At 43.0% G+C, this 72,089-nt stretch overlaps 2 long non-coding RNA genes across 2 annotated transcripts in view; one reads left to right on the top strand and one right to left on the bottom strand.

Annotated features, from left to right (window-relative positions):
* The window catches only part of LOC141057988 (uncharacterized), a 131,279-nt gene extending 118,991 nt beyond the window's left edge, over positions 1-12,288 (bottom strand). Inside the window, exon 1 of the long non-coding RNA XR_012222064.1 lies at positions 12,183-12,288. This is a non-coding gene — a long non-coding RNA (uncharacterized lncRNA). The remainder of the gene's footprint in view (positions 1-12,182) is intronic.
* Positions 12,289-15,217: 2,929 nt separating this feature from the next.
* Positions 15,218-54,008, top strand: LOC141057987 (uncharacterized). Its single transcript, XR_012222063.1, has 3 exons — positions 15,218-15,497; positions 52,950-53,165; positions 53,809-54,008. It is a non-coding gene; the product is annotated as an uncharacterized lncRNA (long non-coding RNA).
* Positions 54,009-72,089: the final 18,081 nt, after the last annotated feature.

Below are 72,089 nucleotides of genomic sequence, written 5' to 3'. Positions count from 1 at the left end.
AAAAATCAATTTCTAGAATACCATTAATACTGGATCAACAAGGTTACCGAATATAATAAAAATTATTATAATTAAGTGGTCTTACCAGTATTCAGATATAGACAATTCCCAGAGATCCTTGGACTATACGAAATCCATCACTCTCCCTGAGTTTAGGATAACTGATAAAGCCTCTGTTGCCTCCAGATATCATCCCCATACAAAACCTTTGGAGGGATTTGAGTCTGTGTTGCCCAGTGACAGGCCCAAAACATCACTGCTCTGGTGGAGATCTTCAAGGAGGAATGGGCCAACATACCCCCAACAGTGTGTGCCAATCTTGTGAAGACTTACAGAAAACGTTTGACCTTTGTCCTTGCCAACAAAGGATATATAAGAAAATATTGAGATGAACTTTTGTTAATGACAAAATACTTATTTTCCACCATAATTTGCAGAACAAATCTTGCCAAATCAGACAAGGTGATTTTCTGGATTTGTTTTCTCATTTTGACTCTCATAGTTGTGGTCTACCTGTGATGTCAATTACAAGCCTCTCTCATCTTTTTAACTGGGAGAACTTGCACAACTGGTGGATGACTAAATACTATTTTCCCCCACTGTATATAAGAGAAAGGACATTATTTCAATTATTATAACAGTATTTCTACATTCAGCCAAAATTGTTGGTCAAATTTTGGTGTCTTTTTACCCATTTCCCAGTGTCAAAATGTACTATGTGGAGCTAAGACACAATCTTGGTGGTAAAAATGTAAATTCTTTTTTTTCACTGCCCAATCATTTAAAATTTTGTGACACACATGTGGTGTAAATATGATCACTGCACCCTTAGATGAATTCATTGAGAGGTGTAGTTTGTAAAATGGGGTCACTTATGGGGGGGGGGGTCTACTGTTCTGCCACCTCAGAGTCTCTGCCAATGTGATATGGTACCCTCAAGCCAGTGCAGCAAAATCTGCATTTTAACCCCTTCAGCCCCAAGGGTGGTTTGCACGTTCATGACCAGGACAATTTTTATAATTCTGACCACTGTACCTTTATGAGTTCATAACTCTGGAACGCTTCCATGGATCCCGGTGATTCTGACATTGTTTTCTCGTGACATATTGTACTTCATGTTAGTGGTAAAATTTTATTCAAATAACTTGCGTTTATTTGTGAGAAAAACGGAAATTTGGCGAAAATTTTGCAATTTTCCAACTTTGAATTTTTATGCCCTTAAATCACAGAGATACGGCACACAAAAAACTTGATATCTAACATTTCCCACATGTTTACTTTACATCAGCACAATTTTGGAACCAAAATTTTTTTTTGTTAGGAAGGTTTAAGGGTTAAAAGTTGACCAGCGATTTCTCATTTTTACAACACCATTTTATTTTTAGGACCACATCACATTTGAAGCCACTTTGAGGGGTCTATATGATAGAAAATACCCAAAAGTGACACCATTCTAAAAACTGCACCCCTTAAGGTGCTCAAAACCACATTCAAGAAGTTTATTAACCCTTTAGGTGCGTCACAGGAATTTTTTTGAATATTTAAAAAAAAATGAACATCTAACTTTTTTTCATAAAAAAAATACTTCAGGTTCAATTTTTTTTATTTTACCAAGGGTAACATGAGAAATTGGACTGCAAAAGTTATTGTGCAATTTGTCCTGAGTACGCAGATACCTGATATGTGGGGGGAAACCACTGTTTCGGTGCATGGCAGAGCTCAGAATGGAAAGAGCGCCGTTTGACTTTTTCAATGCAAAATTGGCTGGAATTCAGATTGGACGCCATGTCACGTTTGGAGAGTCCCTGATGTACCTAAACAGTGGAAACCCCCTACAAGTGACCCCATTTTGGAAACTAGACCCCCCAAGGAACTTATCTAGATATGTGGTGAGAACTTTGAACCCACAAGGGCTTTACAGAAGTTCATAACGTACAGCGGTACAATTAAAAAATCATATTTTTTCCACAAAAATGATCTTTTCACCCTCAATTCTTATTTTTCCAAGGGTAACAGGACCATAAAAGTTATTGTGCAATTTGTTCTGAGTACGCTGATACCCCACATGTGGGGGTAAACCACTATTTGGGCGCATGGCAGAGCTCGGAAGGGAAGCAGCGCCATTTGACGTTTTTGGCTGGAATTGAGATCGGACACCATGTCGCGTTTGGAAAACCCCTGATGTACCAAAACAGTGGAAACCCCCCACAAATGACACCATTTTGGAAACTAGACCCCCTAAGGAACTTATCTAGATGTGTGGTGAGCACTTTGACCCCCCCAGTGCTTCACAGAAGTTTATAATGCCCGGGCGTGAAAATAAATAATTCGTATTTTTTCCACAAACATGATCTTTTAGTCACCATTTTTTATTTTCCCAAGGGTACCAGGAGAAATTGGACCCCAAAAGTTGTTGTCCAATTTGTCCTGAGTATGCTGATACCCCATATGTGGGAGAAAACTACTGTATGGGCACACGTCGGGGCTCGGAAGGGAAGTAGTGACGTTTTGGAATGCAGACTTTGATGGAATGGTCTGCGGGTGTCATGTTGCCTTTGGAGAGCCCCTAATGTACCTAAACAGTGGAAACCCCCCACAAATGACCCCATTTTGAAAACTAGACCCACTAAGTAACTTATCTAGATGTGAGGTGAGCACTTTGAACCCCCAAGGGCTTCACTGAAGTTTATAATGCCAGGGCATGAAAATAAAAAAAATCGTATTTTTTCCAGAAACATGATCAATTAGTCCCCAATTTTTTCATTTTCCCAAGGGTAACAGGAGAAATTGGACCCCCAAAAGTTGTTGTCCAATTTGGCCTGAGTACGCTGACACCCCATATGTGGGAGAAAACTACTGTATGGACACACGTCGGGGCTCAGAAGGGAAGCAGTGACGTTTTGGAATGCAGACTTTGATGGAATGGTCTGCGGGTGTCATGTGCGTTTGGAGAGCCCCTGATGTACCTAAACTATTGAAACTCCCCACAAGTGACCCCATTTTGGACACTAGACCCCCCACGGAACTTATCTAGATGTGAGGTGAGCACTTTGAACCCCCAAGTGCTTCACAGAAGTTTATAACACTCGGACGTGAAAATTAAAAAAATCATTTTTTTCCACAAAAATGATATTTTTGCCCCCAATTTTTTATTTTCCTAAGGGTAACAGGAGAAATTGGACCCCAAAAATTGTTTTGCAATTTGTCCTGAGTAGGCTGATACCCTACATGTGGGGGTAAAACACTGTTTGGGCGCATGGCAGAGCTTGGAAGGGAAGGAGCACCATTTGACTTTTTCAACTCAGAATTGGCTGGAATTGAGATCAGACGCCATGTTGCATTTGGAGAGCCCCTGATGTGCCCAAACAGTGGAAACCCCCCAATTATAACTCCAACCATAACCCCCAACACACCCCTAACCCTAATCTGAGCCCTAGCCCTAGCCCTAACCCTAGCCCTAGGACTGTGTGCACACGCTGCGGATTTTGCTGCGGTTCCGCAGCGGTTTTGGCTGCTGCGGACCCGCAGCAGTTTCTGCTGCAGTGTACAGTACCATGTTTCCCTATGGGAATCAAAAACTGCAGTGCAGACGGTGCGGAATTTTCCGCGCGGATTATCTGCGGTTTTCAATCCGCAGAAAGAATTGACATGTCAATTCTTTCTGCGGATTCTCCTGCGGTTTGCCATCTCCTCTATTGAGGAGATGAAAAACCGCAGGACAAAACCGCAGAGCAATCCGCAGGTAAAACCGCAGGTCTTTTGACCTGCGGTTTCACCTGCGGATTTTACAAAATCCGCGCGGATGAATCCGCACCTAATCCGCAGCGTGTGCACACAGCCTTACCCTAACGGGAAAATGGAGATAAATACTTTTTTTTTAATTTTATTATTTTTCCCTAACTAAGGGGGTGATATCGGGGGGTTTGATTTACTATTTATGGCGGTTTTTATGTTTGGCGGCTGTCGCACGCTAAAAGACGCTTTTTATTGTAAAATAGTTTTTGCATCACCACATTTTGAGAGCTATAATTTTTCCGTATTTTGACCCACCGAGTCATGTGAGGTCTTATTTTTTGCGGGACGAGTTGACGTTTTTATTGGTACCATTTTCGGGCACGTGACATTTTTTGATCGCTTTTTATTCCTATTTTTGGGACACAGAATGAACAAAAACCAGCGTTTCATGAATTTCTTTTGGGGGGGTGCGTTTACACCGTTCCGCGTGCGGTAAAATTGATAAAGCGGTTTTATTCTTCGGGTCAGTACGGTTACAGCGATACCTCATTTAGGTCTTTTTTTTATGTTTTTGTCGGTTTTATGCAATGAAAACTATTTTATATAAAAAATAATTATTTTTGCATCGCTTTATTCTGCGAGCTATAACTTTTTTATTTTTTCGCTGATGATGCTGTGTGGCAGCTCGTTTTTTGCAGGACAAGATGACGTTTTCAGCGGTACCATGGATATTTATATGCGTCTTTTTGATCGCGCATTATTACACTTTTTGTTTGGCGGTATGATAATAAATCATTATTTTTTGCTTCGTTTTTTATTTTTTAAGGAGTTCGCTAAAAGGGTTAACTAATGGGACAGTTTTATAGGGCGGGTCGTTACGGACGTGGCGATACCTAATATGTGTACTTTTATTTTTTTTTATTATTATTTCCAAAAAATGGATTTATTGGGGGAATATTTTTTTTTTTTTTTTCTAATTTATTTGGCGATTTTTTTTTTTTTTTTTTTTTAATTATTTTTACACTTTTTTTTTATTTTTTTTTTACTTTATTAAATAGTCCCAGGTGGGACATCACTGTCCTGTGACAGATCGCTGATCTGTCACATCACAGATCACTGTGACAGATCAGCGATCTGACACAGGCACTACAGAAGGCTTCCTCATGCCTGCGCTTTGCAGGCACTGAGGAAGCCAGCTTCCTCAGGCCCCCGAAGGCCCCCGTCGCCATCTTGGATTCGGGGGCCTGGAGGAAAGGAGTCCCCCGCAGCAGCGCTGCACATTGCGCTGCCGTGGGGGGCTCAGGGAAGCACGGAGGGAGCCCCCTCCCTGCCGATGCTTCCCTTTAACTCCCGGTACACCGCGATCATGTTTGATCGCGGTGTGCAAGGGGTTAACGTGTCGGGGGCGGTCCGTGACCGCCCCTGACACATTGTGCCGGGTGTCAGCTGTGATAATCAGCTGACACCCGGCCGCGATCAGCGGCGCTCACCACGTGGGCGCCGCTGATCGCGCCCGACGTACTATCCCGTCCATGGGCATAGGGGCCCAGGTCCCATGGACGGGATATACCGTCGGATGTCGGGAAGGGGTTAATATGGCGATCCTTCCCGTCTGAGCTTTGCACTGTGCCTCAAAAGTAGTTTTTGCCCACATATAGGGTATCGGCATAGTTAGGAGAAATTGCACAACAATTTTTGGGGTCCATTTTCTCCTGTTAACCTTATGAAAATGCAAAATTTGGGGCTAAATCACATTTTTTGTGGCAGAAATGTGTTTTTTTTTTTTAATTTTCACAGCTCAATAGTATAAACTTCAGTGAAGCACTTGAGATTGCAAGGTGCTCATGACACATTTAGATAAGTTCCCTGAGCGGTCTATTTTCCAAAATGTTGTCACTTGTGGGGGGGGGTTTCCACTGTTTAGGCACATCAGGGGCTCTCCAAACATGACATGGTGTCCGCTGAATATGTCAGCAAATTTTACATTTAAAAAGTCAAATGGCGGTCTTTCGCTTCCGAGCCCTGCCGGGTGCCCAAACAGTGGTTTTCCCCCACATATGGGATATCATCATTCTCAAGAGAATTTGGAAAACAAATTATATGGTCCATTTTCTCCTGTTACCCTTGTGAATGTAGAAAAAAATGGCTCTAAAGCAATTTTTTGTGAAACAATGTTAAATGTTTATTTTTTCTTCTAAATTCCATTAATTCCTGTGAAGCACCTAAAGGGTTAATAAACTTTTTGAATGTGGCTTTGAGCACATTGAGGGGTGCAGTTTTTAGAATGGTGTCACTTTTGGGTGTTTTCTGTCATATCACCCCTCACTTCAAATGTGATGTGTTCCTTAAAAAAATAGCTTTATAAATTTTATTGGAAAAATGTGAAATTACTGGTCAACTTCTAACCCTTATAACTTTCTAACAAAAAAATTATGTTTTAAACATTGTGGTGATGTAAAGTAGCCATGTAGGAAATGTTATTTATTAACTATTTTGTGTGACATGACTCTGATTTAAGTGCATAAAAATTAAAAGTCTGAAAATTTTCGCCAAATTTCTGATATGACTTACGTTTATTTGAAAAAAATATCAAATAAATTTTACCTCTATGAAGTACTATATGTAACAAAGTAATAGTCTCATAACCAGTGGGATCCAGAGAAGTGTTCCAGAGTTATGACCTCTTAAAATGACAGTGGTTAGAATTGAAAAAACTGGCCTGGTCAAGAAGGTGAAAACAGGTTTTTGAGTGAAAGGGTTAAGAAATAGTGAAGACATAGGACAAGTGGAGAAGGTAAAGTGCCTGTAGCTGTAAAGCAAACTGTAATGTCACATGTGACTGGATATACTGCCTCCAGCAGGGAGAATACACCGCCTCCAGCAGGGCGAATTTAAACAGCATTAAGGGAAACATCGGGGAAACCGTTACAATGGAGGGCCCTGCAATAGGGAACGGGGATGTGGAGACCTCCTGCACTCCCCTGAGTCAGTGTCCCTACACTTCTGACGATCCCTAGGCAGGTTCTGCACCTGGCGACGAGCTGGATACTTCAAATCCCTAGCTCGCCCTGCACCTATCCCTTTCTAGTGAATTGGACGGTGCAGAAACTAATCCCACAACTGCACTAATACACACACAAGGAAAGTAACAAACAGGGAAAAACACCACTTAGCTTAGCTCTGTTACTATTGCTCCCAGCAACAGAGTACGACACCAAAGTTCAGCTTCACTCCTGAAGCTAGACACCTGAATTCAGCTTCCGCCTGAAGCTATTACACCAGCGCTCCTCTGAGCTACAAGGAACTCCTCTCTGTCGTTCCTTCCTTCACCAGACTTGGTTGGAAATGAGCAATATCACCAACAGTGAGTGAGACCACCTGCTACTCCTTTATAGGTAGCAGCCAGGGAATCACACCTGCTTCATTATCACGTGCAATAACACCAGCGGCCACCAGGGGCAACTGAACCAAAGTAACCAGAGTGTAATGACGCTAACGGCCACTGGGGCAAAACTAGAACTAAAACAACCACAGTGTAATGACCCTAATGGCCACCGGGGGGCAAAACTAACTTTAAGCCAACAGCTTAAAGGAAAAAAAAAAGGTTACTTGTGCAAAATCTGTCATAATCCAACCTGGATCATGACACAAACATTCACAAGACTATGTATCCGCTATCTATAATTCCTGTCAAGTTCCCGTTCAGTAAAAAGTATATTCTTAAATGGTGGTCTCCCTCATTGAATTGTCCAACACCTGATCCTGGCAAAGAAGCAACATCGGTTACATGTAGCCTGCACGAGTGTAGCGCCCTTACAGCACAAGCTAATACACCCAGCCAGAACCTGCACTTTCACGTAACATTGGCATGGGCGTAAGAGATGACTACCATGCATATGGCTACCACACCGCGCCACGTTACATTGATACCAATAAAGGCAAAAACCCCTAGAGACCAATGATAGCCCCATATTAGGGGCAAATTCATCTAATGGATCAATGTTCCGTCACAGAATCTAGTGCCCACAACCTGTAAAATTATATTTTTCAAGAGCCACATTTAGGCCTTCCTTGAAAGACCATAAAAATAGCATAAAATAAAAAGTTTCATGACTTTGGAACTGAATGGCAGATCTGATAAAAACAAAAAACAATATTCAGGGGAGCAGCGGGAAAAAAATAAGAGTAAAAGCTGACTACTTTACACAGTCACAAGTCCTGTTTAAGATGGGAATAAATAATATGGAGAGAAGACTCTTTATTTAATAAGTAAGTAACACTATTGGAAGGTCACTTATTAATGCTGAGTTATCTTATAGTAAAGTGTTAGCTTCATATGGATAGCAAGCTATGTCATTCTCCTGTCTTCAGTCTCTTCATAAATGTAAATATCTGGAGAGACAAAAAACACAATATATGGTCTTATCGGTAATCAAATGGTATAAAAACTGGGTCAAACTGGTAGGGTTATGACAGTCACAACTCATAGAATGCAAGTAAAGGCTGCTGCACGACCTCCAAATAGATAAGATGCAACTGATGAGGAATGTGGATAAGAATCCATGGTCCCAAATGTCCAAAATACGTTCAGAGACCAAGATGAAATATGGATGTGGCTTATTTTGGCAACGAGTTTCAAGGTTTCCAAACCTATTCATTAGGATAAAACCTACGATATCATTGTAATTTTGTCCTGAAGAAAAGGTTTAGAAACCTTGAACACACTGAAGAAATAAACCGCATTCATATTTCATTTTGGTCTCCGATCGCATTTTGGACATTCGACAGCACAGATTCTAAGGCTATGTGCACACATAGATTTAGGTCCTGTGGATTTTTCCACGCCGATGTGGAAAAATCTGCAGGTAAATTCTTAGGTCAAAAGACCTGCGGTTTACCTGAGGATTAGCCTGCGGTTTAACCCTGCGGTTTCACACCTCTACAATGGAGAAGGTGTGAAACCGCAGTGGAATCTGCACAAAGAATTGACATGCTGCGGATTTGAACCCACAGCAAATCCTCGCGGAAAAATCCGCAGCATGTGCACAGCGTTTTTCAGTTTACCATTGAAAACAATGGTACTGTACAACGCACCTAAATCTGCTGTGGACCCGCAGAGCCTGAAATGCTGCGGATCCGCAGCAGAATCTGCACCGTGTGCACATGGCCTTAACCACCCCATTCCTTATCAACTGCTTCTTCATAAATGTACTGTTCACATTTGTAAAATTTAATGGTAAGCACTAGAGATGAGGAAATCCTTTAAATGCAAGTTGAATATGCATTAAATTTTCCAGAAATTGCGGCCTCCATTTTACACATTGCAGAACATTGTGTCAGGCAGAAAAATATCACATGACCTTGAGCAGGATTTCCCATAATGCCTTCAAGTTATCACATGGTATAGAACAGCCAATCAGGAGGGTCTATCTCAGCCTGTATAAAAGCAGAAACGGGAAATGCCATTGTGTGGTGGAACTGGAAAGTGAGAAAACATCACAACTCACAGCTTGGCAAAAGAGAAAAAAAGAGAAAGCCATAAAACATTGAAGAAGCTGCAGATATTGTTTGTGAGAGCATACCATTGAGGATTAGTGTGTGATGAAAAAGAATGGTGTCATACACCATTTTTTCAGAGCAATTGGAGGCTATGGAGTACTTTTAATTCACAATGAATCAAATTTAATCTAAAAATTGGCGAATCTGGTTAATTTGAATTTCCAAAGAATCACTTATCGCTAGTAAGGCCAGCTTTTAAATAGGTGTTGCATTAAAATGTTTGCATAACAAAAATTTCTTGCTAAAGTCAATGTAGATATTATAATCAATCCTATACACTGTTGTATCCAGTTTTCACTATGATGTGTCCTGAATCATTTTTAATATGTTCATTTGTAGTGTATCTTAACCTAGGATTCTGTCATTTGCAACCAATTGAACAGTCTAAATCTGCAATTTTAAATAATTAATGGTAATATAACATTTGATATTTGAGTTAAATGTGAGATTCCATACACTGTCTAAAAAGCTCTAATGAATAAAAATAAGAGGGCTAAAATAAACCTAGCACCAAAACCTCAACAAGTAAGTGTTTCAAGCAAATAAAGAAAAGGGAAGAAATGACAATGATTAATGAGGTCGTAATGCTAATAATATAAACATATTGTATGTTATTACTTATCTATGTTCTATGCAAACTTAGTTAGAGCTACCAGTTAGGACACCCTAGGCCCTGTACATAACTCCCAACCCTTCAAGATTCAGCAGGACTGTCCCAATGTTAGGGCTCAGTCCTACATCCCATCACATCAGGGCACTTCAGGACTTTTGTCCTGGCTTCTGATACTTACTTCTCTCTGGCATCTTCATCACTCTGTAGTCCCTCCTCCTCATCATAGTAAGTTTTGAAATAAATACACAGCAAGAATTTGAAATAAATACTGAACTCTCAGCAGTGAAGTGTCTCCTGGATTACAGACTGAACGGTTGCATCATGCCACTGTTTAGCTTGAAATTCAGTACACCTAGCTAAGTGCCAGATTTGGTAGCCTGGGAGGGGGTGGCAATTTCCCTAGCCCCTTCCCAGGCTGTTAATATCAACCCACAGCTTTCTGTTTCACCTTTGCTGGTTAGAATTTATTGGGGGACCTTACGTCTTTTTCTGGGGTACCCTGTAAACTAACCAGCATGGGAATCCCAGATTAGTAACATCATCCCCCAGATGTGGGCTTTCCCTCTGCTGGTTATCAAAATTAGGGGCGAATTTTGTGTACTTGATTTGTATTGCAGGCTCTGACACCATAGGCAGATTATACTGAGACACAGAGATACATTGTGCACAGCAGTGGATTTCTATGTATATTTTGTCTAGAGGTAGAATAAGAGATTTTGTCATCCCATAAAATTACTAAAAGTAATAAAGAAAATCATTTGATAATGAAAAAAATATTGTCATTATGAATGCATAAAAAAAAAAAAAAATCACAAATCAGCAAATAACACAAATATATTTGGTGCCTCTGTAATCATAACGATCCACACAACATAGCGATCAGATTTACAGGAATCGGTAAGTGACATAAAAAAATGGTGTGATTGATATTTCTCTATTAAACCCATAAAAAATGTAATAAAACTGTAATGCTGAGGCCGTGTTCACACGTAGCGTAAATGCTGCGTTCTTTCTGCTGCTTTTTTCCTGCAAGTGTCCGCATCATACAACACAATAAAAATCTTCTCTGATTACTATGTGTTTGCTGTGTTTCTTTTATGCGTTTTTCCCCTCTTACTTGATGCGATTTTGGTGCTGATATGAAGTGGAGCTTTTAATGCTTTCTTAACAGTACAGAAAAACTTTGATTCTGCGATTCCAGTGGCGGTTTTTATTTTCAGAAGAGGCTTATAGAGAAAAAATGCACAAACCTGTAGAATTTAGCATATATCCTACTGATTTTTTGCACAGAAATTCTGCTGTTTAAGGCTGCTTTCACACATCCGGCTTTTTGAATCCGGCACGATGCGGCGAAAAGTGTGAAAACCGGATCCGGAATTGGATCCGGTTTTGGCACATAGAATTTAATGATCGCCGCATCATGTCGGAAGGACATGCGGCGCCTCCGTTTTAAGCCGGAAACGGCAAACTTGCGCCGTCCGGCGTCAGCAAAAAACGTTGCCTGCAACGTTTTTTTGCAGCGCCGGAACTGCTTTTTCTACAGCGCATGCGCGGACACTGTGAGGTTTAACCCACAAGTGCCCGGCGCGCGCGCGCATATCTCTCTCTCTCTCCCCCCCGCATACCGCCGCCTCTTTGGTCTCCGGTGTGGCCCCTTTAAATGCTTTCCAAGCCGGATCAGGCGCCGCATCTGCATCCGATGTCACCGCTGCAGGCCTGATCCGGCGGTCCGGCTTTCCACCGCACGCCGCCGGAACAAAACCACCAGATGTGTGAAAGCAGCCTAACTGTCTAAGCAAAGTGGATGTGATTCCATGATAACTGCGCCCACTGTGCGTCAAAAGACATGGCTGAGCTGTGTGGTTTTGGTGCTTTTTTTTTTCTATCCCGTCTTCTATGTGTAGCCTAAAAAAAACACATGTAAAAAAAACTGCAGTTACTTTTTTAAGTGCAGAATCAAAACTTTTCAGTACTATAAAAGACACATTAAAAACACGACTTCACATCTGCCCCAAAAGCTCATCAAATAAGGAGAGAAGATTGCTTTTGAGTAGTTTGGTGCAGATCCTGCAGAAAACAAAAAGGCTACAAAAAGATGAGAAAGCTCTTGTGGCTTTGACTGTGAGTGAATGAACAAAAAAAATCCACAGGTCCCAACTAGAGATAAGCAGGATGCACAGATAATGTCACACTGCCCCGACTAATCAAAGCTGTGGCGGGGACATAGGATGGTTAGAGATTCGCAGCCTCCATCCAGCCACCAGACATCACTGACCTGGATGCTGGACCGGATTCACCTGGATACAGCTGACAGTCTCAGATTTGGGTCTATTCCCTGCAGTCTTGAAAATCTGCTGAATGTCCCTCACTGCCATCACCCCTCTAACATTTCCACCTGCCAGGTGAGAGAGAAATTGTAAATAGGTGTGGATTTGGGTGTGTCCAGGGCGTGACCCAAATTTGCCACAGCAGCATAATTTCTCCCTCTTCCTGTTCTTCAAAAGTTGAGAGGTATGCCTATGTTGTTCTACTGAAATCAAGCTTACATCAATTTAGTGTTTTATGGCAATTTAAGTTTAATTGAGCAAAACCACAAGAGTTCTGGATCTTACATTTGTAACACTGATTGATGAATACAGATGAAAAATACACATCAGTGGGAGTCTTTGCCGCACGTAAAATGCATTTAAGGACACGTTCACACTTCAGGCTTTCGGTATCCGGCATGGTGCGGCGAAAAACCGGACTGCTGGATCCGGCGCCTCTTACGACCAGATCCGGCTTTTTCCCAGTGCTGTATCATTGCTGCCGCATTGCGCCGGATGGCGCGTCTGTTTTTTTCCGGATCCGGAGAAAATAGCCGGTCCGGCGTCTGGAAAAAACCTTGCATGCAACGTTTTTTTCCCAACGCCGGACCGGTTTTTCGCACTGCGCATGCCCGGAAACCTCTGTTAGGGATATATCCGGCAGAAAGAAGGATCCGGTGTCTGCGTTTGTGGCCGGATCCGGTAGTCCGGTTTTTCGCAGCACCATGCCGGATACCGAAAGCCTGAAGTGTGAAACCGGCCTAACCCAGTAAGAAAATCAGTGTTTCTATATAACAAAAACACAGTCAAATCGAGTACAGTCTAATCAACCCACATACATGTGAAATGTTATAGTCCTATGTGCCTGTTCATCAGGCACAGGCACCATAATATATACAAGTATTACTAAGGTAATAAAGTCAATTCTTCCTCATATAGCCTTTAGGAATTTAATTTTAATGTTTTTAGGAAATACAGTATAGGATAAGTACCGTAATGAAACCCTTCAATGCTGATGGCAGAATTTACAACCACTCTATGCGCTCTGGGCTATGTTTTGGTATAAATATGTTTGTTGTACATTGTAGTCATTTGGTTGGAGATGTATCATATGATTTGTGGAATGTGTAACCTATGCAAGTGGTAATTATTTAATATTGAGTATCAGGCTATGTACGCTTGAAGTTTTCTGAGGTGTTCAAACCCCACAAGTTTTTGAAGTGGAAACTGTTTTTGAAAATTCTCCTTTTCTCAGCAGTTTTTGGAGGCATATTTCTTTTTCAGATGTGGTTTTAAAAAGTTTTGCAAGAGTTTTTACCGAAAGCATCTTTTGCAGCCTCTGGATTTGACAGTGCCTACTTTGGAGAAGGCTCCAAACAATCACTGCAAAATAAGTGTCATATATTTTTTCCCACAGGCTAAGTGCACACTGAGGTTTTTGATTAGTTTTTGCAGTTGAAACTTTCCAAATCTTCCTCCAAATCTCAAAACACCTCAGCTCTTCTTTTAGTTTTAGTTCAGAAAACTCAGCAAAATAGTCTTAGTGTTCACTTACCCACAAGTTTTTTTTAAAAACCTCTTCTGTAAAAAACCCCTCCACAAATATCCTCATATGAAAAGTAAAAGTATGTTCAAATTGTTTGGGGAGTTTTTTGAGCAGACACTGCTTTAGGAAATCTCCTATTTTGGTGAGTTTATGAAACAGTTTTCCATTTCCTGAAATGGTTTACAAGAGATAGACTATGTACACAAGGAGTTTTCCAATAAGTTTTTGGAGAGGAAACTGTGCAGAAACTCTCCAGATCTCAAAATTGTAAAAACTTTGAGTTTTGGCTCAGTTGTCGCTCCAAAAATTCAGCAAAAAGTCTCAATCTGCATATACCTTTTTAGTGTTTCAGCATTTTGATTGGAGAGGTTTCGAGAGGTTTTCTTCTGGAGCCTTTTTGAAAAAGGGACTTGCACTTTCCTTTTTCCACCAGGCATTTTTTATATGAACAGCAAAATGGATTTCCCATGGAAATTAATAAGACAAGAGTTTTCTAAAAAATTTTTATAGGGTTTTAAAGGATGATTTTGGAGAAGATCTTCTCTTAAAAACTGCTTTTGAGCATAGTCTTAAGGCATTTACACACAGAATTTGTTGCTGGGTATTTCAAGTGGAAACTGAGGAGAAATTCTACGTTTTCAAGATTTTTAGTTTTGGAGAACATTTGGATAGTTTCCCATTAGTGACTACATGCACACAATGTCTTTTAAACTCAGGTAAACACCAAGAACTTTTCAAGTAGAACACACTTCAAGAAACTTTTTTTGCCTGAACTATCTTTTGTGGTGTTTTTTTGGTTCCTTCTTTTTCGGACTTTTATTTTCAGACTGTGTTTTTTGGAGGATTTTCACATTGTGTTTGTGAAGTCTTTATTACTATCATTCAGTCACTGTTTCACTCCATTGAATAATGAAGAAACCTGAGGGTTTTTTTAAACAAAAATGATGGCAAAATGTTCCAAAAAATATCTGGTTGTCTTCCAGGCATCTTTTGAGCTTTCCCATTGGTTTGTATTGCAAAATATAGTGTGTCTTCTGAGCGGAAAATACCAAGAGACTGGACATGTCATTTTTTTAACCGCTTAACATTTTTAGAAACCAGAACTGGTTATAAAGCAAAAGTCTCAACATACACACATCAAGTTGCTTTTACATAGAATTGCTCATGTACATTTGAATATTTTTGGTAAATTTTTTCAAGCAGTTTCCACAGAGGAATCCATCTGAAAAAAATGTTGTGTGTTCCGGAAAGTTTTAAATATCACATCTTCATGCTACTCACAGCATAATTACGTTTAGTAAATTAAGTAATGGATCAACAAATATTTTGTAACATGTGGAAAACAACAAGCAATAACAAAATAAATATACAAAGAGTGTGACATCAGAATAACTTCTATGGGGTTAGGGAAAATGTAAATTTGCAAACGTTAAAGTATATAACTACCTTTAATCCCATGTATTTTAATTACTTGTCCAACTTACAAAATTATAGTTCAGAAGTCAGGGAATGTTATGAAATAATAAATAAAGGTATGCTAACACTGGTTTTATAGCCCATTGCTCCAATGCCAGTTCCAGTGGCCTCCATTGGGGCAGGAAGTGATGACTTTCTTTGGTTACTTGATTGTTGACCACTGGAAGTTTCTGCAGTAATCAGGTGATTGGAACATGACTTTATCGGTTGTGTCTCATTAAAGACTACCAAAGTGGCTCTAGAGGGCAAGGAGTTAGAGCAGGTAAGTATACTTTTTTTTAAATTACTTTCGAACATTCCTTGCCTTTTCTAAAAAGAAATGCTGCGGACACAGCGGTGTTAAGGTGCCGGAGCTAGGACTTGGATTCACCTCTCTCTAGTAGACTCTCCTGATGAATCGTTAAGGGTATGTGCACACATTGCAGATTAGTCTGCGGAATTTTCTGCACAAAATCCGCATGTCTTGGCAGAAAACGCTTGCGGAATTGATGCGGATTTCCTGTGGATTGTAATGCGTTTTTTGTGAGAGAGAGAGACAAGAAAACGCTGCTGCGGATCCACAAAAAGAATTGACATGCTGCGGAAGAAAAGCCGCTGCAAATCAGCGCAGATTTTTCCGCAGCATGTGCACAACAATCCTTCATTTACCATAGACTAACATTGCCTGTGTACTACACTGCGGATTTGATGCAAATCCGCACGGCAAAAAGCGCTGTGGATCTGCATCAAAATCTGCAAAGTGTGCACATAGCCTAATGGAGGAAACGCGTCGAGAGCAGAGAGAGCACCGACACCTTATTCTGGATCACATGGTGAGAGCCATCTAATTTATCATTGAATTGTTTAATGTGACTCCCACCACAGGGCAGGGGAAGACATACTTTGATTTACACACCAGGGGGAATAGGGAATTGCAGGTATTATTATGTGTCAGGTTAAGCAATTCCAATGACCCGGTTTAATGTGCTGCTGCACTGTTTTTAGCACTTTAGCCCATACACGGTTTCATTTATGCTGGTCTCTATCTTATTTTTATAAATTTAAGATTAAAAGTTAAGTTTTATGTCACTCATTTTCTAAGTGCGCAATCATATGCGTTACTTGTGTCATATACCCTTGCTATAGCATAACCCAAACACTAGTGACAGATTGTCATATACCCTTGCTACTGCTAGCATATACAGTGTTTAACTGCAACACACAATCTTGAGCTTATACATTGTTTCCGAAGTGGGTTTTTTTTTTCTCTGGTGTGGTATGCAATTTTTTATCCGTGTTACCGAAATTCCGAACATGTACAGAAGGCATTGTTCCTTGGTGCACAACTCTCATGAAAGCTAAGCAACAGCAATGTTTTTTTTCCCAATAGGTAGGAAATTTCACACTGTCGATTGTGAGGATTATACAAATGGAAAAATCCATTAGATCCTTAGACAAAATTTCACACCACTAAACCTTTAAACCCAATTACCCATCATAAATGCTGCATTCCCTACATTTAGGGATAGTAGCTATTCTAAAAATGTAAGTGGTCAGTTTGCTGTAGTTTGCGACATTGGAATCAGTTGTCGAGCATTTCAATGATCTTCTAGAATCTAAGCAGAATTACTTCCATGTATAGAACTTCAATCTCCAGAAGGAACGGCTCACATTGTAAAGATGATAAAGCTGTTTAGTAAATAGAGTTATTGCTGTAGCCAGTTGCAACAGCCAGAGTCGTGTGATCAACTAGTTTTAAGTGTTCATCAACGTCATCATTCTAGTTTTTTGGTAAATATTTGCGCCGATTTCCTTTGCTGCCTGATAAATTTAGGATAGAAGTTATTCAAGTGGATTATAAACAGTAAACAGAAACCAGTTTCGGAGATAGCAACAATTTCATGTTGAATGATAAATATGGTTTGAAAACATGTTCTGAAGTTTTGCAGGCAAGGTTAAACTTACAATAATATGTAACCTATAATATATAACGTAGAAATACACAGGGTGGACGTTGCAATGGCTGGCAGAGTTCATTTATTCAGTTCTAAATTAAAGAGTTTTTCTGGGATAAGTATTTGATTGAGCGCCATGTCCCTTTTATTTGTTACCCAGGCGCAGGGCAATACTTATGGCTGCAGATGTGCCTGGTACTGCTGCTCAGGCTCTTTTAATGAATTGCAACTGAGCTGCAGTACCAGGTTATTGCCTAAGGCCTTGCTCACACAAGCTTATAACACGGCCAAGTGCTAGCCAATGTTTTACTGAATAGAACTCCGCCCAGTGATACACTATAGGGGCAGTGCATATGACGTACCCGAGGGGCCATAGGATACTCGGTACTGGGCCTGTTAACTTCAAATGGGAAATGTCACAGTGGTGATGACCCGGTCCGTGACCCGAGGCGGTCATGTAAAAGGGGTAGAATTGAATGGGAATAAAGTTTATGTAGTGATTCATGACGCCAGTTGTAGTGTTCGACTGTAGTATTGCCGGCACTGCAGATGATCCTTGGGGGAGTAGATGGTGATGACAGTGCAGATGTTAAACCCTCTCCAACCAGGGAAGACCCCCAGAGATTGTGATGGAAGTAGAAGGCACGGAGTAATAAGGCAGGAGACAAGGAAAGTCACTTTATCATTTACTGTAGTTCAGGTGCAGTTCAGAGGAGATATTACAATTCTCACCAGGTCACAGTCTGCTCTGGAGAATGGGAGTTATCTTTCCTTGCTGTGACTCAGTGTAACCTCCTGCTATTCTAATCCCTTCTGGGACCAAGGCTTTCTGGAGTTTAGAACTTCCGGTATAGCTTCTACTCACTGTGTATTTCTCCTTTGGCAACTTGCAGCATGGATCCTGTGTGTGAGCAGCGCAAGTTCCCACTTGCTCTATCCTTCACTGATCCTAGGTTGTTGCAGTATTTCCAAGGGAAAACACAATGCTGTTGGTTGTATAAATCCACACAGTCTCTCAGCTTACCACCCTGCTCTGAAAGCATGGATGGTCTAGGGGCTAGTCCCTGATGTTTCTTAGCTCTCACTCCTGGATCGAGTACATGTCTTTACATGGCCTCCAAGACGTTCTTCCTCCTTCTTCTTCACACTGAAAACAACAACTCGGCCCCTCCCAGTTAGGGCATGTCTGCAAAGCTCTAAGCTTCTGACAAGTGAGTGAGTGAGGCACATTGTGTGTATGTGTTGTGGTCCCTAGCAGAGAAAGCATAACTCCCATTGCTTACAAAACAGTACATATTTAACCCTTTTGTGGTGGTAAAGACGCCGGGCGCCACACATAGCAACTATTATTTTCTCATGCATGATTCAGCATGAGAGGACTATCACAGCATGCTGCAATTGGCAGCAAGACTCAACTCACACGTGCCCATACAAGTCTATGGGTGCATTTGAAATATCGGACTGCACTCGGATGTCATCCCAGTGCAGTCTGATGTATGCCGAGACAGGCAATGGAGGAAATGGTGAAATTACCTTCCTTGTCTCCTCCGCACCTGTGCTGTGATTCTTGCATGCAAGAGGATCGGAACACAGAACACTGACACTCGGATCACGCTTGAAGCATCGGATGCTATATGCTCTTGTGATTCCGAGCTAAACCTTGCTTTTCACTTTTGCTTTGGGTGTTTAGCTCAGTAAGGACAAGATCAGACGTGGCTAAAATATTTATGCTACAAGTAGATTTTATTTTATTACAATTTCGCATACTTAAAAATGAAGAATGCATTATATTTACACATGCAAGCAATGAAGTCAATGAGAGCTGAGCTGCAGTACCCAATAAAGACCACTACACAATGTATGGAGCTGTTCTGTTACTGCTCTGTGTACTGAGGATATTCTGGGGCTCTTTAGTGGGGGTGCTGGGTAATGGACCCAACCGATCTGTTAAGACTGACATACCCATAAGCTAGAGTCACACCAGCATATATTCTCTTATCCGAGAGTTTAACTAGAGTGTGATCATAGTGTGATCTGATTTTCTCAGATGAGGAGAAGATGGAAGAAAAAATTCTCCTTCTTCATTCTGTGCAGCACATGGAAATCAGACTGCACTCTCATGTGATCCGAGTGCAGTCTGATCTTTTTCACAGACTTATTGACTTGCATGGCTAATCGGATCCAACTTGGGAATGCATCCAAATCGGACATTTGCACGGCCTGTTATAACACTAGGAATAGGCCCTATGCTATTGCATCAGGAGTGCGGTGAAACATCCGCCGGCGGGCGGCTCAGCCAATGAGAGGAGCCACGCGGCTTTGGTGGGGATTTGAATCCCCTGCCCCGCCGACTGAGCCAATGAGCGATGCCGGCGGGATTTGAATCCACCGCCAAAGCTGCGCGGCACCGCTCATTGACTGAGCGGCCATAATATTGGAATACCCATAACTTGGGTGTTCCAATATGGCGGATGGCGTAGATTCGGCCGGGGTGGATTGTGGGATAGTGACACAATCGCAGGAAGCTGTGACAAAGCCAATTGGCAATTACATATTAGATTGATCAGAGTGTGATCTGATGTTTTTTTGGATTGCACTTAGACCAATAATATCTGCATCTGCACAAGCCCTAAGGATGGTTTAACAATATCCTAAAGCCCCCGTTACACATAGCGATATCGCTAGCAATATCGCTGTAAAGTCACCGATTTTGTGACGTTGCAGCGATATTGCTAGCGATATCGCTGCATGTGATACTTGCCTCCGACCGGCTCCCCCGCTGGTTATCGCTGATCGCGCGAGAAGCTCCTGGACCATTTCTCGTCGTCAGCTTCCTGCTGGGCTTCCTGCTGTGACGACGAGCGACGCGTGGAGCCGGACGGGAGGACGCAGGATCGCCGCGTCTGACAGGTAAGTAGCGATCCCTGTCCCCAGCGATGTCGCTAGTGAGATCTGCCTGAGTGGCAGCTCACTAGCGACCTCCCAGCGATGCACCAGCGATCCTGACCGGGTCATATCGCTAGTCGGGATCGCTGGTGCATCGCTAGGTGTAACGGTACCCTAAGTCCTATACAAGTTATTTAATGTGAATACCTATGTTGGGCTTAACTTTCAGAAAAAAATATTAATGATCTTTATATTGTTAGGATCAAAAAATGATTATTAGAATGTTTTTTTAGGGAGTTGATGCTACGCTATGGATATTTCTGATTATCCATCAATCATGCTGTCAGCAAAATGTACAAACTATGGCAACCATTATAATGTCAATGATCTAGTGATACTCATGAGTGTATCTACAGTTTCCTGGAGGCAATGTATTGCCATAAACAGGCCCTCGACTACTGAATGTGGAAGTTAGCGGAGGGGAATTTTAAATATCCAGAACCCTGCAGGGTTATTGGGCTAAATGCACTTGTATGGAAAAGCAGTCCTGATAGATACAATGCATGAAGAATTTACTAGATGCAATGTATTCATTAAATGACCTCTTACTAAAACTTTACTTGAAACCTTAGCCCTAACTGTACTGAGCCGTACCAGTTATATTTTTTATATAATAATATTAATAATATGTGGATATAACTAATAAATTCTGTATATTGGTAGAATTTCCAGTGACATATATATATATATGTAAAACATACTTCTACACCCCAACCATGGATTAGTCATGCTGTGTAAAGGAATAATACAAGAGGTTCATAAAATTTGTAGTCTTGGCAGTTTGTATGAATCAGAAATTACACATTTAGAAAATACTGTACAATTACTGTAATGTAATCACAATGATGGTATTATATACAAGTGCTAAGTTATGTTACAAGTGTGTCTAGACAACAGCTGCTGCAAAAGAACCAAACACGTTAGTCCCATATTCATATACATATATAAGAAAGTTATTGTAGTAAACTAATCCAAGTAATAACAGTCCATTGATACAGTATTATCAACTGAGGATTTGATAACAAAAATAAATCCAATATTTGATATAAAATATACAGTTGTGCTCAAAAGTTTACAGACCCCGGGAGAATTTTTGCTTTCTTGGCCTTTTTTCAGAGAATATGAATGATAACACCAAAACTTTTTCTCCACTCATGGTTAGTGGTTGGGTGAAGAAATTTATTGTCAAACTACTGTGCTTTGTCTTTAAAAATCAGAATGACAACCCAAAACATCCAAATGACCCTGATAAAAAGTTTACATACCCGTATTTCTTAATACTGTGTATTGCCCCCCTCAAACATCAATGACAGCTTGAAGTCTTTTGTGGTAGTCGTGGATGAGGTATTTTATTTTCTAAAATTCCTGGGCTGTCTAGCATTAACTGCACGCGTGTGATTTTCCCAGAGTGGCTCAATGATATTGAGGTCAGGAGACTGAGATGGCCACTCTAGAACTTTCACTTTGTTCTGCTGCAGAAAATGACAGGTCATCTTGGCCTTGTGTTTTGGATCGTTGTCATGTAGGAAAAAGAAAAAGTACGTCCCATGCGCAGCTTCCGGGCTGATGATTGCAAATTTGCCTCCAGTATTTGCGGATAACGTGCTACATTCACCTTTCCTTCAACTTTGACCAAGTTTCCTGTGCCTTTGTAGCTCACACATACCCAAAATATCAGCGATCCACCTGATGGTGTTCCTTTCATCATAGGCCTTGTTGACCTCTCTCCAAATGTAACGTTTGTGGTTGTGGCCAAAAAGTTAAATTTTGGTGTCATTACTTCAAATTACCTTGTTGCAGAAGTTTTGAGGCTTGTCTCTGTGCTGTTTTGCGTATTGTAGGCGAGATACTTTGTGGCATTTGTGCAGTAATGGCTTTCTTCTGGCGACTCGATCATGCAGGCCATTTTTCTTCAAGTGCCTCCTTATTGTGCATCTTGAAACAGCCACACTGCTAGGTTTCAGAGAGTCCAGTATTTCAGCTGATGTTATTTGTGCGTTTTTCTTTGCATCCCGAACAATTTTTGTGGCAGCTATGGACAAAATATTTGTTGATCTACCTGACCGTGGTTTTGTTTTTACAGAGCCCCTGATTTTCCATTTGTTGAGCACAGTTTAAATGCTGCTGACTGGCATTATCAATTCCTTGGATATCTTTTTGTATCCCTTTCCTGTTTTATACAGTTCAACTACTTTTTCCCATAGATCCGTTGACAATTCTTTTGCTTTCCCCATGACTCACAATCCAGAAATGTCAGTGGGTGCATGAATGATGCAAGAGTCTGTCTGGATCCCAGAAACTCACTCAGCTTTTATGCACACACACAAACAGGTCACAGGTGAGGATGTTACCTTTGGTAGCCTTTCAAACCCATTTGTGTCACCTTCTGTGCATGTTATCAGGCCGAAATCACCAGGGTATGTGAGCTTTTGATCAGGGTCATTTGGCTGTTTTGGGTTGTCAGTATAATTTAAAAAGAGAAAACACAGTAGTTTGACAATAAATGGCTTCACCAAACCAATAACCATGAGTGGAGAAAAAGGGTTGATGTTGTCATTGACATTCTCTGGAAAAAGGCCAAGAAAGCAAAAATTCTTCCGGAGTTTGTAAACTTTTGAGCACAACTGTACTTATAAGTATATGTAATGTAAACTTTTAACTTTTTATTTTTGGGTAAAAAGAAGCATTCCTGATCAAGAGTTTGTTCTAGAGAGAAATTCATATTGTGAGATATATATTTACATTTCCTTACACTATTCAAGGACAATAGTGAAGTAAATTATTACTTATGAAATTGTTTTTTATAACTATCTGGGAAAAGTCCAAGCATATAAGTGACCAATCCCACTTTCCTTTGAGGACCATCATCACGGGGTACTTTCAGACAATAAGATTGCTCTTGGTAGAGTGAGATGTTCACCTAAATTCTTCCCTTGATGTTCATCTTGATTCTTTCCCCGACACACATCACACACATATCCTAATATTGTCAAAGGGATTTTGCACTGAAGTCTTCTTATTCTTACTCATGTAGCATAGGGACTGTTTCAATCACTACATAATTACATAGTTGATTAGATCAGGGTTCCCAAACTCCAGTCCTCAAGGCCCACCAACAGATCATGTTTTCAGGATTTCCTTTGTATTGCACAGGTGAAGCAATTATCACCTGAGCAATACTAAGGAAATCCTGAAAACATGATCTGTTGGTGGGCCTTGAGGACTGGAGTTGGGGAACCCTGGATTAGACTGAAAAAAAGACAAAGGTCTGCCAAGTACAATTTACAGTATAATCTAATCCTACAGTGTTGATCTACAGAAAGGCGAAACCCCATGAGATAGATGTAAAATGCCCTATATTAGGGAAGAGTTGTTTGGCCATATACAGTGAAGCTTACAAGGGTAACAATGTTTTGAATTTTTGACTTTCAAGCTCCACATATCACCATCCAATACGGCTTTGATCGTGAGACTACATCATTTTATAGACAATCATCTTGGCTATCTCATAAAATAAATTTGACTTGCAACTATTTAGCATATGATCTTTTATGCAGATGCTTGTCATGTCACTGCATTGTGAGGCCTCTTTCACACGTCCTGATATTTCCGATACCGGAAAACAAGTACCGGAGATATGTGTCCCAAGTGAGTCGAGTAGTATGCATGAACTTTGGGAACTTGTAAAATAGACCTGAGATCAAATTTCGGTCGACCCATGTTTGAATCTGATTGAGAGCATGCCCAGAAGGATTCAGGCAGTGTTGAAAGCCAAAGGTGGATTTACAAAATTTTAACAAAATAATTAAAATTAAAATTTAGATCTTTAGGAGCAAAACAGTAACAATGCAGTGACATGACAAGAATCTGCAGAACTAATCATATGCTAAATAGTTGCAAGTCTAATTTAAGTATGAGATATCCAAGATGATTTTCTATAAAATGATGGCAGTCACATGTTCAAAGCAAAAGTGAATAATGAGATATGGAGCCTGAAAGTCAGAAGATCAAAACATCGTTATCCTTTTGCTGTTCACTGTAACTCGGACTGGGATCGCAACACTTGGACTGGCTAGTAATTTTCTCCACCTGAGCATAGAAATTCAATGCTGTCAAGCTCTTGTAGGGAGAGCCACCGTGTAGTCCGAGCATTGCGTTGTGATCCCCGTCCGAGTTATAAGGCCATCTGACTCTTCCCTAAGGCTAGTTTCACACTTGCTTTTTTTTGCAGCGCGTTTTTCCCGCAAAAAAACGCATTAAAAAAACGCATACAAATGCATACAAACGCTGCGTTTTTTTCCAGCATTTTAATGCGCATGCAGGAAAAAAACGTAGCGTTTTTGCGCGTTTGTATGCGTTTTTTGTGCGTTTGCGTTTTTTTACAGATTTTGGAAAAACCCCACAAAAAAGAAAATACAACCATTCAACAACACACAAGACCAATGGGACTTCATTGTGGGTGTGGTATGTTAATATATATAGACCTTGTCTACAGTATTCTTCACATTTGCTTGATTCTTCTCGTGACCATGGATCTGCGCTGGAAGAGTTTTCACTTCAACTTGGATTTGGACATCGCGATGGCTCAGGCGTATGCAGTTGCTTGCCATGAACAAAGGAAGAGAGAGAGGCAGCGAAGACGGCGGCGTATGTGGATACATCCGATTGTTGAACTCCGGGAGAGCCGTGGGGCATACCACACCCTCTACAGCGAGCTACGTGCAAACCCGGAGAAATTTAATGATTATATCCGGATGTCCCACGAAAGTTTCATGGATTTGCTTGCTCGTGTCCAACAATCCATCCGGAGACAGGACACACAGCTCCGTCGTGCGATTCCTCCTGAGGAACGGCTACTGGTGACATTACGGTATGTTTTAAAAACAAAGGGGTGTGGTCTGATGTTTTTTTTTGGAAATTTAGTATTCAAAACCTTGGGTAATTAGTTTTCGTGAATGTACTAATATCTTATTTTATAGTTTTTAAAAATAATATACATAAATATTAATTTTACTTCTTTGTCTGTTCACAGATTCCTGGCGACTGGAGAAACCCTATCCTCACTACACTTCCAGTACCGTATTGGAATCTCTACCTTGTCTGGAATTGTTGCTGACACCTGCCGGGCTCTCTGGAATGTTCTTTGCCCAGAATTTATGCCCCTGCCCACCGCTGAAAAGTGGATGGAAATTGCTGACAAATTCTGGACAGTATGCAATTTTCCCAACTGTTTGGGAGCTGTTGATGGGAAACACATACGGATCATCAAACCCCAAAGAACGGGATCTGAGTACTATAATTACAAAAAGTACTTTTCAATAGTACTCATTGCAATTGCGGATGCCGGATGTATGTTTGTAGCAGTGGACATTGGAGCATTTGGCCGTGGTAATGACTCGCAGGCTTTTAAAAACTCAGACATGGGCCGGAGGTTGTATGGCAACCAATTTAATTTCCCTATGCCACGGCCTCTTCCTCACACCGAAGCTCCGCCACTGCCCTTTGTAATGGTTGGCGATGAGGCTTTTCAAATGTGCGGAAACTTACTGAAACCCTACTCCAGCCGGGACTTGGACCACACCAAAAAAATATTTAATTACAGGCTGACCAGGGCCAGAAGAACTGTCGAGTGTGCTTTTGGGAGTCTTGTTTCCAGATGGCGAATTCTGGGCACGGCCATTAATCTTAAACTTGAAACAGTCGATGAGGTGGTGAAGGCCTGTGTGGTTCTACATAACTTTGTGATGGCTAAAGAGCACCCGACCTTTGAACTGGACGATGATGCTCCTAACCCATTGCCTGAATTCACTCAGCACACTCTCAGGTCATCCGTTGAAGTTGGCCAAATGAGGGACAAATTTGCGGCCTACTTTATTTCTGATGTAGGACGGGTGCACTGGCAAGATGAAATGGTGTAATGTTGTTGTTTATGGTAATAAAAATCCTTATTTGATACCATTACTGAGTGCACTATATTTTTTAAACTCCAATTAATTAAAAAACTTCCCATGTATAACTGAATTTTTTTATGTTCACACACCTGGGCAGGTAAATACACATATGAGTTAAAATTCAGCATTGCTAGTCTGCGTGAAATATATTGGAATGAGCAAAGCTGCAGGCCATGAATCATGAAACCATTTTTTTTTCAATAGAAAATTGTGCAACTAGTTTAAAACAAAGTATGTGATTTTCTCAAAACACAACCCTCAAAACCCAACCCCAATGAAAGTCCATGGGGAATACAAGTAAGTTACACTAGGCCTTGGAATGACTATACTAGGCCATGGTATTTCAAATATGAGTATATTAGGCCTTGTGCCTACTAGTATATTCATATGTGAAATACCACGGCCTAGTATAGTCATAACAAGGCCACAAGGCCTACTCGATTTTGGCAAACTAGTATCTTGTTTCACAAAACTTGACAAGTTTCAACAGTTTGAAAATAGATTCTAGTTGGTAAAACTAGAGTTATTACACTAGGCCTTGTAATGACTATATTAGGCCGTGGTATTTCAAATATGAGTATAGTAGGCCTTGGGGCTAGTAGTATAGTAATATGTGAAATACCACGGCCTAGTATAGTCATACCAAGGCCTACTGTAATAACTCGATTTTTAACAACTAGCATCTTGTTTCACAAAAAACAAACTGGTGAAACTAGAAAGAAACTTATTTTTTAGACAAGTTTCAACAGTTTGTTTTTCATGAAACCAGATTCTATTTGGTAAAAGTAGAGTTATTACACTAGGCCTTGGAATGACTATACTAGGCCGTGGTATTTCAAATATGAGTATAGTAGGCCTTGCTGCTAGTAGTATAGTAATATGTGAAATACCACGGCCTAGTATAGTCATACCAAGGCCTACTGTAATAACTCGATTTTAAACAACTAGCATCTTGTTTCACAAAAAACAAACTGGTGAAACTAGAAATAAACTTATTTTTTAGACAAGTTTCAACAGTTTGTTTTTCATGAAACCAGATTATATTTGGTAAAACTAGAGTTATTACACTAGGCCTTGTAATGACTATACTAGGCCGTGGTATTTCAAATATGAGTATAGTAGGCCTTGGGGCTAGTAGTATAGTAATATGTGAAATACCACGGCCTAGTATAGTCATACCAAGGCCTACTGTAATAACTCGATTTTTAACAACTAGCATCTTGTTTCACAAAAAACAAACTGGTGAAACTAGAAAGAAACTTATTTTTTAGACAAGTTTCCACAGTTTGTTTTTCATGAAACCAGATTCTATTTGGTAAAAATAGAGTTATTACACTAGGCCTTGGAATGACTATACTAGTCCATGTTATTTCACATATGACTATACTAGCCCTTGGGTTTGTTTTTAACATGTATTTACCCATCAGTGTGTGTGAGCGGCGCAAACAACATTAATGAAACTTATTAATGGTGAACCACAAATGTAAATTTATTTTTTATCACAAAAATAAAACTAAAAATTATTTTTTACGGCGTTTGGGGGCAGATGGTTTCAATTTGGGGGTGTGCAGGGAATATGCAACACTTGCAGTTGAAGACGGTGTTTGAGGGGAAGGGGCAACAAAACTTGTGGGGGAAGGTAGTCCAGTTAAGGGAATTAAAGTAGGAACACTTGTAGGAGAGGAAATCTGTTCAGGTACATTAGTTGTAATGGCATGTCGCCGTAGGCTTGTGTGCCTGGACCGACTTTGGCCCAATGCCCGCCTTGATTGATTTCGCCTTGAACTAGGGGCAAATATGGAGTGCAGGTCCCCCGTCTGCTGGTATGGCTGCTGCTGCTGAGGTGGCGGCTGCTGCTGAGGTGGCGGCTGCTGCTGAGGTGGCGGCTGCTGCTGAGGTGGCTGCTGCTGCTGAGGTGGCGGCTGCTGCTGAGGTGGCTGCTGCTGCTGAGGTGGTTGCTGCTGCTGCTGAGGTGGCGGCTGCTGCTGAGGTGGCTGCTGCTGAGGTGGCTGCTGCTGCTGAGGTGGCTGCTGCTGCTCTTCGTTGTCAGTGCTCGTCCTTGCAGGAGGACTGGTGGCGGCAGTGATGGTCCAGGTTTGCAGAGTGGTGGTGGCAGGGCTACTACATGTTGTTGTAGCGGCAGGGCTGTTCCATGTTTGCCTAGTGGTGGCTGAGCTTCACGCATGCATGGGATTGGCGGTGGTGCTCCAGACAGGAGCAGCGCTTGCCATGGTGGTGTCGGTGAAGTGACCAGCTGCACTCAGACTTGTGGTGGTGTAACGGTGGGTGTCCTGGCTTTGAAGAGAGGTGTCCGTGCAGTGGTATGCAGCACAAGTCGGTAGTGAGGTGAAGCGAGTCAATGGTGGCACAGGTGGAAAGGACACCACTGACTGCTGACCGTACCGATTATGCTGCATAGCCTGCAAGAAAGCATTGTTGCAGGCCTGCAGCACATTCAGCTGTTGATCAGGACTAAGGTGTTCCGCCATGCCCTTTTCAATCTTACTAAAAAAATGGTGTGCTGGTCTGTTGAGGTCAGCCTCCAGACGGTCAAGGCGCTGTTCTACAGAATTGAAGCGGTGTTCAAAGTGGTTAAAACCACGTTCCATCAGTGCAAAACCGCTTTCAACTCTGTCGGACAGTGACTTGAGGCTGGAATTAAATGTCTCGCTCAAATGCATAAACTCGGGCAAGACATTCCTGTCCAAGGCCCTCTGCCGCTGGCGGGTAGTGCCCGCATAACCAGTGGCAGAGACCTGGGACAGGGGAACACCTGATGGCCCAGCTTCCTGGTCACCAGCTGTGTGTGTGTGGGACCTGCAAGGTGCTTCCTGGCTGTCGGATGGCTGGGACGGGTCAGAGGACGTCCGAGGAAGGACCGCTCCAGGGCCAGGTTGCAGGGTGCTGCTCCAGGTGCTGTGGAAGAAAGGAAAATCATTACTACCATGCCTTTACAAGAAGCATCAGCTGTGGATTAGAAAAACACAGATTAATAAAAATAAAAACCCAAAATGTATAATACTTACGATCTTGTGGCAAGGACCGGTCTTAGGAACTGCAACGCGTGATAGTGACGGTATCTAGTTCTGGTCCTTGACGCAGATCCACTGCGAACCTGGCCCTCAGCACGAACATCACTGTTGAAGCGGTCCTTGATCGAACGCCAACGTGTTCGGACTTTGTCCACTGTTGATAAAAAAAAACAGTGCCGTCAAGGACAACAGTCACTGCGTCACAATGTAGCAATACAATACTCAAAGCAGTCACTGTAGACCCCGATGACACTGTTGGGTTTCCTGCTAGAATACGCCTAGCACGAAACCCAACAGTGCCGTCAAGGACAACAGTCACTGCGGCACAATGTAGCAATACAATACTCAAAGCAGTCACTGTAGACCCCGATGACACTGTTGGGTTTCCTGCTAGAATACACCTAGCACGAAACCCAACAGTGCCGTCAAGGACAACAGTCACTGCGTCACAATGTAGCAATACAATACTCAAAGCAGTCACTGTAGACCACGATGACACTGTTGGGTTTCCTGCTAGAATACGCCTAGCACGAAACCCAACAGTGTCGTCAAGGACAACAGTCACTGCGGCACAATGTAGCAATACAATACTCAAAGCAGTCACTGTAGACCCCGATGACACTGTTGGGTTTCCTGCTAGAATACGCCTAGCACGAAACCCAACAGTGCCGTCAAGGACAACAGTCACTGCGGCACAATACAGAGCAGGGAAATACTCACTAAATGCCTTTTTGGCGGATGCTGTGGCGCTGTCCCAGCCATCCATCAACGCTGCGGCCACCTCATTCCATAGCCGCCGGGTCACCACATTGTCCTTGTACAGCCGGTCACGGCTGTCCCACAACGGCGAACGCTCCTGGACCAGGCTGATGAGCTGCTCATTATCCAGGTAGACGTCTTCATCCCGTTGTGGAACCTAGACAAAACACATTCATTAGAATAATCAAATTTAAATTGACTAAAAAGTTACAAAAAAAGAAACAAAAAAAAGAGTAAAAATAGAAGATAAAAAAAAAATAAAGAACATTACAAATCATTTGATACTTACATTCCGTATCACCACCGGGACTTGGCTTCGCTGCTCCTGCTCTTCGCCCTCACTATTCCCGTCCGCAGATGATGATGACGATGTCTGAAAGTTGAAAAAAACGTAAGAGATTTGGAGAAGCAGCAGATATACTTACCAGATGCACGAAAATAATCACCTCACGGTCTGCTTGCGCCAATTCCTGCCGCGATGGGGAATACTCAGATTCTGAAGACATACTGCATGTAAAAATAATAAAAATCATTAGTACATACATAATTTAAAAGGACAGGCATATAATGTAATATACTCACATTCTTCGCTGATATAATGGGTTCTTGGTTGAATGTCTGCTCTTCAATCTGTCTAGTGTAGTAGTGGCAGAGTTTTGGCAGGCACCTCCTTTATATAGACTTTTTTTTTTTGACTTTAGAAGATTCTAACTAGGATAAAAAGTGGACACCACCCAAAAAACGCAGTGCTAAAAAATCGCATACCTGCGCATGCCAGTGCGCACGTATGCGCATCCATAGGCTATAATGGCCATTTTTAGCGCAAAACGTGCGCATACGTGCGCATGCGATTTTTTTCAAGGGCCAAAAAATGCAACATGCAGCGTCTGGAAAATACCAACGCACACCCCAAAAAAACGCAGCGCATGAAAATCGCATACATGCGCTTACAAGCGCGCAGGTATGCGCACCCATGTTAAATATAGGGGAAAAATCGCATGCGCACGTATGCGTTTTTTTCCAGCGCTAAAAAACGCAAATGTGAAACCAGCCTTAGGGGAATTAATTGCTGGATCAATGTCCCATCTCCAGTCTCAGATCCATAACTTGGAATATTATATATTTCAAAAAAGGAATTGATTTTCAAAGGCATTCATTGCAATTAAGAGTAGGTTTATGCTCATTGCCTAATAAGTCATGCCTTCTCATCTGATCAGAGGTACAATCACATGTGCAGCATGTCAAATAAGCCTACAAGCTTGCAGCATGTATATCTTAAGACATTTTATCCAGCCTTGATCCACTGTGCCAGCTACAATATTTTATGTTAGAACAGGCATTAAAGTGTGAAAATAAATATAAAGCCAGTCTGAGTCACCATTTAACTACTGATGGAATTGGAATTTTTTAGGTTGCAAATGTACAAAGCATGCAAGTGATTAATGATGAGTAAAACACCCATGTTCAGTAACTGTTTGCCTTGGCTATTACAAGTCTCATAAAATGAAACAAGCCTTTTCCATTAACAAATTTCAATAACAATAATTGTTTTTGCATCGCTTTATTCTGAGAGCTGTAACTTTTTTATTTTTTCGCTGATGATGCAGTATGGTGGCTAGTTTTTTGTAGGACAAGATGACGTTTTCATTGGTACCATGTTTATTTATATCTGTGTTTTTGATTGCGTGTTATTCCACTTTTTGTTCGGTGGTATGATGAAAAAGCATTGTTTTTTGCCTCTTTTTTTAAAATTTTTTTACGGTGTTCACTGAAGGGGTTAACTAGTGGGACAGTTTTATAGGTCGGGTCATTACAGACGCGGTGATACTAAATATGTGCACTTTTATTGTTTTTTTTATTTACATAAAGAAATGTGTTTATTGGAAAAATATTTATTTTTTTTATTTAGGAATTTAAAAAAAAAATATTTACACATTGTAATATTTTTTTTTACATTGTCCCAGGGTGGGACATCACTATACAATGTCAGATCGCTGATCTGACACTTTGCATAGCACTGTGTCAGATCTGCGATATGACAGGCAGTGCAGGAGGCTTGCCAGTGCCTGCTCTCAGGGTCTCAGGGAAGCACGTAGGGAGCCCCTTCCCTGCAAGATGCTTCCTTATGCCACTTGAACACTGTGATCTCTTTTGATCGCACTGTGCCGGGGGTTAAAGTGCGGGGTGTCAGCTGTGATAATCAGCTGACACCTGGCTGCAATAGGCCGCTCTCGCTTGTGAACGCAGCTGATGTACTATGATGTACTATTCCGTCCATGGGAATTAAGTCCCAGGGCACATGGACGGAATAGTATGTCCAATGGCAGAAAGGGGTTAATGCTCCTAACATCAATAAAAACATAGTAACCCTTAAAGTGTTGCACCATCTGACAAGTTATTAACATAGCCATCTGTCACATAATCTTAGAATTTATGGATGGTTATGTGTGTACATTATCAGAGCCAATAACAGCACAAGAATCCAACATAAGAACCACCAGTAGTACAGAAAAACATCATTAGAACCCATCAGTACAGAAACACAGCATAACAACCCTCATCAGTACAGAAATACATGACAAGAACCACTATCGGTACATTAATATATCACCAGGACCACCATCAGCACATGAATACATCACTAGGACCTCTACCAGTACATGAATTCAGCACCAGAACCATTATCAGTACATGGTACATCAATTGTAATATCAGGTCAGACCCATATACATTTGTATTACATGAATCTACAACTTCCACTATGTCCTTAACAATCCTAACTGAGTGTTATTGCTATCGGTGATCATCAGAATGTGGACCATACAGGAGCCACAGTACTTATGAGAATTAGTCAGTGTCACAAAAAATTTACATCCAGGTACCTTATAGATGATGTCTCTTATTGGAATAATTCTCTTTCTTTTCTTCCTCTTGTCCAGATGCCATGCTGATTTCTCACATCCACAGCTCATCTATACATTCTTCCACCTTCTCTTGTATTGTGCAGCACATCCCGACATGTTGCCCGTAAAAAATAGCAGTGTCATTTACAATGCTCCTGAATAAAAAATATCTGCCCTAAGCTGAGCCCATGAATAAATAATTGCCGTTCACTATATTCCATGAACAAAAGATGACCCACACACGGTCTCTCTTATAGTACATGCCCTCCACACTGCCCTCTCCTTACCATACGGGGTCCCCTTTTTACACTGTCCTTTCACATTGTGTCCCCCACTTACAAGGCCCACTCTCTATACTATGTCCCCTTATCAGACTCCCCCCTCCTTGGCATACTGTTCCCTCCTGGCTGTACCCTTACACTGTTCCCCCATACTATCCCCCCCACTAGTAAGTCTCTATTCTGTGCCCACTAACATTTCTCTCCCCTTATACTGTCTCCTCACCTCACATTATTCCCCTTAATATGTAAAAACAGGAAAAAGGATCGATATTTTAATAAAACTTTTGTTTATTTCATCTGTTAAAAACAGGGATATCTATGATTAAAAAAATACAGAGTGATTCTTATACATTTCTGGCATAACAGCCCTAAGTCACACATTGTATGATAATATAAGACGGGAGAGGGAAATGTGTGAGGAGACTATGGCATAGAATAGAGTAAAGTCCATAGGAAAAATGTGCAAGAACACAAAGAGCCTCACCGTGCCTTGTCGCTGCATCAGTAGTAAGTACCTCTATCCATGCTGCCGACCTGCAGTGTGCAATGAGCAAAAACAGGAAAAAGGATTGGTAGCGGAATAAAACTTCTATTTATTTCATCCGTTAAAAACAGGGATATCCATGATTATCACTGTTTTTAACAAATTAAAAAAACGGAGGTTTTCTTCAAATACCAATCCGTTTTCTTGTGTTTGCTCATTGCACACTGCAGGTCGGCAGCATGGATAGAGGTACTTATTCCCTCAGTAGTCTGCTCCCCCTAGATACGTCTCTGCGCTGTAGTACTGATGTCACTACTGCAGCTAATACACAGAGACTGGATCAGGGTTGACCATTGTCCAGAAATTACAGGATAGTACATAAAAATGAGGCACTTTTTTTTGCTGCATGTAAAAAATAATGTAGGTCGCTCATAATTCTTTTTAAGCTGGAGAAACGTATAAAGATTATTCTGACTGTAATTGTCATCATTTTAGAGTTTACACTGAAGGCAGCTCATTTCTTTATATCAGAGGTATTGATTTATCGGCTGGAGCACTTCTAATCATAATCATTTATTATAGTTTTCCAATGTGTCCGTGAAGAAGGGTGGTGAGCTGAAGAAGGTGACGAGTCAAGAAGAGGGTAGCGTGTTGTCATATATTATTAGTTTGTGTGTGGGGAGGTTGAGCTGGGTACAGTTCTGTCTGTGATAGGAGACAGTTTGACAGCAGGTGTCATGTGGCAGTTTGCCCATCAGAGGTCACTGGAGAGCACCGATGGCAGTGATTATGTAACTGTCATTTGAGTGTTACATAACTGCCAGAGGTCAAGGTGACTCTGATTGGGCAGAGGTGACTGTCAGGTGACAGAGGGTGGGACTACCTGGTCTGTCTGAATAAATACTGAGGTAAGCTTCCAGTAGCTTCAGTCAGCCAGGGGAACTCACAGGTTAGGAGAGTCTGTCACACAAAGGAGACCCCTCAGAGGCTTTGGACAGTGGAAACGATCACGCGGGGTGACCCTATAGGACATTGGTCACAGGCAGAGACGGCCTGTGAGGACCTGGATTATTGGTGGACTTTGTAAGGTGAAACGCCGTGGTGGATTGGCCTAGGGCAGCCACGGCGGATAGAGCCACGAAGTATGCCTGACGGAAAAAAAGTGTACAAGTGAAGGTACCCAGGCCTGTCTGCAGGAGGATAACAGTGTGAAACATCTGTCGTGTTTTGTTCTGGTCGTCGTGAGGGCGGCCAATAAAAGCAAACCTGTTGAATACAATTCCTGCCTCTGTCTCGTGCCTGTCGACGTCAAGAAGCGGGTCACCCCCCATTCCTGTGAGTACAGCACACCTCCGCCACCTATCTGCACTAACACCAGCAGCACCACCATCCAATTGCCATTCCTCCCTCGCCACCGACTCTACATGTGTGATAAAAGTGTGTTGTGTTTTATCCCTATGACTGGTGTTGTTCTTCGGTTCTTCTGCAGACTTCGCCTGTAAGGCCATCTCTGAGAATGCGGGAGGTCTGTCCAATAGGGGAACCATACAGCAGATAGGAGATACAGTTGCATTAAGTCACATAGGATACTAGATAGTTAACATTGAGATCAGCTCATCAGTGGGAGGGGTAAAAGCAGCTATAGGGCTCATACCCATCTGCGAGAAAAAAAAAAGGTCCGATTTCCAGACCGAAAAAACGGATGTGTGCTATGCGAGTGCAATGCGATTTCTGTGCGATTTTTAAACGCAACATCTGTATGACATGCATATGCAATACGATTTTAACATGAGCTTTTACAATAGTTTTCTGTCCTTTACACATCGATTTAAGACAAAATATTCTTCAAAACACGCATATATTTATATATATATATATATATATATATATATATATATCATCCAAGCGATAGTGAAGTTCTTGCCTCACACGGGTAAGGACGTCTGGTGTAACAGAATCAATTACATCTATGATTCTCTGTTTTAAGCGATTAATGTCGTTGATACATTCAATGTACATATGTTGCTTCACATAACCCCAAAAGTAAAAGTCTAAGGGCGTCCGATATACATATAATATACAGTATATAGATTTATATACAGTACATATATATATTTCAACAAGAAAAGATCAATTAAGCACAGCTGCAGCCACCTTACCTGGCATCATGCCATAAGGTACAATTCACACACCTGTAATTATATATATATATACACACAAAATATATATATATATATATATATATATATATATATATATCTAGCTGAAGAGCCCGGCGCAAATTATAATGATATATTATATATATATATATATATATATATATATATATAAAGCTGAGTGTAGAGCCCCGCCCATTCTGCATAGCCACATTCACTATAATATCCCACATCATCCCGTCAGCCAGAGCTACCGGACTACTACCCATAATATCCCACATCGTCCCATCAGCCAGAGCCACCAGACTACTACCACTAATATCCCACATCATCCCATCAGCCAGAGCCACTGGACAACTACCACTAATATCCCACATCATCCCGTCAGCCAGAGCCACTGGACAACTACCACTAATATCCCACATCATCCCATCAGCCAGAGACACCGGACTAGTACCCCTAATATCCCACATCATCCCATCAGCCTGGGGTCAGAACCAGAGCGCTAAGTGGAACGGTCCTAACTTCCATACCCGGGATCCTTTTAAGAGAGGCCTAGCGTCAGAACCAGAGCGCTGAGTGGATTTGTCCTGACTTCCATACCAATGATCCCTTTAATAGATGCCTGGGGTGAGAATCAGAGTGCTGAGGGATTTACCCTAACTTCCCTACCGGAGATCCCTTTAAGAGAGGCCTGGGGTCAGTACCAAAGCGCAGAGTCGATTTTCCCTCACTTCCGTACCAAGGATCCCTTTTGGTCAGAACCAGAGCGCTGAGTGGATTTGCCCTAACTTTCATATCGGGGATCCCTTTAAGAGAGCCTGGGATCAGAACCAGAGCATTGAGTGTATTTGCCCTGACTTGCATGCCAATGATCACTTTAATAGAACCCTGGGGTCAGTAACAGACCATTTGAAGGCAATTGCCCTGACTTCCATACCGGGGATCCCTTTAAGAGAGGCTTGGGGTCAGAATTAAAGCGCTGGATGGATTTGCCCTGACTTCCATACTGGAAATCCCTTTAAGAAAGGCTTAGGGTCAGTACCAAAGCGCAGAGTGGATTTGCCCTAAATTCCATACCAATGATCCCTTTAAGAGATCCTGGGGTCAGAACCACAGAGCTGAGTGGAAAGGTCCTAACTTCCATACTGGGGATCCCTTTAAGAGAGGCCTGGGGTCAAAACCAAAGCGCTGGATGGATTTGCTCTGACTTCCATACCAATAATCCCTTTAAGAGGGAAGATGTGCCTACAGGATGGAGGATGTGTGATGTGTATATAGGCACAGGAGGGGGGGATTCATTTCTGTCATGGGCTCTCTGCTCCTTTCAGGGGGGCAGACAATGGCTGGGAGCTTATGTTCCCAGGGATGCTAGATTTCTAGAAAATAGGGGGGGAAGCCAGCACTGCTTAAGGTTAGAACGCATAAATTGGAGTGCATATGCACATAAAGTCTAGCTGTATTCAAAAATGAGATATTTAGCAAAAAAATTGATCAATTCAATTGAGCCACCCCGCCGCGCAAAGGCAATCTCATATGGGGGGTCCTACTCTATATATTTTTAATAAATGCTGTGCCATTACGGCCTCCTAAATACATTTAGAGCATGACCACATCAAGTGCAATCTGTACCTGAACATTACTGGATCGCTCCCATGAAGCCAGATGAAGCAAGTGCAGATGAAGGCCAACCAGGTCTGAACACAGACATATCAGGAATGGCCTCCACACATTGCCTGACCAGCAAACATAGATGAAGGGCGATGTTGGTCCAGACACAGGTGCACAATTAAATAAAGCGTGGGGCTGCCGTGTGTGTGTGCACAGCAGCCTAATCCATCACAATGAACACAGAAAAATTATGGCGGAAATAACCAAGCGTGCACGGCAACAGTGGTGGTGAGCCACAAACCAACAACAAGAAAATAGGGGGGGAAGCCAGCAAACATAGATGAAGGGCGATGTTGGTCCAGACACAGGTGAACAATTAAATAAAGCTTGGGGCAGGGTGTTCTAACCTTAAGCAGTGCTGGCTTCCCCCTCTATTTTCTTGTTGTTGGTTTGTGGCTCACCACCACTGTTGCCATGCACGCTTGGTTATGTCTGCCATAATTTTTCTGTGTTCATTGTGATGGATTAGGCTGCTGTGCACACACACGGCAGCCCCACCCTGCCCCAAGCTTTATTTAATTGTGCACCTGTGTCTGGACCAACATCGCCCTTCATCTATGTTTGCTGGTCAGGCAATGTGTGGAGGCCATTCCTGATATGTCTGTGTTCAGACCTGGTTGGCCTTCATCTGCACTTGCTTCATCTGGCTTCATGGGAGCGATCCAGTAATGTTCAGGTACAGATTGCACTTGATGTGGTCATGCTCTAAATGTATTTAGGAGGCCGTAATGGCACAGCATTTATTAAAAATATATAGAGTAGGACCCCCCATATGAGATTGCCTTGGCGCGGCGGGGTGGCTCAATTGAATTGATCAATTTTTTTGCTAAATATCTCATTTTTGAATACAGCTAGACATTATGTGCACATGCACTCCAATTTATGCGTTCTAACCTTAAGCAGTGCTGGCTTCCCCCTCTATTTTCTTGTTGTTGGTTTGTGGCTCACCACCACTGTTGCCGTGCACGCTTGGTTATGTCCGCCATAATTTTTCTGTGTTCATTGTGATGGATTAGGCTGCTGTGCACACACACGGCAGCCCCACCCTGCCCCAAGCTTTATTTAATTGTGCACCTGTGTCTGGACCAACATCGCCCTTCATCTATGTTTGCTGGTTGGGCAATGTGTGGAGGCCATTCCTGATATGTCTGTGTTCAGACCTGGTTGGCCTTCATCTGCACTTGCTTCATGGGAGCGATCCAGTAATGTTCAGGTACAGATTGCACTTGATGTGGTCATGCTCTAAATGTATTTAGGAGGCCGTAATGGCACAGCATTTATTAAAAATATATAGAGTAGGACCCCCCATATGAGATTGCCTTTGCGCGGCGGGGTGGCTCAATTGAATTGATCAATTTTTTTGCTAAATATCTCATTTTTGAATACAGCTAGACATTATGTGCACATGCACTCCAATTTATGCATTCTAACCTTAAGCAGTGCTGGCTTCCCCCTCTATTTTCATGCTAGATTTCTCCCACCATGTCAGTGTCTGCTGAGGTGTTGTCAAGTGGGAAAACTGTTGGTCATAGCAACCAATCACAGCTCAGCTTCTTTTAACCAGCTCTGGTGAAATGAGAGATGCTTAGTGATTGTTTGCAAGGAAAACTGTTGCTCATAGCAACCAATCACAGCTCAGCTTCTTTTGAACACCTCTTGTGAAATGAAAGATGATTAGTGATTGGTTGGTGACACCCACACACACACATTCATTTTTATATATAGATATATAATGTGGTGTAGTGACCACTGTGTCTGCTAAGGGGCGCTGTGTGGGTGTCCCAGGAGAGAGGATGAGTGGCAGGATGCTGAATTATCGCTGTGTATCCCAAGGTAGGTGGCCTTGGGATGGAAGCTTGAATATGTATGTTGATCAGCAGAGGTACTGCTGAGCTTTTGCTACACTGTGTCAGGGAGAGCTTTCCAGGTAGCTGGTGAGATGGGCAAGACCAGCTACCGACAAATCCACCCAGGGGTGTGTGTTTAAAAACGCCTATAGTAAAGACTATGTGAGTGTGCTTGTAGGACCTGTGATGAGGTCATAGCCATGTGATCCAGTGGGCATGGCTATGGACCATATAAGGTGGCCAGGGTAGGTCACATGAGTGAATGCTTGAACCCAGTTGGTCCATATGAAAGGTCTTGTCTGGGCTGACGTGAGACCGAATGAGGAAGATGTGGCTGCCTTCCTAACAGCATGTGTGGACGCTGTGTTTAATGGCTGCAAGTGCCTGAGAGTTCCCAGGGGAGGGAATGGACGTCTGCAGTGTGGTGAAGTAACCATGAGGTAACCCGGCCACGGGGTGAGGCTAGGGAGCCTGCATATTGGACATTGCATAACCTGTGTGACTACAGGGTTAACAGAGTGGAGCTCTGTCATGGATGCTATGCTGTTGATATGACCTTTCTGTTGCTGATTCATTGTTTATGATGCTTAATAAACCAAATGGACTGCTGGAGTTATATGAGAAACCTGTGCCGGACCTGGTTATTTGGCTGCCTATCGAGTGTCCCCTACCTGAATGACAAGCGCTACCTTACAATTGGTGGAGAATGCTATGGGCAGTGTTGTAGCCTTGTTGCTAGGGGCAACGGACGAGGACTGCAAAATTCAGTTGCTAAGGGCAACGGTTCCAACAGCACATGTTGTAGTGCTGGCAACGCAGAGCCAGGAGGGCTGACGGTCTTGAAAGCTGTGTGATATGCTGACCGGGGTCAGTGAAAGAGACTGGTGATTGCTATAGGGTGCCTCTGTGGATAAGAGGTACCCAAGAACCTGTGTGGCCGACACAGGTAACGGACAGGTGTCCGTGTTGTAATGACTGGGGTCAGTGAGAAAGACTATGTACCTGGAGGATTCAGTGAGCAAGGTCCTGGAGGGTCAGTGTTGGAAGGTTCTGGGAGAAGAATCGGATCCCTGGAGCACATGCTGTAACCTTGGACCTGGTGAGGCATGAGTGTTGGACAGTCTCAGGCGGAGACGCATGTCCTGAAGAGCACCCGCTGAGCCCCTGGACCTGGTGAGGCCGGTGTGTTGGGAAACCCTGGGAGGATGGTCGGCTCCCTGAATAGCACCCGGTGCGCCCTGTGTGTTGGACAGTCTCGGGAGGAGACGGACGTCCTGAATAGCACACAGACAGGACGCGTGAGTTTTGTGTTGTGTGTTTTTTTTTTTTTTTTCTTTTCCCTCTCAAGTCAGCGGGCAGTGGCTCAGTGGGGTCAAGAACGTGACAAGCGGCTTGCTGTAACTCGGCGGGGTTACGATGGTGACAAACGGCTTGCTGAAACTCGGATGCTAGCTGCCTCCAGTCTGATCTTGCACCCCTTCCATTGACCTTGCAGGTGGCCGTAATCAGTTCTACCTGCCCATAAATTGTAGGCTTAGCCTGGTAGTGACATGTTTGTCCAAAATTGTAGGCTGGTGGCCCAGAAGTGGCTTATGTATGGTAGAGCATCAGGGGAGGTTACCTTGCCGTGGTTGATGGGCTTACATAAATTGGCCAATTTGTGCACTAAGAACCTTCATTTTCATCTTACTTTAAGTTTTAAAAAATATTTTTGATTATTATCCAAATCGAATGGTTTTAATGTGTTTCTGTGTTTTCACATGGCCTAGATTCATGCCATGCACATGTGCTGCTGTATTCTTTTTGTCTATATTGTGCAGTTTTTGCAGCTTGCACGTGTTCACATTAGGAGGTGCTGGTCAGTTTTTTTTTTTCTCTCTCTCTCTCTCTCTCTCTCTCTGTGTGTATGTCTATATATATATATATATATATATATATATATATATATATATATATATATACAGTATATACCTATAACTAGAGATGAGCGACTTTGCCTTTTTCGGGTCGAGTGCGCCCCTTTAACACATACCACAACTTATGATGCTCCAATACGCCACAGAAATATAGGTATAGTACATTAACACATACTTACATACTTCACTGCTTACATGACATGACTGATCTCTTTTAAATTGTACAATAGCTCAAAAACAGGACAGTATATTACTCCATACAGTGTTATAGCCACCTCATTGTGTGCCATACAGAATAATGAGCCCCATATATTTCTCCATACCAAATAATTAGTCACATATAATGTTCCATACAGTATATGATGAGCTCCACACAATGCTCTATTTTAGAGTTGAGCGAAACAGGTCGGACAGATTCAAAAATCGCCGACTTTCGCCAAAGTCGGGTTTCGCCGAACGAATCCCGACCCTAGCGTGAGGTCGGCCATGAGGTCGTCGATCAGCGCGCCAAAGTCGCATTTCAAATGATGCTTTCAGCACCTTTTCTCACCCAATGATGGAGGACGCACACTGTGGGCAATGCGATGACATGCGCAGCGGCCAGCACCATCTTAGAGAAGCGCGTTGAAGTGATCGCCTAGCTTTGTGTGGCGTCACAGTGGGTATAAAAGGCTGTGAACGCCGACCGCCATCTTACTTCTGCCGATCTTAGAATAGGGAGAGGTGCTGCTGCTGATTCTGAACAGGGAGAGCATTAGGCAGGGAAGAAGAAAAAAAAACTGCTTCTGTTGATAACGGTTTTCACTGTACAGTTCGTGTGCAGTAGAGATGAGCGACTTTGCCTTTTTTTCGGGTCGAGTCGGGTTTCATGAAACCCGACTTTCTCAAAAGTCGGGTCGAACAAAATCGGCTGACTATAGGGAAAAGTCGGAGGCCGACTGAAACACTAAACCCAATGCAAGTCAATGGGGAAGCAAAGTCGGCAGGGAGTGGTGGACAGTAAACACAACCAACAGTGCCGATTTCAATGCCAAAAACATCAATTCTTATTACTGAAGCTTGTCAACCTTAATTTACTAAATAATAATAGTTACGCAAAGAAAACTGGTGGTTATTTGGCTAAAGTTGTGGGGGGGTTGGGCTGGCTCCAGGTGTGGCATGGGCCAAAGAGTGTCAGTGCGCCCCTTTAACACATACCACAACTCATGATGCTCCGATACGCCTCAGAAATATAGGTATAGTACAATGACACATACTTCACTGCTTACATGACATGACTGATTTATTTTAAATTGTACAATAGCTCAAAAACAGGACAGTATATTACTCCATACAGTATTATGGCCACCACATTGTGCGCCATACAGAATAAAGAGTCCCATATATTTCTCCATACCAAATAATTAGTCACATATAATGTTCCATACAGTATCTGATGAGCTCCACATAATGCTCCATATATAATGGGCCCCATTTGTAATGCTCCAGTGTATAATGTGCCCCTTAGATGCTGCTCCAGTGTCTGATCTGCCCCATTTACAATGCTCCAGTACATGATGGGCCTCATGGATGATGCTCCAGTGTATGATGGGCTCCAATAATGCTCCATATATAATGGGCCCCATTTGTAATGCTCCATTGTATAATGGGCCCCTTAGATGCTGCTCCAGTGTCTGATCTGCCCCATTTACATTGCTCCAGTACTTCATGGACCCTATTTTTAATTAACCAAGGCAAGGTATGTGAAAAGAGCTCCATGGAGTAATCTGAGGTGTGTGCTTCCACATCCTTCACTTTTGGTGTGGGTGAAGGACATAAGGAAAGGGGTTGCTCCTGACCAGAAGCCTGCAGTTATGACTCAGTGCTTGCATTTTTTACAACTTCAGAAGAGGAGGCGATAGAGCTGGAGGCTGTTTCAGTAATGTAAGCCACAAACAGTTCCTGATACTCCGGCTTTAAAAGCAGTCTACCTACTCCCAGAAAAGGGAGCCTTACAGGCCTTCCAGAGCGACACCATGACGCTGGTCAATACCTCCTGCCTTAGCTGCTATTGTGTTTTTGGCACTACCAGCTGATGCACCACCACCACCATCAGTACCAGGTGGCCCTCCACGCCCACATCCGCATCCTATTCCACCATACTTCCTCATGTTTTGAAAAATGGACCCAAAATACCAGCAGATATATGGTACTGTATCAGAAGCGTACAGCTCTATACAGTCTATGAATAACAGTAAATCTCCGTATATATTTCATGAGGCATACACAGACGCTCACAGGCTCAGTATGGATTACCCAATAAAATAACAAGTTGAAAAAGGGTACAGTATCACCAGATACAAGGTATATATAGCATAGTGTAAACATTCTGATTCTCTGTATACATTTCAGGAGGCAGACACAAACGCTCTCAGGCCCAGTATGGATTACACAAGAATATGAAAAGCTGTAAATGGGTTACGTAACACAAGCGTTTACAGGCTCATTATGGATTACACCAGAATCTAAATAGCTAAAAAGGTTACTGTAGCAGAAGCGTTCTGCTGTATACAGTGTTGGCCAAATTGAAAATATTGGTATATTTCCGTAGTGACCCTCAGACGCTCACTCAGTTTGGTTTTGACCATAATAAAAAATGTTGCAAAAAAAGTCCTGGATAATAACATAGCAAGTATATATTTTTTAGGGTACAATTGAAATCTCTGTATAAATAGTCCCGTAGTCACTCTCAGACGCTTACAGTATGGATTTGACCGTAATGCTAAATGTCGAACAAATGTACTGTATAACAAGATACAAGCTGTATCGAGTATAGTGTAAAAATTTGTTTCTCTGATTCACCGTATATATAGAAGGCATAACCCACATACGCTCACTCACTATGGATGATGTAGGGAAGGTGGACTGACAGTCAAACCAGCCTGTAGTGAGAAGCAGAGGTGTAGGGCAGTGTAGGTGTGAAACCGCTAAGATAAAGAGAAAGGGTGCAGTGTTTTAGCTTGCCCATTGGAGGGCAGTGGAGAGTGTAGGAGTGGGACTGAATAACTGCCATTGGTCAGAGAAACTGTTAGGTCATGGTGGGCGGAGTTACCAGAACTGGAAGTATAAAAGGCTGAGGGAAGGTTCTGGAAGAGTCAGTCAGCGAAGGGAGCACAGTAAAAAGGAAATTCTGCTGAGGAAATAGAGGCAGTGGAAAGGCTCCAGAGAGGACTGACAGTTGAGGCGGTCACGGGGGGGTGGCCCAGAGGACGGTAGCCGCAGACGAAGACGGCCTGGGGCTATCATACGGACGGTGTGCTCAGACTGGTGTAGCGCTGTGCTGGTTGGGCCTAGGCCAGCCACAGTGGAAGAGCCTCAGAGGACGCCATGATTATAGTTACAAAGGAAGTGAAGGTACCGGGGCCTGTGTACAGAGAAATGTGAAACGGCTGTGGTGAATTGCTGTTGTCGACAGAAGGATGGGCACTAAAAACGGACCTGTTCAATACAAACTCTGTCTCAGTCTCGTGTTTGTCTGTGGCAAGAAGAGGGCCCCCCCACAGTTGGTTATCCTACAGATGTCATGCCCGCCATGTCCGTTATGCCTGTCATGCCCGCCATATCTGTTGTGCCACATGACCCCTGGAGCAGTGTGCACGTGCACTGAATTCTCATGCCCGTTATGTCTCATGCTGCAAGATCCCTGGAAGCACTGTGCACACGCACCTCGTAACTGTTGTGCTGCAAGATGCCTGGAGCAGTGTGCATGCGCGCCTTACCTCATGGCTGCACGCTGTTGCTAGGTAACCATCCGTCTCTGCTCTGATTCTGCAATCCTCTCTGTATTCCTGGAGCTCCTGATCATGTGACCTTTCCTATGTTCCAGCACTGCCTGACCCAGCTAACCTCTCAGTGTTTGTGGAGCCCCTGATCATGTGACCTTCTCTATGGTCCAGCCCAGTTTGATCTAGCAATGCTCTCTATGATCCTGGAGGATCTGGACCGGAAGTTCTCCCCTGGTCCTGACCCGGAAGTACAGGTGCTAATGCCCTATATCAGACCGCCCCTTCCTATGGTCGGGGCCTGAGTATCATGTTGCTTCCTTGCATGGCTGCTTGGTCTGCTCGGTCGCTCTTTGTATTCTGTGCCCCTGCACTCTGCCCTGTAGTGCGTCTCTGCACATGCTCTGTGCTTGTACTCTGCCTCTTGTCCTGTGCCTTGTCTTGTGTTTGTCCTTTGTGCCATGTTTTGTCCTTATTATGCTTTGCCTTGTAGTCCTTCCTGTCTTCTCTGCCTTGCCTGCTTTGCCATGTCTTGCCTTTGCTATGCTTTGCCTTGTGGTCCTTCCTATGTTCTCTGTCTTTGCTTGTTCTTACTTGCTCTGACCTATGGTGCTCTGTGGTGCCTCCTGGCACACGCACCATTCTTCCTCTCTTACCTATAGTGCTCTGTGGTGCCTCCTGGCACATGCAAAATTCCTCCTTTCTTACCTATGGTGCTCTGTAGTGCCTCCTGGCACACGCACCATTCCTCCTTTCTTACCTATTGTGCTCTGTTGTGCCTCCTGGCACATGCACCATTCCTCCTCTCTTACCTATGGTGCTCTGCTGTGCCTCCTGGCACATGCACCATTCCTGCTCTCTGACCTTTGGTGCTCTCTTGCACATTTCGGGGCTAGTCTCAAGGTTCCCCCTTGACCCGGCTCTGGGCTTCGGCTTATGCTCCGCTGCTAGCTCTGTTCTCGCTCTGACCTGACTCTGTGTTTCTGCCTATGTTCTGCTCCTTGCCCTGTACCTTGTCTTACCTTGTTTCTCACCTTGCTTTGCCTTGTTTCTTCGTGTGCCCTTTGCATACGCCTGGCCTTCCTAGCCTCCTTTCTGTGCCTCAGCCGTGCCCGCCCTAGCCGTGCTCGTCGGTCAGTGACAGCTGTGTCGCCTGTTATGCCCCCACCGGGTTCCCTGGAGTCTTGCCAGCCTGTCTGTGCTGCAACCCGACCAGCTAGCAAGTGCCCCAGCTGTGCTCTCTGTGCTTCCTTGCACCCACGCTGTCTCTGCACTGTGTTTGCCTGCTCCTCTATTAGCACGCGCAGGCCCTCGCCTGCCCCGTGGCATACCTCCCTTTGCTTCTGTAAAAGTACGCACAGGTCTTGCCATGTACCCTGTCGTGCCATCTAGCATGCACAGGTCCTAGCCTATACCCTTGCGTGTCCCTCGGCACGTGCAGGACCTTGCCTTGTACCCTGACCCTGGCGCATCCCTTGGCACGCGCAGGACCTTGCCTTGGACTTTGAACCCTGGCGTATCTCTACACATGCACCCTGTCTCGTATGTTGAACTTTGAACCCTGGCATGTCCCCTACACACGCACCGCACGCTGCACGTTGAACCTGGCGTGTCCCCTACACACGCACCTTGCACCTTGCCCTGGACCCTGGTGTGCCCCTAGCATGCACCCTGCCTGGAATCTTGCTTTGGACCTCGGCGTGTTCCCTAACACGCACCATGTCTGGAGATCTTTCGTGCCTCCTTGCCGGTACCCTGGTTTGCCTGCTGGATTCCCGGAACCTGCCATCACTGCCAGAGATCGTAAGCATGAAGACTGCGGCCAGATGTCCGGAGCTGGTGTCCGCAGCCTGATGCCCTGATCCTTGCCAGTTGTGCGGAGTCCGATGCCATCGTGTCCTTGTCGGTAACCGGGCTTACCTTCTGGCACGTACCATGCCATGGACCTTGGCGTGCCATGCACGTACCTTGCTGTGTTTGCCTGTTATCACGTTTTGCACCTATTGTTATCCTGAATTTGCCTTAATGAAGATACCTTGAATTCACGTATTGTCTTGTCTTGTTTCCTGCACGTCCTTTGTCGTCAGACACTCGTACCTAGTGTCTACTTGAGCCGGCCGTCTGGTTCCAGCAGTCGTGGTGGCTCACCGCCTTGGTCTTGCCCCTGACACTCCCTGTTTAGGGGGTGGTTCCTCCAAGGTCAGCTCGCCCTAGGTGGGTGGGTGCCACGACCCAGAGGGTCCACTCTAAAGAAATCGATTCAGCGTAAGCGGCCTTCGTCATAACAGATGATACCATAATACAAATTTTTGAAACAAGGTACTGTATCAGCACATACCAGGTGTGTCCAGTCTAGGGTTAAATTTCCGTCTATACTTTCGGAGTGAGACACAGACACTCACAGGCTCACTATGTATTACACCAGAATTAAAAAAGTAGAAAAAGGGAAAGGTATTCATAGCGTACACCAGTATACAGCGTTGTGGTACTTTTAAATCTTCGTATATATTTCAATCTCAGTAAGCCAGTCCAGAATCTCCTCTATTGGAAACTACATGGATACAAGTATAGACGCAAAGTCGAGTGTTAGCAGAAATTTTGGAATTACTCATCGCGGGAAAACCTCCCGGTTGATGTTGAATTGGCGATGCAGACCCTCAATTACTGTGTCTGTGGAGAAAGCAAAAAAGGTTCTTTGTGAAGAAAGGAATGCTTTATCACAGTAGCGTGGATCACATCACCTTTACTCGTCTCCATCAAACTGTGATGTCAGGGAGAGATGTACCCATGGTCCTCACTGCCTATCATGATGCGTCTGGTCATTTTGGAGTGCAAAAGACAGAAGCCACAGGCCGTAGGCGATTCTATTGGATTGGCATGAGAGGAGACATTGAAAAATGGTGGCAGGAAAGTCACACGTCTGTGACTATCACAACTGTGAAAGCTGATCATAAATCACCACTGCATCCACTTGTAAGTTGACGTCCATTTCAAATGGTAGCCATTGATCATCTGAAGGTAGAGGCCAGCAGGACAGGCCATAGCTACATCTTAACCATCATTGATCAATACACCAAATTTCTAGTGGCCATCCCTGTGAAGGATTTAACTGCCCAGACTACACAGCGGTGGAGCAAGGAGAGGTAAGTATTGCAACTTGCAAGTGCTGTGGCCATGACCAAGCAGGGGGGGCACAATCATGGTCGACGGTACTGGCACATGGCCCCTCATAGTATGCTGGTGTGTCTGACAGCGAGTGGGCCCTCCCACCGTCTGAGACACTGTATTGTACTATGAGGGGCCCTATTGCCTTTGTAGTGTGGATCGAGGATGCTGGCCAGCCAGTAGTCATCATCCCTCATCATTTTGGCAATGCGGGGGTCTCTTTTTAGGATCCGCAAGGCATAATCGCACATGTGGGCCAATGTTTCAGGTATCAGTGATGCCTGCCCGTGGTGGGTGGAGGAGCAGTTTCTGGCAAATCCACATCCCTACAGTCACACACAAACACTGTGCCTGACCTTGGAACGCCAACATTTTCTCTTGCCCCCTGAGAAACATCCTCCTGCCCAAAATAATCATCCCCCTCATCCTTCTCCTCTTCTTCCTCCACCTCGTCCAGGACAGTTCCCTGACCAGACAATGGCTGACTGTCATCAAGGCTTCCCTCCTCCTCCTCTGCAGACGCTTGATCCTTAATGTGCGTCAAACTTTGCATGAGCAGACGCATAAGTGGGACTCTCATGCTTATGATGGCGTTGTCTGCGCTTACCAGCCGTGTGCATTCCTCAAAACACTGAAGGACTTTACAGAGGTCTTTCAGCTTTGACCACTGCACACCCGATAATTCCATATCTTCCCTCAAACTGCCTGCCCGTGTATCCTCCCACAAAGACATTACAGCCTGCCTCTGTTCGCACAGCCTCTCAACCATGTGCAGGGTGGAGTTCCACCTTGTTGCAATGTCTATGATTAGGCGGTGCTTGGGGAGGTGGAGCAATTGCTGCAGCTTCTGCATACGACTGGAGTGTACGGCCAAGCGATGAATGTGCACCTTATGGAGCAGGGATGTTAACTCCGGATAATTATTAAGGAAGCACTGCACCACCAGGTTCAAAGTGTGAGCCAGGCAAGGTATGTGTGTGAGTTTTGACCGTGCTATGGCTGCCACAAAATTACGGCCGTTATCACTGACCACCTTGCCTGCCTCAGTCTAGCCCAGCCATGACTCTGTTTGCTGCTGCAAGTAGTTGGCCAGTACCTTCGCGGTGTGTCTGTTGTCGCTCAAAGACATCATCTTTAACATAGCCTGCTGACGCTTACTACTAGCTGTTCGATAGTGGGCCACCTCGTGTGCAAAACTGCCAGCTGCGGATGTAGTGCTCGTGTGACTGCGCTCTGTGGATGAGCTTTTGCTGATAGACGAGGAGGAGCGAAAGCCAACAGTTTCCTATACCGTGGGCTAGACAGCACTCTTCCACCGCCGCTGTCCCCAGTGGAGCCTGCATCCACCACATTAACCCAGTGCGCAGTGATGGACATGTGACGGCCCTGGCCATGCCTACTGGTCCATGCATCTGTTGTGAGGTGCACCTTTCCACTCACTGACTTTTTTAGTGCATGGACAATGCGGTCTTTCACAAGCTGGTGGAGGGCAGGGATGGCTTTTTGAGAAAAGAAGTGCTAACTGGGTAGGTCATAGCGTGGGACAGCGTAGGCCATGAAGTCGCGGAAGCTTCGCTTTCAACCAAACGGTAGGGCATCATCTCTAATGAGATTAGTTTGGCAGTGTAGGTGTTCAAACACCTTGTACGCGGATGAGAGGATGAGTACTTTCTTGTCCTACTCAGAGTGTCTGGTAGAGTGAGCTGGACTGGAGAGCTGCATATGGGGGAAGTAGCAGTGGACCGAATGGAGTGAGAGGGGGTTGGTGATGGTATTGGTGGTGATGGCCTAGATTCAGTGTTGTGTTGCAAAACCATTGTGATTCCCTGAGTGCTTTTGCCTTGCGACGACACCTCCACATTTAGTGCTGGTGGTGTGCTTAATGGTGGCAGTGTTCTTACAGTGGGGGTAGCGATGGAGCATTGTTGGCTACCTTCAGTCGGAGCAGGTGCACATGTGATACCTGAGGTTTTGTAGTCCGTCCACGCTTGCAAGTGCATGTTGATTAAATGTCTAAGCATGCAACTGGTATTCAAATTTCAAAGAAGTGCCACACTGCACTCTTCCTACTATGGTAAACATTTTCTGGCCTTGCACGCTCTGCTAAGTTGACCGTCTGGTCAAGCTGTCCTGCAACTCTTTTAGTTTTTGTTCCATGTTTTAGGACAGCTATGGGCCTGCTTGATAACCACTGCTGTGATGTCAATGCCTGCTGCGGATCCTTCTCCTTATCTAAACTATTGCCAGCGCCACCCTCCTCCCCCAATGGATGCCAATCTAGGTCCAGAACTGGGTCATCTATCACCTCCTCTTCAAAGTCATCTGCACCTTCCTCTTTACCTTCGTCTGTGTCACCGTGTAAGGTGGTATAGCATGCGGGAAGGGGCACCTGGGTTTCATCAGGGTCAGATTCTGGCTCAATAGACTGCCAGGGCAATGTAGTGCTGTGGGTCAATGTACCAGCAGAATCATCTAGCAGTGGCTGTGCATCAGTGCACTCCATGTAAGATTCATCTTGGAATGGGGAATTCAGAATTTGACTGGATAACCCAGACATGGTATGTGAAAAGAGCTCCATAGTGTAATCTGAAGTGTGGGCTGCCGCATCCTTAACTTTTGGTGGGGGTGAAAGACACAAGGAAAGGTTTTCTTTTTATGACCAGAACCCTGCACTGACGACTCCGTGCTTGCAGGTTTCGACCGTTCAGAAGAGGAGGCAATAGAGCCGGTGGCTGTTTCGGCAATGTACGCCAAAACCTGTTCCTGATTCTCCGGCTTTAAAAGCGGTTTTCCTACTCCAAGAAAAGGCAACCTTACAGGCCTTCTTGGGCCAGAGGATGACGCAGGCTCAACACCTCCTGCCTTAGCTGCTATTGTGCTTTTGCCATAACCAGCCGATGCACCACTACCATCAGTACCAGCTGCGCCCCCCTGCCCAAGTCCGCGGCCTCTTCCACCATACTTCCTCATGTTTGGGAAAATGTACCAAAAATACCAGCAGAGAGACGGTACTGTATGAGGAGCGGCCAGCTGTGTAAGGTGTATTAAACAAATTAAATCAACGTATATATAATGTTAGTCACAGACGCTCTCACAGTATGTATTGGACCGTAATCCAGCAAGCAGATATACGGAACTGCATCAGAAGTGTACAGCTGTATACGATTTTTGTGCAACTAACAATCTCCGTATAGGTATTTACGGAGTGTCACACACGCACTCTGACTAGGCATAAAAGTGACTGTAATGCGAAAGGCAGATATACAATACTGTTGGAGAATTGGACAGCTCTATACGATGTGTGTATGTAAAATTCTCAAGCTCCGTGTATTTGTGTACGGACTGACACATGCTGTTTCTGTCTGGTTTTGACCTTAATCAAACAGCAGATATACGAAACTGTTTGAAAAACGGACACGACTCTAAGGTGTAGGTCTGGAAAAATGTAAAAATTCCTCGGCTTTTTTTTCCAGAGTCACACATTGGTAGCTTCTATTTGTCCATGCTAGAAGGCGGTACACGGTAGTGTGTGAGGAGCGTGCAACGCTGTACGGTGTGTGTATGTAAAATTGTCAAGCTCTGTGTATTTGTATACGGACTGACACACGCTGTCTCTGTTTAGTTTTGACCTTAATCAAACAGCAGATATACGAAACTGTTTGAAAAATGGACAGGACTCTAAGGTGTAGGTCTGGAAAAACGGACAAACTCCTCGGCTTTTTCTTCCAGAGTCACACCTATATAGCTTCTATTTGTCCGTGATACCAGCCGGTACACGGTAGTGTGTGAGGAGCGTACACCGCTAGACGGTGTGTGAAAAAATGAACGCTCAGTAACTCACCAGGACAAAATAATAAAATTTGGAGTGCTTTGAAAAAAGCAGTTTGAACAGCAGTGTGCACACAGCAATGCTGCTAGCAGGTAGCCTTAAAAGGCAGCCTAATCACCACCAGCGCTGCTGCACACAACAAAAATCCTCCCCTTTCACTGCACACTAACTGTACAGTGAAAAGCGCTATCAGCAGAAGCAGTTTTTTTTTCTTCTTCCCTGCCTAACGCTCTCCCTGTTCAGAATCAGCAGCAGCACCTCTCCCTATTGTAAGATCGGCAGAAGTAAGATGGTGGTCGGCGTTCACTGTCTTTTATACCCACTTTGAAGCCACACAAAGTCAGCCAATCACTTCAATGCCCTTCTCTAAGATGGTGCTGGCCACTACACATGTAGTCGCATTGCCCAGTGTGTGTCCTCCATCATTGGGTGAGAAAAGGTGCTGAAAGCATCATTTGAAATGCGATTTTGGCTCGCTGATCGGCGACCTCATAGCCAGCCTCACGCTAGGGTCGGGATTCGATCGGCGAAACCCGACTTTGGCGAAAGTCGCGATTTTTAAATCTGACCGACCTGTTTCGCTCAACTCTACTTATAACATATATATATATAACCTATATTTTCCCACGGTCCTGACGTCACAGCAGTTCAAGCCGACTGCGAGAACAGCTTCAGTGAATAGAGGTGATGTCACTGATGCTGCGCTCCCTCACAGCCACTTCCTCAGGTACATAGCCAATACTAATCACATGATATTGCTCACATATATAGGGTGGGTTGGACATAGAAAAAATGGGCGTCAAACACACCTGGCGCCCTGAAACTGCAGTTATATTTAAAATACAAACATAAATTTGTTGCATAACTGTACAAGTGTGAAGAGACTGGAGGCATGTAGGATGCAGTAACTGACCATACACAGACCAAGGGTGATAGGGGTTTATTTTACAACAGAAAACTCCATGCAGGGAGAAAACGAGGGATATAATTCTCTAATACAGCGAATGACTGTTGGGGATAACTTAAGGCACAAGAATAAGTAAGGCAGACAGTACAATTAAATACTACTTATCCCTCAGGTGTCAGTCACGGTTAATCTCCTGACCGTGGCTGGAGCTGCTTAGGATGTGTCACAGTGGAGGTCTGACACAGTCCTGAGGAAGCTGGTATAGTATATCCTGACGATGGCGGTGTCCTCTCGTGGTCCTGACGATAGTGGCAACTCCTCGGGATCCTGATGCTGATCTTGGGTCCAAAAGATGAAGCAATGAAGAGGAAAACATCTTTTTCCTACGGTGAGTGTCCCAACACTACGGAGACTTACAATGGGCAGCCCGGTTCACTGTTTCGACTTGACACACGCCTACGTCCAGTTCACAGACCTTGTCTCTCACGGTTAGTGCTGAAGGCGAGGGCGGCTGTGGTAGAGTTGTCAGCTGTGTCAGCAATCTCAGCGAGGACAGAGGTGTCAGCGGGGACAGCGGTATCTCAGCTGTACTCAGTCGGTAGTCTCCTGTCAAAGTGCTCTGTCGTCCCAGGCTCTGCTCTACTCTGCCCAGTCGCCTCTCAGCTGATTTTACCTCACAGGTACCTCGCGCTCGACGTTCCCGCCCAAATTGTTTGGATCCTCACGCGAACCTTCTCTCAGCTTGGCCACACCCCCTTCGCTCGAGTACAGGGAGCTGTCTCGCATTTTAAGCTTTTCCCCCTGCGACTTAGGTGACAGCCCCGATGGTTCTGGACCCATCACGAAGGAGACATGCCTAACCACTTCCTTTCCCTTACACAACTGTGATTAAAAATGCAATTTGTTAGCATAAAAATTATATATGACATCAAAATGTAAGATTTTTCTGCAAATAAAATTAAAAGGAAAGGAAATAAAAAGTCGGCTAGGATTGAAAAGTTTTTCTTGTAACATTCTCATCTTAATTGCAGACCAGGATTAGAACCGACCATCCTTGGAAACATCGTGGAAGTGAAAAGTCCTTGGGGCTCAGACCTCTGAGCTATTCTGTTAATTGACCCTTGAGGCTTAAAATTTTTTTGAATACCTAAAGAACCATTGATATTAGTAGCATAAAAATCAATATATATTGAATAAAATAAAAATAAAAATTGTGATTTTATTTATTATAAAAAAGATGTGAATAAATAATTGAATACATTGATTACGATAAATGGATGAGTGAATGACGAGTGCCTTTACATAATCTTTAATAAAAAATTGTGATAAAAAAATATATATTTTAATTAACATACCCATTGTAAATCAATTTAGTGACGACCTTATTTATTTATTTTTTTAACTTTTTGAGTGTGTTTGCTTTATTTATTATAAAAACATTATAGAACACTATACTTCTGATATTTCATTCAGCCCTTGTGGTTTCAGGGTGTTGAGTTTATATATCCAGAAAACCTCCTTTCTGTTGAGACTTTGGATTCTATTGGAGCTCTCAGGTGGAAAATGTTCGATAGGTGATATTTTTATACACCCAAAATCTTGTTTATGGTGCTTGCAAATATGACATAACAAACCATGTTTTAGAAACCCAGTAAGTACATTGTGTCAATTCAATTTTTTTCTGGGACTGCTGAGAGCTGGTGCTTGTAGCTGGGGAGGGGGCACTATCCATGGCCTTTTTCTAGACTATAAATATCAGCTCTCAGCTGTCTGCATAGCTTTTGCTATAAATTATAGGGGGACCCCACACCGTTTTTTTTCCTTGAAATAATCATTTATTCAATAAATACATGTCTAGAATTTGGCACAAACACTATACTAATTGTATTTGTCGCTGATATATATAGTATACAGTAGATATACAGTGTGTGTGTGTGTGTGTATGTATGTATATATATATATATATATATATACACACAAAAAAATAAAGGGGACACATCCTAGGACATTGTGTTGGTTAAGTGTTCCCTTTTATTTTTTTGAGAGATATATATATATATATATAAAATATACATTTATATATTATATATATTGTGTGTGTGTGTGTATGTGTGTATATATATATATATATATATATATATATATATATATATATATATACACACACACGTCAGTGACACATACACACACACACACACACACACACACATATATATAATATATACTGTATATTAAACATATATATAGTGTGTGTGTGTATATATATATATATATATATATATATATACAGTGTATATATATAATATATATACTGTATGTACATATATGTGTATTCTATGTGTATATATCTATTGTTTTGTGAGCTGTCAGTGTGATTTTACAGTAGCCGCATATGAATTAGTGGCTTTTCAAAGGACACCGGTGCGTAAGCATCGGACAGCACTCACATGGTGCGAGTGCTGTGCAATTTTTTTTTCTTTCTCACACCCATTGACTTGTATTGGTGAGTCTCGCCCGAGATATGCAGCAATACGAAGCATGCTGCGGTTTTCTTCTCAGTCTGATTTCAGCTGAGAAAAAAATCACAGATGAGATGTCACCTATTGAAGAACATTAGTCCGAGTGCAATACGATTTTTTAATCAGATTGCACTCGTCCATTTTTCTTGCAAGTGAGTATGAGCCCTTATAGAAAATGCTTCCGGGTTACAGTCTGTAAAGTAAGGGCTGTCATACAGTCTAGTCAGAGTCTAGGATTCATCAAGTTCAAATATGGGTGGAGTGGGAAGCAAAGCTAAGCATAGCAGAGTTAGCAGGTTCTAAAGCAGCTTAGCTGTAGCAGAAAATGGGCCTGGTCAGTATTAGTTTCCTACAAGAATGAGAACACTTCTTCAGTCACGTCTGGATGCTGGGGGACAGTCTTGAAGCTAAGGTTCGAAAGATCAGGAGTGAAGAGGGGTGAGCTGAATACTTCTTGTTTGTGTAAGGTTCGAAAGAGGTATAGAGAGTCATGCCTTTGTCTCTCTGATGAGGAAGATGTCAGCCGGGTCGGAGAGTGAGGTGAAGATGGTGGGTCTTAGGACAGGACCGAGACAAGGACTGATGGATCACACATGCAAGGGAACATCACTAAAAAGAGACTTTGTCTTAACCTTTATGCTGCAGCCAGATGTAAATGAATTGCACAGTAAAATCGAACCTGTTAACCCGGACCCACAGTCTTCTCTCGTTTGTAGCTGGTTCCGGTCTCATGAACGGGGAGGCAACGTTGGCTCCCAAAGCAAAAGTGAGTAAGGAATGAGCTCCACCACACTACCCACTCTACTCAGACATCTGTTTAGAAGAGGGGTTATGGGGCAATCAGAACTCATTCTGGCCCACTGCAAACACAAACATGTGTGCCCCAGCCTTGCTTCAAGTGGAACAACATACATTAGCCTGGCCTGGATCAGCTGCACAGAGCTGGTGCTGGAGCAGTGATAGCAAGTGTTATGTGATTATATTACTTTTACACAGTGCTAGCCAGTATAGGACGAAAACCTAAAACTGGAAAACACCTTTAAGAGTACTAGCATCTTAAGGCTGTGTGCACACGCTGCGGAAAAGGTGCGGATTCATCCGCGCGGATTTTGTACAATCCGCAGGTGAAACCGCAGGTCAAAAGACCTGCGGTTTTACCTGCGGATTGCTCTGCGGTTTTGCCCTGCGGTTTTTCATCTCCTCAATGGAGGAGATGGCAAACCGCAGGAGAATCCGCAGAAAGAATTGACATGTCAATTCTTTCTGCGGATTGAAAACCGCAGATAATCCGCGCGGAAAATTCCGCACCGTCTGCACTGCGGTTTTTGATTCCCATAGGGAATCATGGTACTGTACACCGCAGCAGAAACTGCTGCGGGTCCGCAGCGGCCAAAACCGCTGCGGAACCGCAGCAAAATCCGCAGCGTGTGCACACAGCCTTAGGGCTTTTGAACTATATAAGATCAGTCCGGAAAGGAATTTGTTGAAATGTATAATAGCAGACACACATGATAACATACGAAAATGTTGTAGGGCGGACATTTGAAACTCAGGCTTTATCTGCAGCCTTCTTCTCTAGCAGTGGCATGCCGAAATAACAAAGAGATGACAAAAGCTGTTTTCAGTGCTCATTATGAGCACATTTTTCCAGCATGATGTTTATAGGAATAATATGAAGTCAATGCACCCTTGGATAAGTAACAACATGCTAAGCAGCAAGTCCGACCAAAAAAACATATTCCATTTGTTTCCATGTGTCTGTGTACTTTCATTGATTTAACATTTCATGTTAGTTTTTTCATATTTAATTTTTCCTACCTGACTTTAGCGCAAAATTTAAAGGGATTGTATCATCTTTTTAATTAAGGAGCACATTACTGGCCAACAGGCTTTCTGGTTTGTAAGAGGTGGTTCTAAAGATTGACAATTTATAGCACCAGCATCAACGGGCAGCACGGTGGCTCAGTGGTTAGCACTGCAGCCTTGCAGCGCTGGAGTCCTGGGTTCGAATCCCACCAAGGACAACATCTGCAAGGAGTTTGTATGTTCTCCCTGTGTTTGCGTGGGTTTCCTCCCACATTCCAAAGACATACTGATAGGGAATTTAGATTGTGAGCCCCATCAGGGACAATGATAATGATGTGTGCAAATTGTAAAGCGCTGCGGAATATGTTAGCGCTATACAAAAAATAAAGATTATCAACATGGTCCAAACTGAGAGCTCAAATGAGCTTTTTATAAGGCTAAAGAGGCTGGTGCTGCATAAGGAAACAACCAGAATATTGTCAAGTAATGTTGAGTGCTCTGTCATGCCCAGAGCACTTAATACCTCATTTGTATATGAATGAGATATAGCGATGTAAAATGGATATATATTTCAAAGATCTGCATGCCCATATATGTGATTTGAAGAGTGGATGGATCTTACTTACAGATTCCCTTTAAATTCCTACCTGTGCAGATAACTCTGTAAGGCTGCTGTAAATTCATATGCCAGTCTGTCTGAATGTTGTCCATGGAAAAAACTGACTGGGTTTTTTTTTTCATGGACTGAGAACATACTCAGAAGGGAGGTAAGAAAATTTCTAAAACAATCAACAGAGATTGGAACAAAGCAAAATTCTCTAAAATGCATGCTCGCAAATGCCAGAAGCCTGACAAACAAGATGGAAGAACTTGAAGCAGAAATATCTACAGGTAACTATGACATAGTGGGAATAACGAAGACATGGTTAGATGAAAGCTATGACTGGGCAGTTAACTTACCGGGTTACAGCCTGTTTAGAAAGGATCGTAAAAATCGGAGTGTAGGAGAGGTTTGTCTTTATGTAAAGTCTTGTCTAAAGTCCACTTTAATGGAAGATATTAGCGAAGGGAATGAGGATGTCGAGTCCATATGGGTCGAAATACATGGAGGGAAAAATAGTAACAAAATTCTCTTTGGGGTCTGTTACAAACCCCCAAATATAACAGAAATCATGGAAAGTTTACTACTAAGGCAGATAGATGAAGCTGCAACCCATAATGAGGTCCTTGTTATGGGGGACTTTAACTTCCTGGATATTAACTGGGAAGCAGAGACCTGCAAAACCCATAAAGGCAACAGGTTTCTGCTAATAGCCAAGAATAATTATCTTTTACAATTGGTGCTGAATCCAACCAGAGGAGCAGCACTTTTAGACCTAATACTATCTAACAGACCTGACAGAATAACAAATCTGCAGGTTGTTGGGCATCTAGGAAATAGCGACCACAATATTGTACAGTTTCACTTGTCTTTCGCTAGGGGGACATGTCAGGGAGTCACAAAAACACTGAACTTTAGGAACGCAAAGTTTGACCAGCTTAGAGATGCCCTTAATCTGGTTGACTGGGACAATGTCCTCAGAAATAAGAATACAGAAAATAAATGGGAAATGTCAAAGAACATCTTTAATAGGCACTGTAAGCGGTTTATACCTTGTGAGAATAAAAGGACAAGAAATAGGAAAAACCCAATGTGGCTAAACAAAAAAGTAAGAGGGGCAATTAACAGTAAAAAGAAAGCATTTAAACTACTAAAGCAGGATGGCACCGTTGAAGCTCTAAAAAACTATAAGGAGAAAAATTCTTTATCTAAAAAAAATAATTAAAGCTGCCAAAAAGGAAACAGAGAAGCACATTGCTAAGGAGAGTAAAACTAATCCCAAGCTGTTCTTCAACTATATCAATAGTAAAAGAATCAAAAGTGAAAGTGTAGGCCTATTAAAAAATTGTGAGGAAAGTATGGTTGTAGATGATGAGGAAAAAGCTAATATATTAAACACCTTCTTCTTCTCCACGGTATTCATGATGGAAAATGAAATGGGTGAAATGCCGAGAGACAAAGAAAACCCTATATTAAGGGTCACCAATCTATCCCAAGAAGAGGTGCAAAACTGGCTAAATAAGATTAAAATAGATAAATCTCTGGGTCAGGATGGCATACACCCACGAGTACTAAGAGAACTAAGTAATGTAATAGACAAACCATTATTTCTTATATTTAGAGACTCTATAGTTACGGGGTCTGTTCCACAGGACTGGCGTATAGCAAATGTGGTACCAATATTCAAAAAGGGCTCTAAACGTGAACCTGGAAATGAAAGGCCAGTAAGTCTAACCTCTATTGTTGGTAAAATATTTGAAGGGTTTCTGAGGGATGTTATTCTGGATTATCTCAATGAGAATAACTGTTTATCGCCATATCAGCATGGAATTATGAGGAATCGCTCCTGTCAAACCAATCTAATCAGTTTTTATGAAGAGGTAAGCTATAGACTGGACCAAGGTGAGTCATTGGATGTGGTATATCTTGATTTTTCCAAAGCGTTTGATACCATGCCACACTAGAGGTTGGTCCACAAAATGAGAATGCTGGGTCTGGGGGAAAATGTGTGTAAATGGGTAAGTAACTGGCTTAGTGATACAAAGCAGAGGGTGGTTATAAATGGTATATTCTCTAACTGGGTCGCTGTGACCAGTGGGGTACCGCAGGGGTCAGAGTTGGGACCTATTCTCTTCAACATATTTATTAACGATGTGATAGAAGGTTTGCACAGTAAAATATCGATATTTGCAGATGATACAAAACTATGTAAAGCAGTCAATACAAGAGAAGATAGTATTCTGCTACAGATGGATCTGGATAAGTTGGGAACTTGGGCCGAAAGGTGGCAGATGCAGTTTAACAATGATAAATGTAAGGTTATACACATGGGAAGAAGGAATCAATATCACCATTACACACTGAACGGTAAACCACTGGGTTAATCTGACATGGAGAAGGACTTGGGAATCCTAGTTAATGATAAACTTACCTGGAGCAGCCAGTGCCAGGCAGCGGCTGCCAAGGCAAACAGGATCATGGGGTGCATTAAAAGAGGCCTGGATACACATGATGAGAGCATTATACTGCCTCTGTACAAATCTCTGGTTAGACCGCACATGGAGTACTGTGTACAGTTTTGGGCACCGGTGCTCAGGAAGGATATAATGGAACTAGAGCAGGTACAAAGGAGGGCAACAAAATTAATAAAGGGGATGGGGGAATTACAATACCCAGAGAGATTAGCAAAATTAGGATTATTTAGTCTAGAAAATAGACGACTGAGGGGCGATCTAATAACCATGTATAAGTATATAAGGGGACAATACAAATATCTCTCCGAGGATCTGTTTATACCAAGGAAGGTGACGGTCACAAGGGGGCATTCTCTGTGTCTGGAGGAGAAAAGGTTTTTCCACCAACATAGAAGAGGATTCTTTACTGTTAGGGCAGTGAGAATCTGGAATTCCCTGCCTGAGGAGGTGGTGATGGCGAACTCAGTCGAAGGGTTCAAGAGAGGCCTGGATGTCTTCCTGGAGCGTAACAATATTGTATCTTACAGTTATTGTTAGGTTCTTTAGAAGGACATAGATCTGGGGATTTATTCTGACTGAATTTTATAGGCTGAACTGGATGGACTAATGTCTTTTTTCGGCCTTACTAACTATGTTACCATGTTACTATGTAATGTCCATGTAAAAGAAATCGCAGCATGCACTATTTTCTTCCAAATTGAAATAAGAAAAATCGAATCTCATGCTAATCAACCGTATAACATCCAATTTTTAAGTATGCATCACCAATTAACATAATGAAATAAAGGAACTGCTTTTGGCCTTAGAAATCTTATTCACTGCTCATGTATGAAAAACAAATGGCAGACAGATGACATACAAATGACAATCCAGTTGAAAAATCATTCATTTTTATGTATAAAAATTGGAATTTTTATGGGTCTGTGAACTTGGCCTCAAGATGTATTAACTAGTGATGGCTGAGCAGTGCACTAAAAAGCTCGGGTGCTCGTTGCTCGGGTCAAACAAATTGGAATGCTCAGGTGCTGAGCAACGAGCCCAATGTAAGTCTATAAGAAACTCGAGCATTTTTCCAGCGCCTCCCACCCCCCCCGGCGGTCTGCAGAAGGACTAGAGATTGAGGAAATCGATGGTAACAGTATTCAAATGACATGGGAACAGCATGGGGAAGACCCCTGGAAGCATGTCTGACTCCCAGGTCCCTGTGGTGAACAATTACGCCACTTTTACAGACTCACAATAAAACATAAAACAATGAAACCAAAATGGATTTTCCTGGGAAATATGTTAAGGAACATTCTTTCCAGGATAATCATTAATATATAAGGCAAAATAAATAACCAAAACCAAAAATGTTCCTCCACACCTTAGGCTATGTTCACACGTAGCAATTTTGAATTCAACCAAACCAAATGCATTCACTGGGAAATGTCATTTTAACATTTTACAACCTAATCTGGCCATGTGGTGTGAGACACATCATCAGACACATCCTGTTTCATTTATGAAGGAGGGACTCTGAAAGTCACAAAGCCTATTTTTATAGGGCCATCGGGCAGCCTTTACTATTCTTAAAGGGCCAGCAGTCGGTCCTCCCTATGCTTCTCATTATTAAACAGTGGATCTCATATACTGTAATTGCGTATGCAGTGAGTGGTAGGGCTGAGACATACAGAAGGGCATCATGAAAAAATGTTCCCATTATTAGGAAGTGGGTCTCCCATAGTGTTTGCCTATGCAGTGAATGCAAGGCCTGCCCAAAATTTAGACGCATCCCAATACCCCTCTGAAGAGACATATAGGAGGAGGAGGTCCTCCTGAAAACAATGTTCCCATTATTAGAAAGTGTGTCTCCTATTCTGTTTGCCTATGCAGTGAATGCAAGGCCTGCCCAAAATTTAGATGCACCTCAATAACCCTTTGAAGAGACGTACAAGAGGGCCTCCTGAAAACAATGTTTCCAATATTTGGAAGTGGGTCTCCCATACTGTTTACCTATGCAGTCATTGCAAGGCCTGCCCAAAATTTAGACACATCCCAATACCCCTTTGAAGAGATGTACAGGAGGGCCTCCTTAAAACAATGTTCCCATTATTAGAAAATGGGTCTCCCATACTTTTTGCCTATGCAGTGAATGCAAGAGCTGCCAAAAATTTGGATGCACCACAATACCTCTTTGAAGAGACGAGCATCAGGGCCTCATGAAAACAGTGTTCCCATTATTAGAACAGTATGGTTTCCCATACTGTTTACCTATGCAGGGTATTCAAGAATTGCCCAAAATTTGGAAGCACCATAATACACCTTTGGCAAGATATACAGGAAGGCCTCATAAAGAAAATATTCCCATTATTGGGAAGTGGTTCTTCCATACTGTTTCCCCACGTAGTGAATGTACGGCCTGCCCAAAATGTAGATTCACCGCATTACCCCTTTGAAGAGACATACAAGAAAGCCACCTTGAAACAATGTTCCCATTATTAGGAAGTGGGTCTCCCATACTGTTTGCCTATGAAGTGAATGCAAGACCTGCCCAAAATTTAGACGCACCCCAATAGCCCTTTGAAGAGACGTACAGGAGGGCCTCCTGGAAACAATGTTCCCATTACTAGGAAGTGAGTCTCCCATACTTTTTGCCTATGCAGTGAACGCAAAGCTTGCCAAAAATTTGGACTCACCACAATACCAGCTTAACCCCTTTCTGACATCTGACGCACTATCCCGTCCATGGGACCCGGGCCCCTATGCCCATGGACGGGATAGTGCATCATCGGCTGGGTGTCAGCTGATTATCACAGCTGACACCTGACACATTAACCCCTGGCACACTGCGATCAAATAGTGTACCAGGGTTTAGGGAAGCATCGGCAGGGAGGGGGCTACCTCCGTGCTTCCCTGAGACCCCCGCAGCAGCGCAATGTGCAGCGATGCAGCGGGGGCCTCCTTCCCTGCAGGTCCCCAGATCCAAAATGGCGGTGGGGGGGACCTTCGGGGGCCTGCAGGGAGGCGGCTTCCTCATGCCTGCAAAGCGCCGGCATGAGGAAGCCTGCAGCACTGCTGTGACAGATCGCTGATCTGTCACAGCGATCTGTGATGTGACAGATCAGCGATCTGTCACATGACAGTTATGTACCCCCTGGGACATTGTAATAAAGTTAAAAAAAAGTGTACAAATAAAAAAAATCGCTAAATAAAAAAAAAAAAAATATTCCCTAATAAATTCATTTTTTGGAAATAAAAAAGACCAAAACAATAAACGTACACATATTTAGTATCGCTGCGTCCGTAATGACCCGCCCTATAAAACTGTCCATTAGTTAACCCCTTTAGCGAACCCCTTGAAAAATAAAAATAAAAAACAAAGCAAAAAATAATGCTTTATTATCATACCGCGGAACAAAAAGTGCAATAACGCGCGATCAAAAAGACTGATATAAATAACCATGGTATCGCTGAAAAAGTCATCTTGTCCCACATAAAATGAGCCACCATACAGCATCATCAGTGAAAAAATAAAAAAGTTATAGCTCGCAGAATAAAGCAACGCAAAAATAATTATTTTTTATATAAAATTGTTATTGCATAAAAGCGACAAAATGTAAAAAACGACATAAATGAGGTATCACTGCAACCGTACTGAACCAAAGAATAAAACCGCCTTATCAATTTTACCGCACGTGGAATGGGATAAATGCACCCCCCAAAAGAAATTCATGAAACACTGGTTTTTGTTCATTCTGTGTCCCAAAAATCGGAATAAAAAGTGATCAAACAAGTCACGTGCCCGAAAATGGTACCAATAAAAACATTAACTCGTCCCACAAAAAATAAGACCTCACATGACTCGGTGGGTCAAAATATGGAAAAATTATAGCTCTCAAAATGTGGTGATGCAAAAACTATTTTTACAATAAAAAGCGTCTTTTAGCGTATGACAGCTGCTAAACATAAAAACCCGCTAAAAATAGTAAAATCAAACCCCCCTTTACCACCCCCTTAGTTAGGGAAAAATAATAAAATTAAAAAAAGTATTTATTTCCATTTTCCCGTTAGGGTTAGGGCTAGGGTTAGGGCTGAGATTAGGGTTAGGGGTGTGTTGAGGTTAGGGTTGGAGTTAGAATTGAGGGGTTTCCACTGTTTGGGCACATCAGGTGCTCTCCAAACGAAACATGGCATCTGATCTCAATTCCAGCCAATTCTGCGTTGAAAAAGTCAAACGGTGCTCCTTCCCTTCCAAGCTCTGCTATGCGCTCAAACAGTGTTTTACCCCCACATATGGGGTGTCAGCCTACTCAGGACAAATTGCAAAACAACTTTTGGGGTCCAATTTCTCCTGTTACCCTTAGGAAAATAAAAATTGGGGCAAAAACATCATTTTTGTGGAAAAAAATATGATTTTTTTATTTTTATGCCTGGGCGTGTTAAACTTCTGTGAAGCACTTGGGGGTTGAAAGTGCTCACCACACATCTAGATAAGTTCTTTAAGGGGTCTAGTTTCCAAAATGGGGGTCACTTGTGGGGGGTTTCCACTGTTTAGGCACATCAGGGGCTCTCCAAAGGCAACATCACACCCGCAGACCATTCCATCAAAGTCTGCATTCCAAAACGTCACTACTTCCCTTCCGAGCCCTGACGTGTGCCCATACAGTAGTTTTCTCCCACAATTGAGGTATCAGCGTACTCAGGACAAATTGGACAACAACTTTTGGGGTCCAATTTCTCCTGCTACCATTGGGAAAATAAAAAAAATTGGGGACTAAAAGATCATGCTTGTGGGAAAAATGATTTTTTTTTTATTTTCACGCCCAGGCGTTATAAACTTCTGTGAAGCCCTTGGGGGTCAAAAGTGCTCACCACAAATCTAAATAAGTTCCTTGGGGGGTTTAGTTTCCAAAATGGTGTCATTTGTGGGGAGTTTCCACTGTTTAGGCACATCAGGGGCTTTCCAAACGCGGCATGGCGTCCAATCTCAATTCCAGCCATAAATGTCAAATGGCGCTGCTTCCCTTCTGAGCTCTGCGATGCGCCCAAATAGTGGTTTACCCCCACATATGGGGTATCAGCGTACTCAGGACAAATTGCACAATAACTTTTGAGTCCTGTTACCCTTGGAAAAATAAAAATTGAGGGTAAAAAGATCATTTTTGTAGAAAAAATATGATTTTTTAATTGTACGGCTGTACGTTATAAACTTCTGTGAAGCCCTTGGGGGTTCAAAGTTCTCACCACACATCTAGATAAGTTCCTTGGGGGGTCTAGTTGTTTCTAAAATGGTGTCATTTGTGGGGGGGTTCTACTGTTTTGGCACATCAGGGGCTTTCCAAACGCGACATGGTGTCCGATCTCAATTCCAGCCAAAAAAGTCAAATGGCGCTGCTTCCCTTCCAAGCTCTGCCATGCGCCCAAATAGTCATTTACACCCACATATGGGGTATCAGCATACTCAGGACAAATTGCACAATAACTTTTAGGGTCCTGTTACTCTTGAGAAAATAAAAGTTGGGGGTGAAAAGATCATTTTTGTGGAAAAAATTTGATTTTTTAATTGTATGGCTGTACGTTATAAACTTCTGTGAAGCCCATGTGGGCTCAAAGTTATCACTACATATCTAGATAAGTTTCTTGGGGGGTCTAGATTCCAAAATGGGGTCACTTGTGGGGGGTTTCCACTGTTTAGGCACATCAGGAGCTCTCCAAACGTGAAATGGCGTCCGATCTGAATTCCAGCCAATTTTGCGTTGAAAAAGTCAAACGGCGCTCCTTCCCTTCTGAGCTCTGCCATGCGCCGAAACAGTGGTTCCCCCCACATATCAGGTATAAGTGTACTCAGAAGAAATTGCACAATAACTTTTGTAGTCCAATTTCTCCTGTTACCCTTGGTAAAATAAAAAATTTTGACCTGAAGTAATTTTTTTGTGAAAAAAAGTTAAATGTTCATTTTTTTTAAACATTCAAAAAATTCCTGTGAAGCACCTGAAGGGTTATTAAACATCTTGAATGTGGTTTTGAGCACCTTGAGGGGTGCAGTTTTTAGAATGGTGTCACTTTTGGGTATTTTCTATCATATAGACCCCTCAAAGTGACTTCAAATTTGATGTGGTCCGTAAAAATACAATGGTGTTGTAAAAATGAGAAATCACTGGTCAACTTTTAACCCTTATAACTTCCTAACAAAAAAAAATTTTGGTTCCAAAATTGTGCTGCTGTAAAGTAAACATATATGAAATGTTACTTATTATGTTTTTTGTGTGCCATATCTCTGTGATTTAAGGGAATAAAAATTCAAATTTGGAAAATTGCAAAATGTTCAAAATTTTTGCCAAATTTCCATTTTTTTCACAAATAAGCGCAAGTTATTTGAATGAAATTTTACCACTAACATGAAGTACAATATGTCACAAGAAAACAATGTCAGAATCACTGGGATCCATGGAAGCGTTTCAGAGTTATTACCTCATAAAGGGCAGTGGTCAGAATTGTAAAAATTGGCCCTGTCATGAACGTGCACACCACCCTTGGGGGTTAAGGGGTTAAGGAGACGTAGAGGAGGGACTCATCAAAAAATGTTCCCTTTATTAGGAAGTGGGTCTCCCATAGCGTTTACCTATGCAGTGAATGCAAGGTCTGCTAAAAATTTGCTTGCACCCTAATACCCCTTTGACAAGACATACAGAAGGGCCTCATGAAGAAAATTCTCCCATTATTAGGAATTGGTTCTCCCATACTGTTTGCCTGTGCAGTGAATGCAAGAGCTGCCAATAATTTGGATACACCATAATACCCCTTTGAAGAGACGTACAAGAGGGCCTCCTGAAAACAATGTTCCCATTATTAGGAAATGGGTCTCTAATACTTTTTACCTATGCAGTGAATGTAAGGCTTGCCAAAAATTAGGACTCACCATAATACCATTTTGAAGAGACGTACAGCGGGGCCTCATCAAAATATTCCCATCATTAGGAAGTGGGTCTCCTATAATGTTTGCCTATGCAGTGAATGCAAGGCCTGCCAAAAATTTGGACGCATCACAATACCCCTTTGACGAGACATACAGAAGGGACTCATGAGAAAATGTTCCCTGTTGTGAATTATCTCGATGTGACTTCTGAGTCGGGGCTCTCTGGTGGTTACTGTGGGTAGTGGAGCTGGCCGAAGTCTGCCACCTGACAACAATGATTGGAAATCAGGGGTTACTGACTGGAGAATTTAAGTGAGCAGGCTTCCTTCTGTGGCTGCCGGTGATTAGTTTTCTTCCTGTGCGTTCTGAGGTCTGCTGTCTCCTTCCTGATCCTGCATTTTTCAGTTAAGTTGTTCACTTGCTAATCCTTTGCATCTGATCTAGTTTTGCCTCTTTCTGCTTTGCTGTGAGGGTTCAGCGTGCTCCCTTCTGGCGCAGTGCTGGACTCCGCTCCATATGTTACAGTTTGTGTCAGATTTGTTCAGTCCCCTTTTGAACAAACCAGACTTTGGAATCCTATTTGAGATGTTTCATATCTGCTGATCAAGATGACTGGATCTCACTTTTGCCCTTGGCCGAATTCGCACTAAGCAATAGGGCTAGTTCTGCCACTTTGATGTCTCCTTTTTTCTGTAACTTTGGGTTTCATCCTCGATTTTCTTTGGGGTAGTTGGAGGCTTCGGTCTGTCCAAGTGTGGATTCTGTGGTAGAGAGAATGCAGCAGATTTGGGACCAATTAGTGGATAAGTTGTCCCACTCTCAGGAAAAGGCCCAACGGTTTTCCAACCGGCATAGGACCATTTGTCCATGGTTTAAAGTGGGTGATATGGTTTGGTTGTCCTCAAAAAATATTCCTAGGAAGGTTGCATCTCCAAAATTCAAGCCAAGGTTCATTGGACCTTATAAGATTTTGGAAATCCTTAACCTCGTTTCTTTCCGTTTTTGGCTCTTCCAGTTACTTTTAAGATTCATAATGTTTTTCATAAATCTTTGTTGAAAAGATTTGTGGTGCCAGTAGTTCCCATGGTGGCGCCCCCTGACCCTGTATTGATTAAGGGTAATTTGGAGTATGAGGTAGAGAAGATATTGGATTCTCGTCTGACTAGACGGAGACTCCAGTGCATGGTCAAGTGGAAAGGTTATGGCCAAGAGGATAATTCTTGGGTCTCTGCTTCTGACATTCATGCCGAGAGATTGGTTTGTGCTTTACACCGGGCCCATCCTGATCAGCCTGGTGGCATGGATGAGGGTTCGGTGACCCCTCCTCAAGGGGGGGTACTGTTGTGAACTATGTCGATTTGACTTCTGAGTCAGGGCTCCCTCTGGTGGTTACTGTGGGTAGTGGAGCTGGTCGAAGTCTGCCACCTGACGATGATGATTGGAAATCAGGGGGTACTGACTGGAGTATTTAAGTGAGCAGGCTTCCTTCAGTGGCTGCTGGTGATTAGTTTTCTTCCTGTGCATTCTGAGGTCTGTTGTCTCCTGCCTGATCCTGCATTTTTCAGTTAAGTTGTTCAGTTGCTAATCCTTTACATCTGATCTGGTTTTACCTCTTTCTGCTTTACTGTGAGGGTTCAGCGTGCTCCCTTCTGGGGCAGTGCTGGACCCCGCTCCATATGTTACAGCTTGTGTCAGTTTGTTCAGTTCCCTGTTATATTAGTCTCTTTTGCTTTGCTGCCAGTTCAAACCAGAATGCTGATATAGTGGGGGAGTGGTCGTGCGACCTCAGTGTTTTGTTGTACATCAGACGTGTTGGATTTTTAGGGTTTTTGCGTGATTGCAGACAGTGTCTTTCCTTCCCTATCCTATCTAGTCAGTTTGGGCCCCATCATTTGCTCAGTCTATTTTCTGCCTGCGTTTGTGTCTCATCTTGTCTCACTGACAATATATGTTTGGGGCCTATCTATTCCTTTGGGGTTCTACTCTGGGGCAGTTTAGATTTCACCTTTCTTGCTTTAGGCTTAGTTAGCTCTCCGGCTGTGCAGAGGCGTCTAGGGCATCGTAGGTACGCCCTACGGCTACTGCTAGTTGTGTTGTTAGGATTAGGGGACTGCAATCCGCTAAGTTACCAACGTTTCCAGTTTCCTGGTGGCCTAGCCTATTCCTGCCATCCTCCTCGGTGACCAGGTCATAACAGTTCCCATTATTAGTAAGTGGTCATCCCATACTGTTTGCCTATGCAGTGAATGCAAGGCCTGACCAAAATTTAAATGCACTTACAATACCCCTTTGAAGAGATGTACAGGAGGGCCTCCTGAAAACAATTTTCCAATTATTAGGAATTGGTTCTCCCATACTTTTTGCCTATGCAGTGAATGCAAGGATTGCCAAAAATTTGGACTCACCATAATACCACTTTGAAGAGACGTACAGCAGGGCCTCATCAAAAATTTTGCCATCATTAGGAAGTGGTTCGTCCATACAGTTTGCATATGCAGCGAATGCAAGGCCTGCCCAAAATTTAGAAGCACCCCAATACCCCTTTGAAGAGTCATACAAGAGGGCCTCCTGAAAACAATGTTCCCATTATTAGGAAGTGGGTCGCCCTTAGTGTTTGCCTATGCAGTGACTGAAAGGGCTGGCAAAAATTTGGAAGAGACATGGACGGACAAGGGCCTCATAAAAAAATGTTCCCAATTTAAAGGAGCGGGTCTCCTATACTTGTAACGCCCATGCACTAAGTGTATGGGCTGACAAACATTTACCCCTGGGAGGTTTACATGAACACACTGTCTAACAAATTGTTTACATAAACACCCTTTTAAAAATTTATGTGGGTGTTGCATCACGGAACACGGTCACCCTGGTGATCTAGTGGTGGTGAAGGATGATGATGAGGAGAAAGAGGAGGGCAACAGCAAATAGCCAAAATCAGGAAGCGTATACCCTTAGACACTGGATTTGAGTTTGTTACACTGATATCATTCGTTGGTGAAGACCAAAAAAAGAAAACCGAACATGTGGTCAGAAAGAGATAGGAACAATCATATAAGTAAAATACCTTTTATTATTGTATATCTTGGTAAGTGGTAGCACACGATTAAAAGTAAAATATAGTGAAAATAGAATATAAATGATCCATTATAGTCACCAGGTGAAAGTTAGAACACACTTAGTATGAATCAGTATGCCATATAATAAAGCTGCAAAGTCACATAGATATATACTGCTACACAAACCTCACATATAATAGCCAATGAATAAAGTGCCAGACATTCAGGCTGTATACAGCTAATTATAAAGTATAGGAGTGTAGACTAAGTTATATTATTGTTGAATTGAGCAATCATGAGTTGTCTGGAAGCAGAAGAAAGTGCAATGTGCGTCTATATAAACTGCTTTACAGTCAGCTCAAACAGTATCCTATAAGTAATGCGCCAAATATTCAGCTTATTGAACGCATCTCATAATTGGACTGAAAAGTGCAGTGTGTCATAGTAAAATGAACTGCTGAGCTGAACAAACTATATAAAGAGATGTAATTACCTGGTGGACTAGTGGATCCCATGTGGCACACGCCTGATGCGCATTTCAGACATATAGTCCGCCATCAGGTCTGCCTCTGCATGCCCCATCACCATCAATTCCACCTTGCTCATTTTAATTGGAGGGCAATACTTTCCACGTTCACTACTAATGGCTGAACTTGGAGCAAACTTATATGTGATTCATGTGACGGAAAACCACAGTTTATAATATCTGACCTGTAGGTTACCATTTTTTTTCAGCAAACTGGTGCCAATTGTCATGATCCAAGGTGGATCTGACAGGTAAATTGACAAAGTGAACTTTTTTTCCTTTGGCTTGGTGACAAAGTGAGTTGATTGCCCCCGGTGGCCATTAGAATTATTACACATGGTGTCGTTCATTCTAAGTTGCCCCGGTGGTGGTGAGCGGTAGTGCACTTTAGTTTCTTTGGTTTAATGTGCACTTAATTATAAAACAGGTGTGATGCTCTATAAATGAGTTTCAGGTGTGTTTGATCACTGTTGGTGATATTGTGAGTTAGCCATTCTCAAGGAAGCCTGGGTGAAAGAAGGAGCTGAATGAGAGTCCTGGGCAGCCCAGCCAGAGGGGTTGAGTCAGCTATGGAGTCTGCATGGAGGGCTGGCATGGCGTGGTAGAGTCGCAGTTTATGGTGTCAGCAGGAGGTGCTTGCATGGCTGGGTGGAGTGGCGACGATGGGGAGAGTTGCACTCAGCATGCTGGACTTGGTTGCTGAAAACTGGACTCAAGCATGCTGGACTTTTTGGCTGAAGCTGGACTCATCTTTGGGACTCTGTTTACTGGGCAGCTGCAACTGGTGGTGGACTCTGCTCCAAGGCTGCACTATGGTGATGGATCCGGTTATGGTGATGGATCCGGGTGGAGGAGAAGATGCACGCAGGTGGTGGGCTCTGTTGCTAGTAGCGTACGCAACAGAGCAAAGCTAAGTGGTGTTCCCCCAGTATTGTCATTTTCCCTTGTGTGTGTTTAGTGCAGTGGTGGGATTAGTTTCTGCACTGACCAATTCCCTAGTGAGGGTTTAGGGTCAGGGCGAGTCAGGGTTTTAAGGTTCCTGTGCGTCGCCTGGTGCAGAACCGGCATAGGGAACATTAGGAGTGCAGGGACTCTGGCTCAAGGCAGTGCAAGAGGTCTCCACGTCCCTATTCCCTATCGCAGGGCCCACCGTTGTTATTGTTACTCAGGTTTCCCCTTTATTATTTAAATTCGCCTTACTGGAGGCAGGGTTTCCAGACTTACGTGTATTACCTAAATTCGCCTGTTGGAGGCGGCGTATCCAGCTGCACGTGTTTTTTTATCCAGGGTCACGTGTGTCTTATGGGTTCGCCTTGCGGTACTCGCTGCGTCCAGACACACGTGACCGTGACACCAATGACTTGGCTAAGACAGTGCAACAACATTTAAATGGAGGCCTGAAATGGCACAATTTTTAGCGCACTGATATGTGATC

The sequence above is a fragment of the Dendrobates tinctorius genome, unplaced genomic scaffold (assembly GCF_039654945.1).
Source record: "Dendrobates tinctorius isolate UK_male_01 unplaced genomic scaffold, ASM3965494v1 ptg000207l, whole genome shotgun sequence".
Classification (NCBI taxonomy): Eukaryota; Metazoa; Chordata; class Amphibia; order Anura; family Dendrobatidae; genus Dendrobates; species Dendrobates tinctorius.
This window is presented reverse-complemented; position numbering and strand designations above follow the sequence as displayed.